The following is a 69,511-nucleotide window of genomic DNA, read 5'->3' as shown; positions in this document are numbered from 1 at the left end:
TAGCTCAAACCTGCCGATCGGCAAGGGTGGAATGTAAGGGTTTCGTCACGAGTCCGCCTGTGCGTCCGCATCAGAACCTGTGATGACTATCAGGCTGGGCTCTGGGAATTGGATAGGCTGATTTGCTGAGTTCTTCTTGTAGTGAGTCTTTCTCCGATTGCCCCTGTCTCTTGCCGTTCGGCAAAAGTAGCCGCACTTTTTCATTGTGGGTTCGTGTCTTTGTCTCATTCATAAAGGAGTTCGAAGTGCTCGTACAGTTTTAGGTCCGCTTTGGGGCTTCGACGAGGACCCGATTTGGTATAAAAATCCAGAGCTGGAGCCCGGATTCGGAAGCTGCAGGAGCTGGGTGTTGGGTCTGGGAGCTGGACTCTCTAAAACTTGGTGTTGTGGTTTCAGCAAGGTTGACTTGGGATCATGATTTGGAGCCGTGACCTTGTTAGCCTTCTCTTTTAGCTTGTTCAACCCTTGCTGTTTGGCAATGGTGTCTTGAGCAAATTGTAACTCATATGTTTTGAGCTCGTTCCAAGTCTGGAGCTGATACCGTTCGTTTTGTTGCATAACCTGGATAATTTGGGAGCTGGACCTGCAGGTTAGGAACTTGTGCTTCGGCAACTCTTGGTAAGTTATGTTTACAGCGTCCGATTTTATTTCATGGGTCTTGCCATTCGGCAAGACCAACTTGTTCGTTCGGTATGATGATGATGTTGTCATGGCAGACTCGGTAAGGGATTTAGGCAGGGCTATCTTTGCAGATCTGAGCTGTGGGTCTAGTGCTCGGTAGGAGAAATTTGAGCTTCTCCTTCAGCATAAAAACTGCAATTCGGCAGGGATATAGTGAATTTTTTTTGGAGGCCCCCGTTTCGCAACACGACCTTTGTCGTTCGGCAAGAGTGCTAGTTCTTTGATATGTTCAATTGATTGCAGTCAGTTCGTTAACTCCATTCGGAGGGGATCTTCCAAAGGGCTAGGCTGGGTTGAGCTGGGCAGACCCTATTTCGCATCTTTCGATTGATGGTAAGTGCCGTTCAGTATTTTGACAAGGGCTTGGGTCCGTGTGGTGTTTGAAGCTTGATTTTGGAGGAACTAGGCTGAGCCCATGGGTTCTGGAATGTAGACTCAGAAGCTGGGCTCTGAGGGCAGATTCTGAGGCCCTTAGTGCACGGGTTCGTGCCACGGTGATGTTGAGCTGTTGTATAGCGTTGTCGTTCGGAAAGTCTTTCTCTTTGAGAATTCGAGTCTCTTTGATGCGTCTTGGCTTAGCTTGAGCTTTGGTGAGTGAGTTTTGCACAAGAGAAGTCATGATCGCATCCATATTCTGAGCCCCTCCGTTTTTGTTGCATAGCCTTGCCATTCAGTAAGGGTGTCTAGAGAAAATTTTTTGAGGCCTCTATTTCTTTGTGCATGAGCCTTGGAATATATTGTGAAGGCAGGTTCGGTAAGGAGCCTCTGGGCTTTTGGCAAGGCTTGAGTTTGGGCCTGGTATTCATCAAGGCAAGGCTGAGCTGGGCTTTGTAAGCTGAGTTTTCGGCAAATTTTCGAGAAGACCAAAGATAGAAGATCAAGGGTGTTGAGTTGGTCATTCGGTAGCTTTGCAGATTCGGCGAGAAGTTGGAGCTAGGCTCCAAGACAGCTGTTAGGAGGAGAAATTTTAGACGACAGGTGCTGGGTCAGACAGGAGTGAAGCTAGGCCTCGTGTGAGCCTTCATACTTGTTGAATGCTCCTTGCCATTCATTACTTGAGCTAGTCAAGAGAGGAGGCTGGGTCGTTGGCACGCAGGTGTGTTCTCGAGTCCCCCTTCTTGAGAGCTTGTGTCGTTGCTAGTGGGCTTTTGTCAAGAAGAGGTACAATTTTGGGAAAAGGTTTGATACTTTTCGAAGGAGGCTTCAACATATTGTCGGCTTGGGCTCATTAACAATCGGTAAGGTGCCTTGGATATGTCTCCATGTGAAGCTCCATGTTTGATTCACGAGCTTTGTTGTTGCAGCGCCACTTGGATATGTCAATTTGAAGTCCATGATCATGATCTTTCGAAGAGGCATGACAGAGGAAGAGTCAGAGAAAGCTGATAACAAAGAAAAACTGATGGACCAAAGCAAGCCTGGTTCTTTGATATCACTAATATCTGCAGATTACTGGGCAATGAGGAACTTGGTCCAGCCCTTGAGTGCCGTTGAATTTTGAAGCTGCTGAAGCCTTTTTTTTTTTTTTGTTTTTTTGTTTGTTTTTTTTGTAGTTGAGGTGCTGTTCCTTTGTTTGAGCATGAATGTTGACAGTCAAGTTTATAACTGTATGAAGTAGTTGACACTTGCCTTCCCATTGGGTGTCTTGATAAGTTTAGTGGATGGGTTCTGTATGGCTTGGCCATTTAAATTGCTCCAGACTTTCAGCTAGTTGTTTTCAATCATGCAAACAATAATAACCACGTAAGACATACAAACAAATGTAACCATGCAAGCCATGTGAGCAATAATAACCACGCGGCTTCCCATTGGATTGAAATGGTGGTTGACCTCCTTGGCCCTACAAAGTGATGTTGTTGGTGAATTGGAATATTTGGTAATTGCCAAATTGGAGCATCTTCAAAGTGGCCCGGATAGCAATAATTCATGAACCATATTGTTAAATAGGATTGTGCAAGGAATTATTTAAATATTGCATGTTTGTATACAATATTTATATGTAAGAGGAGAAATCTTATCTGGTGGTGAGGATGTACGTGGGCAGCCTTCAAAGTGGAGTAATTTTTCCTTGGCCATGCATGGTGATATCCTTGGTGCATTTGGGATATTTGGCCACCCATAAATTGAGACTTTTTCACCGTGACTGAAAGGTGGTTCCTTGGGCTGAAATGGTGGCTTCCTTTTTTGGCTATGCAAGTCATGCAAGGTGAGGTGCTGAAGTCATTGCTCGCGCCTAATTGTGGCGGGGTGCCAAAGGCATAGTCCCCCAAGTCCCCGGATAAGAAGGACATTTAGAAGGGAGATAACTTGGCACGAGAGTGTCGAAGGTGAAGAGGTTGCTGAAGGCACAAAGTTGTATGTCGCAGAGTGAAGTGGCTGGGCATGAGGATGCCAAAGGCATAAGAAATGCGTGTCGCAAGACAATATAGCTAGGCATAGGGGTGCCGAAGGCAACACAAAGCTTGCATGTCGCAAAGCGATGTGGCTAGGCACAAGGGTGCTGGAGGCGACACAAAGCTTGCGTGTCGCAAGACAATGTGGCTAGGCATGAGGGTGCCGGAGGTGATACAAAGTTTGCGTGTCGTAAGGTAATATAGCTAGGCACAGGGGTGCCGAAGGCAACACAAAGCTTGCATGACGCAAAGCGATGTGGCTAGGCACAAGGGTGCGGAGGCGACACAAAGCTTGTGTGTCGCAAGACAATGTGGCTAGGCACGAGGGTGCCAGAGATGATACAAAGCTTGCGTGTCGCAAGGTAATGTGGCTAGGCACAGGGGTGCCGAAGGCAACACAAAGTTTGCATGTCGCAAAGCGATGTGGCTAGGCACAAGGGTGCCAAAGGCGACACAAAGCTTGCTTGTCGCAAAACAATGTGGCTAGGCACGAGGGTGCCGGAGGTGCGTGTCGCAAGGTAATGTGGCTAGGCACAGGGGTGCCGAAGGTAACACAAAGCTTGCATGTCGTAAAGCAATGTGGCTAGGCACAAGGGTGCCGGAGGCGACACAAAACTTGCGTGTCACAAGACAATGTGGCTAGGCACGAGGGTGCCGGAGGCGTAAGACTTGCATGAGATGAAAATTGCCGATGGGCATGAAACCTTCAAAGGTGCCGAAGGATATTGAAAAAAGGGAGAATGACAGAAGCTTCTTGTGTTGATTCCCACAGACGGCGCCAAACTGTTGATGCTCTTTTTCGGAGAGAGTCAACTTAGAAAGTAGGTGATAGTGAATGATGGGTGAAGGTGAGGACCTTCAGCATAGGTGTGTGAAAACTTGGGCAAACGATAAATGTAAAGAAGACAAGATATACGTGGTTCACCCTTAATGAATGGGCTACGTCCACGGAGAAGTATGTTCTCATTATAATAGTGTATGATTACATTTGTACATGAGGATGACAAGTGAGATGCCCAGGCCAGGGATCTAGAAGAGAGTCCCCTGCCCTAGAGTCTAGCTCCAAGACTCGGATCCTCTTCTAAGTGGAGAGAAGTCCCTCTTTCATATAGATACTATTCCCTATTTATAAGGAGGTGAAAGTGGGAATTTGTGTAGATTTTCGATGTGGGACTTTGTGCAAGTCGTTATGATGGTGACACGTATCATGGAGATTAGGTTCGGCAGTTTGTGAGCTTGGCAGCTTCAGCAGGTGTCCGCACCCGGAAAAGTGTCTTCCTTCGGTAGTAGAGAAGGCGTGTCTGCCTTGGTGTTAGTCGTTTTTAGGCTGGATATGCTCGGTTGATTATGGTGTAAACAGAGCCAATAGAGAGTGACATGTTACCCGTATAGGAAATAAGCATTTGATCTCCATTGCCATGGTGAATTGTATCATGACCATTGTTCGGGAGACATTGCTGGAGAAGGCTCAGATTCCCAATCATGTGAATGCTGGCACCTGTGTCAGAATACCAAGAAGGGTCATGCAGAGAATGAGTGGTATAAGTGGGACCAGGTGAATGAGGGGTTTGCAGCTGTCCTGCAATATGTAATCTAGCAAATGCAGTGTGCAAGGAGTTGGACACATGTGGACGGGCAAACTGAGAGAGCATAAGACATATCAAAGCAAAATGACTTGAGTCATGTCAGAGCTGATAAGAGGCGGTGGGTGTTGTACCCAAAACACCAAGAGCCGAGGAACGAGAACCATGGTCGTGGTTCCAATTACTGTGCCTGTTATTGTTTCGTGAACCATAATTTGAGAAGGAAGGCCAGGAGGTACCCTGGGAAGCAAGCAAGGCAACCTGTTAAGAGGAAATGGTAGGTCGATGGAGGGACTCTTGAGTCAGAAGACGAGATCGTAGAGCACTAAAATCAGGAAGAGTGTCTAGGCTCTCAAGAGTTGTCACCAACATCTCGTACTCATCACCAAGGCCTCGAAGAACGGTGTTAACCAAGTATGTATTAGAGACTGGTTCTCCTATGGAAGCTTGCTGGTCAGAAATCGATTTGGCCTCCTGAAGATAATCTAAGACAGATCTAGTCCCACGAGAAATCTCATTAAGTCGACGCCGAAGATAAGAGGAGTTGGCGGTTGACTTCTGAGTGAAGTATTTGGAGATAAGAGACCACATGGAGGCAGAGGTTTTGCAGCCAACTACAGAAGCAAGAATGGGTTCTGACAAAGTAGCAGATAGTGTATTGACAAGAGTCTTGTCTGTGCGAACCTAATGATTATAATCGAGAGAAGAGGTGGCTGGAGATAGATGAGTGCCATCAACATAATTGAATAAATCTTGTCCAATAAGGAAGGCTTCAACCTGATGATACCACAAGAGATAGTTACCATCATTAAGCTTCACTGTCACAAGGTGGGTGATGTTGGGGAGAGAATACGTGGCCATGGCAGCAATGGTTGAGGAGGCAGTAGCGGAAGAACTCATCTTAGAGACAGAGGAAGGTGGGGGTGCTGTGATTGTGGTGGTTGGAATCTGAGGTCACAAATCTGGAATGGTTGGGCAGCAACGGAACGAGGTTGTTTAGGTGTTGTGCGACAGGCCTGAGAAGAAGAAAGAAGAGTGGCGCTGTACCTAGAGAAGACAAGAGAGAACATATAGGAAAGAATTTGCGTTGATACCATGAGAGTTTGTGAAATCTGAATTATTATTCTTCTCACTGCTGGAGGAAAATATATATGCAGCCAAGCTAACGTTACAATAGGAAATATATATAAAGGAATTCCTAGTCTATAGGGATTGACAATTAATATAGTTGACTGAAAAGATAAACGGTATATACATCGATTAGCTATAAATCAGGGATATTGTCTAACAAAAATTATAATTTTCCACCTATTTTAAAAAAATGTTTAGAATAAAAGTAACACATCAACATACAAACTATAATAAATGGCTTGTAACTCCATGTCATCTCTAGACTCAAAGTATTGTGTTTAATTCACGCTCGGAACTAGGGTTCAAAACTCTTAAACCATGCAACCTAAAGATCCATAACTCGGGATAGAATTTGCTGTTCTTTTGTTATGCAACGGACATGAAAGGTGCAAGTGCTTCACTTAATGAGAGACGAAAATGGAAATGTGCCAAGGTTAAAAGCAGTCTTGCTAACACATAAGGTAACTCTCATAAGAATGGTTAACGTCAATGATTCTATTTGTATTATGCAAAGCCTCCATTGGCTAGTGTCTTGGAGTCACTCTAAATGGGGAAGTGGGAAGTTGGTCTACAGTTTGCTGATTTTATTGGAGCAATTTATTCAAATGTTGCTCACCAAATTGAGCATCATGTTGCCTTTGCTGAGGGTGTAGCGAATACAACTAGATGCAAAGAGGTGTCAAATGTTTAGGTTTTTTAGGTTTTAGACATAAAAAAATTTTTTTTCACTTTTGGAAAAAGCCAAAGTTTTTTCAAAAAAGACAAAAAAACAACTTAACTTTCAAATCAAAGACATGCAAATATATTGGATTCCTTAGGAAATCTAAAAATAAATAAGGGCATTTTTGTCCATTTTTGCTTCTTTTAAAATTTTTCTCTCTTCTTTTGCTTTTTCCAAAATGTCCCCAAATGTTTCTTGTTAAAGCCTAAACCTGACTTGGTATTAAGCTCTCCATTTATTAGAGAAAAACAAACTTACGCTGGGATGTCAATGTGATGACATACCAAGCCAATAACACGTTGTCATGTATTTTAACTTTTTCATACTACACGTAACTAGCTTAAAATATCATAGAATTACACTACTGTTGCATAAAAGTTCTTCTGCATATGCTGGCATTGATATAGCCAACATCTATAGATGGCTTAATTTTAAGATGGGGTGGCAAGTTTTGGGTGTGACTTCAGTGCTGTCAAATCATAAAGAAAACATAACCATCTGGGAAAGAGAGTGTCTTTGAAACCATATTAACACCATGTAACAACTCTGAAATGTTTACACCAATCCACAAAAACATGGCCATTTCTGATTTTTTTTTAGTAGTTTTTTTTTTTTTGAATTGCAACTTGGAATTGTACAGGTGGCAGAATATCATTGGACAGCGTCATCAACACTTTGAAGACAGATTTCTCTCCATTTGGGCGGAGCTTTTCAAGCAGCAACTCCCCTCGTTTTCATGGACAACTCAACTCTTGATATCTCCCCTCGGACCTTCCCACCTTCTTCTTCTCACTGCTCACTCTCATTATCTCTCCCTTTCTGCTTTCTCGCTCCTCAGCTCTTCGGGTCCCAAAAGCCTTCCCTTTTCTGTTCACATTCAACCCTTGTTCTTCATTAATTCATTCATTCATTTTGATCTTGTTCTGAGACAATTAAGTAAGGTATTTCCATGCCCCAGTATCAAATTTTTATCTTTGAATAGTTTTAGAATGGCAGCAACATCCCATCTCTTTGGGTTGTTGTGGTTTCCTGGCTGATGCACTCTACTGTCTGATTTTGTCGAAAGAGTTTTACCATTTCCAACCAATTTTACCTTTTTTGTTGTTAGTATTCTGCAATGGCAGTGACGCTAATATTGGTTTTTGTTTGTTTGGTGTAATTGGGTTTACTTAGATCGCTTTGTTTTCAAAATGGATGCCATAATGCCCATTTGCAAGACTGTAACACCAACTCCTGTAAGTACCTCTGTTACCCATATTTATTGTACTTTTGGAATTGGGTTTGGTTTTGAATGTTGAGTTGCGTTCTGATTCGTTGGAACTCGAGTGGGTAATCAATGGATCTTAATTCGAAGTTGATAGTGTGTGATGCTGAATCATGTAAGATGGATGCTTATATATAGTGAAATGGATCCACTTTGCAAATGCGTGTTAGTTAGTTTAAGTTCCTAGGTACTGAATTGGTTTACTTTTTATTTCTGTATGGACTGAAGGATGTGGCTTGGTAGATAATTACCTTTTATATCTTCAGTTTTGTAGGAAAGTTCAAAACTTTATGCTTTATCCAATGCAGCCAAACAGATGATAAGTGACAGATCCTAACCGACTACTAGGGAAAAGTAAAATATTGGAATTCCTAGATAAATTAGCATTTACGAAACCAATGAGGTCTGCTTGTTATATGGTCTTCAGAATGCTGCACCTTTTTGCTTCTATTATGATCTCCAGATCTGTTTTCTGGTTTATTTATTTATTTACATTTGTTCTTGGGTTTCTATTGTCAATGGAAGGGCTTATTTTTTGGGAGAACTAGAGAGATACGGAGTTCCCAATGTAGCTTTATGGTGGGAAATAAAGTCAACTTTTTAAGGCAGAGAGCTCAGGGTGCTCAAGTTAGTTTCAAATCCAGGAAGCATGGGGGAGCTCTCCATGCTACATGTCGAGCTGAAAAAATTCTGGTGGCAAATAGAGGAGAAATTGCTGTTCGCGTTATTCGAACTGCCCATGAGATGGGAATACCTTGTGTGGCTGTTTACTCAACAATAGACAAGGACGCACTTCATGTGAAATTGGCTGATGAATCAGTTTGTATTGGTGAAGCAGCAAGCAGTCAGTCGTAAGTGGTTGATCAGTTAAATTTTGTTTCGTTGTTTTTCCTCCTTTTCTCCCTCTGTTATGTTGTGATTAAATGAAAAATTGGAATGGTTTAACATGGAGGTTATGTGGGGAGAACAAGGAATCACTTGTGCACTACATTCTTTAGCTTAGTATCACAATAAGTTTTTGTTTATCCTTTGTCTCAGTTTCTGTTGCAGATGACAATGGTTGAATGGTGTACTTTGATCTGTCTTTCTACAGGTACTTGGTTGTTCCAAATGTTTTATCTGCTGCTATCAGTCGGAAATGTACAATGCTGCATCCCGGATATGGTTTCCTGGCTGAGAATGCATCATTTGTTGAAATGTGCAGAGAACACGGAATCAACTTTATTGGGCCTAAGGTAAAATACTTGAGAATGCATCATTTGTTGAAATGTACAATGCTGCATCGTTTGTTGTGTTTTAATTGCATTTATCTCACTCTAAATATGCCCTATGTCTTAGTGTGAATAGTGATTGATCCATTTAGGTCATGAACACATGGCTCTGTATTTAGTTACTCGTTAATTAATTCATGTACCGATGTGGGACAACTGTTTGCAATTTGGGTTACAGCCTGACAGCATCCGTGTTATGGGTGATAAATCGACAGCCAGAGACACAATGAAGAAAGCAGGTGTTCCAACTGTACCAGGAAGTGATGGATTACTACAGGTATCTACTTTATCCTCAGTTATTATACATTTCAACACCTCCAGACCTAGGTGGTCATTTGAATTGATTTTGTGTTTATTGTTGTCATTTTTTTCTTTTTTGTCAACAGAGCACAGAGGAAGGAATCAGGCTTGCCGATGAGATTGGCTTTCCTGTTATGATCAAGGTAAAGTGTCTTGTCTTAATATATCTCATGATAATCAAAACTCATTATACCTTACTGTGTCTTAGAATTTGCGGTGCACACCCTTTCATGTTAACTCTGAAAATTCAGAAGTTAAAACATATTTCTTAAGCAACAAATTGAATTTTGTTTTTCAATAAAACCTTTTGACTTAATATTATAGACATTTATTAAGTATCAATTGTAAATGTGGTTAATTTAGAGGAATACATGCCTATTTATGTAGGTTAGTCTCTCAAGAATTTAAACTGTTTGATTAGGAAAGACAGAAGCCTACCCAGTAACCTTGCTATAGTGCTAGACTTTGACAATTTACTATCTCAATGAAGGTGAAGATAGTTTTTACGGGTTTTAAAATTTGAGTTTGAATCATGCATGGAGTGGCTAAGAAAGACTTGGCTTAATTCCTAGTACCTTAGGGAATTTGGACTGTTACCTCTGATCTCCGGATAAGGTCGTTTTCATCATTTGGCAGAATATAAACGATCTTATATACTAGTATGGTATTTATCTATATCAATGAATCAAACATGAAAATTTTAAGAGTTCAATGAACTATAACACAGTTACGAGATGAATGGTTATTTTAGGATTCTGACGTTACATTGATATTATCCTTCTAACTCTGTACTAACGGAGCCAATATACTTGTTATCTGTTATTTGATTTGTTTCTTTGAAGTGATAAGCATGTTTTTCCATTTAAGGCAACAGCAGGAGGCGGAGGACGTGGCATGCGTCTTGCTAAAGAACCTGAAGAGTTTGTGAAGTTGTTGCAGGTATGCATTATCTTCCTATTTTGTCTTTGATGATGCCTTCTTTTTTTGTTTGTCTTGTGTGAAAGTATTTATAAAATCATCTTCGGAGGTATATTTTAAATTTGATATTAATTAAGTTTAACTCTACAACTTTGAACTGTTGGGTTCTTAGTTTACTTGGTCTTGTTTTCTGCAAATGAATCTTATATTTTTGTATTTCAATGTTGCTTCCATTATCTTAATTTTCTTCCTCAATTTAATTGTTTGCAGCAAGCAAAGAGTGAGGCTGCAGCTGCTTTTGGAAATGATGGAGTTTATTTGGAAAAGTACATCCAAAATCCTAGACATATTGAATTTCAGGTAATGTACTTGTAAAAGTTCCTGGTTTTCTAGTGTTATTCTTTATATATATATATATTTTTGTCAAGTAATGTTATTCTTTATAATTAGTATTTGATTTGACATTTGATGCCTGCCTGCAACCCCTTGATCCATCCCTTGTGTACAGGTTCTTGCTGATAAATATGGTAATGTTGTTCACTTTGGAGAGCGGGATTGCAGTATCCAGGTACTTCAAGCAGCCTTATTGCCTGCATGAATCTCTGTGAAGGTTTTATTTTTAATTATTGTAATACAGTTTGTCTTCTTAAAAATCTTACTTCTGATTTCTTTAAGGCAAGCAAAAAAGGTCATAACCATACCATATAACTGACTCTTTGCAACTCTAGGATGTACCATCCATTCAATTTTTTTCTTTTCTTAAGAAACTCCTTCCGTTATATGTGTTGAATGTGATCATCTCAGAGAAGGAACCAAAAGCTGCTGGAAGAAGCACCCTCCCCCGCATTAACCCCAGAATTGCGTAAAGCTATGGGTGATGCGGCAGTTGCCGCAGCAGCATCAATTGGTTACATTGGTGTTGGAACCATTGAATTCCTTTTGGATGAAAGAGGCTCCTTTTACTTCATGGAAATGAACACACGTATTCAGGTTAAACTAATCTTTCGAGGATGGCTTTGTTTGGCAAATTTTTTTTTGCTTAGTTATGCTAAATTACTGTTTTTTTTCTTTCTCCCGCAATGGAACCACAGGTTGAGCATCCTGTGACAGAGATGATTTCCTCTGTTGACTTGATTGAAGAACAAATTCGTGTAGCTATGGGAGAAAAACTTCGATACACACAGGTAATTAGTAATTAATTGTGGTAGGACATATATGACCCTTCCTGTTCAATGTCTGATGGAGGTTGCTCCACTACAGGATGAGATAGTGCTCAGAGGACACTCAATTGAATGTCGTATCAATGCAGAAGATGCTTTTAAAGGATTCCGACCTGGGCCAGGTATGTGTACATAGCTATGTTCTGGTTCCCTCAGTCTTTTCTGTTATCTTGTATTGGTTTTACCGGGTGCAGCTAAACCCTGAAGAATGTCCAAGTTAGTTCAGCAGTCAAGGCTTCCATGGATTTTATTACGTTCGTGCGTGCACTGGATTTAACAATGACATTTTGTACTCATTTTATCTTTAGCATACGTAATCTTTTGCCTTTTTTACAGGAAGAATAACTGCCTACTTACCATCTGGAGGTCCCTTTGTTAGAATGGATAGCCATGTTTATCCTGATTATGTGGTTCCTCCAAACTATGATTCCCTTCTTGGAAAGGTTTGTGGACCAATATACCGTTGCTAGCCATGGTTTCTCATATACATATGTACAGTATAAATTTTAGGTTTCAGGCTCCTTTATGCAATTTTTCTCTCTTAATGTAGCTTATTGTTTGGGCACCAACAAGAGAAAAAGCAATTGATCGAATGAAGAGGGCTCTTGACGACACTATTATAACAGGTAAGTAATAAAGTTCATTGTTGTAATCCTTCCGTTTTACTTACTATTTGTGTCAGCATAATTGTACTTTGTGTGAGCCAATTGATAGCATTGTCAATAGAAAAGAAGGGTAGGCCATTAGGCCCAGGCTTCGTCCCTTCCTTGTACCTAAAAAGAAAGTAAATAGAGGGGTTTAGTTGTATTTGTTGATTTCTTGTTTAAAGTTTCCAGTCAGTTCAATTCATATTCTCAATCTACAATTTTTTCTTTATTCATGACTGTGAATGTAGTTAGCTAGATATGTTTTTCTGTTCATTCATGGCTGTGTAGTTAGCTAGACATATTTTTCTCTTTATTCATGGCTATTAATTTAGTTATTGCCTTTATTCCACAGGGGTTCCCACAACCATTGAATATCATAAACTTATCCTTGATATAGAGGATTTCAAAAATGGGAAGGTTGATACCGCTTTTATTCCAAAGCATGAAGAGGAGCTCGCCGCGGTAAGAAGCTAGGCTAACCCTGAACATAATTTTGCTGGTGAGGTTTTGATTTTTCATTATGGGTTCATGTGGAGGTTATGGATGGTGAATGGGGGTCAGGTGTTACCCATCTTTTTTTGGTGAAGTAAGTCAACTAGAAACAAGCTTCAAACTCTAATTAGGTAAAGGTTTAATCAGTCAAATAACTTTGGATCTTCGTAAGTTATTTAACATTCAGCTCTACATCCAGTATGTAAGTCCTGGAGAGTTTGTTATCTTTGCATCTGGCATTTGATATATTACGTTACCTTACCCATTCTGAAGAAATTGTATCATTAGATGAAGTGGAGATTTTACTTGCACAATAATTTTTATATTTAAAAACTAAAAACAGATTTCATTACGTTTTAGTGGGTTATTGTTTATTCCCTTGTGATAGGTTTTTATTCATCCAAATTTGGTTATATTTACTAACACCCTTTTCTGTGCCTACAGCCCCAACATTTGGTGCCAAAGAACTAGCTGCTGCATCTGCTTGAAGTGCTACCATCTGCTCTAGTCGACCACGTTAGAAAAGCTGCAAATCCTTCACTTTTTTTATTTTTTATTTTTATTATTATTTTTAATAGCACTGGGAACATTGACATGCCTTGCATATGAGAATTCCATTTGAAATTTTGATATGTTCCGTTTCAATTGGGTGTTCAAACTTGTTTTGCGCACCATATATGTAGAAATGATGAGGGTCTTGCAAACTATCCATGTTAAGCAAGGATGCTTCCTTCATTGTTAGGTTTAATCTAAAAATACCATTTTGACGCTTCACCCGTTATAGTAAATAGAAAAGAAAAAAAAGACATTTTTTTGAACTAAAAACTCAAATGAAATGCATTTCACAAAATAAGTTCCTTATTCAAACATCCAACGTAAGAAACAATTTTAGAAGATGTTCAAATTGCATAGTCATTAGCTTAAAATTGAAATAAAATAAAATAACTAAATTTTTAAGGATTTTGTGTCTTGGTTACAATCTGTTCTTATGTCCATTCATTATGAATTTTTCATAATAACATGTCCCTCCGTTATCAATGTGACTCAAACACTGAATTTTTCGTATGTGTTATCGGATTCAGTCAAAAAAAGTCATTAGCCACGAAAAATCAATACAAGCTATCTTTAGGTGATAAATGCATGCACACACCCCTAATAATTCAGGAGGTATATGTGCAAAATTCATTTTGTTTTATATATTAAAAACTCTAGTTATTTATTATATATAAAAAAATAATCGCTAACAAAAAATAGTCTTTTTCTTGAAGGTGTTGGGAATTTTTTAGAAGCTCTCGCTCTATGATTGTGATTAAACATTCGTCCTCGCCTTGATCAGAACATAAAGCTCGTAACATTTCTGTGAATCGCAAAACCCCAAAAAAGAACACAAAATATGTTAAGAACTCGTTTGCTCTGGTTCGGTCTTGGGTTTTCGTTGACAGGAGCTGCGATTTCTCACCTGGTTTGGAAAGATCTTCTGGTGGACCGCTGCGCTCTTTCCTCTGATGTAACCTACCAACCCATCAACTCTCTCTCTCTCTCTCTCTCTCTCTCTCTCTCTCTCTCTCTCGTTTTCCTTTCAAGTTTTCATTTTTCTTTGGGGGTTTTTGTAGGTGAAGCAAAAGTTTGATGCTCTTGAAGGTAGAATCGTGAACCTCGAGCGTTCTTTATCAGAGCCGAATCCCGCTCAGGTTATGGTTTTATTTGATTTCATTTTGTATTATTTTTGTGATTTTGTTGAATTTCTGATAGTTTTATGCTAATGCTCTTGACCCATTCATCCCAATTTTGTTAGAACTAATTATTACCCAAGACCCCTCTCATAAATTTCAAAATAAAGGACAATTGTTAAGCATAGATGGTGAGTTTTAACAATGCCAATGATTTTCTAAATGGATATTGGTCATAAAGTGCATGTCTTGATGAAATTGCTGATTGAACTTTGCGAACATTTGTCCAAAGTAAACACAGCTCAAAGCATACGGCATGAATTGTGGGATTCAATTGCAGCATTCTCAATTTAGATTAGCATATTTGTATGTCAAGTTACTCTCTCTCTTGTGTCTGTTTCTGAGTGGGAAAAAAACCAATGTGGAGTATCCGATGTTATGATCTATGCATAGACAGAATCTCGATCATGATTACAAATATATGCCTAAATTGATATGGTGCATTGTTATGATGTTTCAGAGAGGGAAGGTCCATTGGCACCAAGTGGAGCCATAAGGTAGATTGTCTACGAGGAGCTTTTCTTGGAAAATTGATAGATGAAAGTAATTAGATGTTGTCTGAGTTCAGTAAGTTTGGTTAGAGTAAAGTACAAGAATAAGATTGATGTAGTGTGAAGGCAAACATCATCATGCTCATATGCTGGGAAATATTCATTGGGTGTCTGGTTTACACAAACATTCGTTAGATGGCTACTTGTGCAGTGATTTGGAGTCACATATGAGTTGATGTGTTCCAATTGTATAATGGTTTATGAGTTCGTAAAATGGGATGTGGGTTAAACTAGTATGCTGATTCTAAGAAACAGAACTATTGAAGAGCACCACTTTCTCTGGTCCATTCAGGATGAACAATCTGTCCTGTCCCGTTTAGCATTCACAATGTTGGATGAATTTTAGTGTTGGAGGAAATGAAGTTGTATTGTCATGAGTGGCCTAGTGCTTTCTAGTTTTCTACTGTATGCGAGCTCCTGTTGACAACCTTTTTGGGGTCAAACTGGCCAACAATTTAGTGTGGAGCAAGCGTATGGGATATACATGGGCTTAAGTTTAACTACTTACACTTGACATCGTAAATTGTTTAATGGCTTAGCCAATGTGAAACTTATTTGAACTGATCCATTTATAGGAAAAGAAAATATAGTCTTCTATAATAAAAAAAGAAAGCAGAAAAAAAATAGTGTCTTTTATATGTCGACCTTTTTCTTTGAGAGAGTTTCTGCACATAGATTTGGTTGTTCAGATCTGTTTTCCAATCGTTCTCCGTTACTCTTTGAACAACACAACTAACTTAGTGATTGTATTTTACTTCTATTTGGCAGGTTGAGGACTAGATTTTACTTGGAGCTCAATGAAGTTCTGGCTTTCCCTCCTTGTTATCGACTTTATTTGGGTTTTTTGATGCTAAGTTGAACATGATTCTTTGTTAAAGATCATAATGTACTAGCTCTCTGCATTAAAGTCTCATTACTAAATTACTCTCGGCTTATATACTTCATTGTGACTATATTGCTGCTATTTAGGGTCGCAATGTGACTCTTGATAGCAGTAATATAATATTATACGAATCTTTGTAGAATGAGAGGGTTGTTTTAGGTTTTGCTATAATCTAGATTTTTATTTCAAGGACTCCGAGTGATGGTTTTACTTTTCAACTTCTGGTGTATGACAAATATGTTGATCTAACCATGACACAAATCTTATACAGTTTTATGATTAATAAAAAAAAGTTATTAGTTGGAAATATACATAACAATACCGAGTGATGTAGACATTACAGAAGAATTAAAATATAAGCCCATCTCTAAGTGCATAATATGCCCCAATTTTATTTTATTTTTGTCGAATAACACGCCCCCATTTTATAACACTTTTTTTAAGTCGCCAAAAATTGTAGGAAAGTATAGCCCAGTTAGTTGAGCTCTTTCATCTCAACCCATGTGAGCGGAAATTTGAAACTTCCATGCACTTAATGAATATGTGTGTAAACCAGACACCCAATTAATACTTGTGTAAACCCCCCAATCACTTGTGCAAAAAAAAAAAATTAAAATTAAAAAAATTACAAAATTACAAAATTTAAAAAAATAGCATAACATCAGGTGCTCCTTGTAACAATTATGACTGGCATTTCATACAATACAAACTATAAATCTCTCTTTCAGGTTCATATTAGTTCACAACTTCTCAATAAAATTTCTCCAATCTTAAAAAAAATAATTCTGGCAATTTGAATAGATGACTGTAGAGACTGCCTGCTTGAACCCTCTCAATTTTTATCTACTGTGTCTTATCCCGGTTATACCCAGTTTTATTCTCATAACATTTCCCATCCTTTTCTATTATTTACTTATATAGGTTTGTAAAAATGTTCATGCCACAGCGACCCCCGCCAAGAAGACCAGCGGACTAGAGCAGGGTGACACAGAGTAATCCATTGATTTTATTGCTTCAGATCTGCACTTCTCTTTGTGATCGTCGCTTCTAATGTGTTTGTCGCGGCACTCAGTGCTGCAAAATGCTTTTTCACCTCTGCAAACAAGGGGAATTGAATGCTTTGTTAGTGAAGAATCTAAGTTGCATCCGGACAGAAGATGCCAAGTGTATTGCAAAGACCATCCCCATTTTCAAAGTTATCAGTTGACATCCCAACCATTCCAAACAATTAAGCACCACATGCAATAGCAAACAAGAACCACAATTCCAAAAGCAAATTCTTTCGCTATCACAAAATATCTCAATTATTAAGAGACCTGAAAATCAGATATTGGAACAAAACAAAACCAGGTGGAATTCTCTCAATCAAGAATTGCACCTAAATATCTCACCAACCTGGAGTTTAAAACTGGCCTACCTAGAATCTTGTCTACAATAATGTTATATCTCTTAACACAATGCATATATTCATTCAGAAAGCTGTCAAGATGAAATTTCGAGATTCTAAGACATTGAAGTATACTTTCAAGCATAACTCAAACGTTAGAATATTTAATCTAATGCAATTCTCCTAACCACATATGCAAGTGCAGGAAAGAGAAGAATTTCAAGTACGCATATAACTGACAAATATTACTGCTTCATTTTGTTGCCAGAAAGAGAAAGCAGTAGTATTAAATGTCAAGGTGATTCTCCAAATTATGGATGCTCCATAACTGAAAAGACTACTCCAATTTTTCGCTAAGAAGATAAAGAAAAGAGAACTTTGCTCAAAAGAGAACAATTTTGCTCACTGCCTTCAGTTATGGTGCAGCATTACCGCCCTACTCAACATTTTCCACGTCTAACAGGTGTGGTTATATTTATTACAAAAATTCACCTTAGATAATACGTATAACATGTGGATGCATTGAGCAGAGTCGTAATGCTACATCATGGTAAAAAGTGATCAGCAAAATTGTCTTCCAAAAGAAATGACCACTTTCTTATAGGAGTACCAGTACACATCTACCCACTCAACGGTATCTTTAATACCAAACAAATGGCTCCAATCAAAGATGTAACTTGCAAGTGGTTATTAAGGAAACAGCTGTCATTCTATCCTAAGTTTCTAAGGAGGCTGGCTTCAATGAATACTAAGACAAAGAAAACCTGGCATTACTTCTTAAGCATGCAACAGTCTAATGACAATTAATAGTCAAATGATTGGTGTACAGCCTGGCATAAAAAATTATACTGACATGTTCATAAAATTAAGACCAATTTCCATATAACATTAACACAGAATAGAATCTGTTCCAATCAACAAAATGAGAACCGAAGTTGAGGATTTGAGAGTGATAATCAATCCATGTGCTATATATTGCTGTTAGAGTACTCAAGTCCAATCAACATTGACCGTAAATTACTTTGCCTGGCCTGCTTGTATTTTACACTTCAATACATTACTGGAATAACTACTAGCAGTTTGGAAAATGACAAGGCCAGAACTAATAATCAGCTGAATCAAGCTGTGCATGTTCCTTGCAGATAACAACATGTACAGTCTACGTAACAATCACATAAGATTTCCTGTCCACATTTCTGAAATAATATCCAAATCCTAATGGAAACAACCATTCATACAGCTTCTGTACTTAGAGCAGTCACTGAAGAAGGCAAAATCATTCTTAACAAGGTGTTTAACAAAGGAACTAAATCCTTTAAGAAACATTCAATGACAACTCATAACTTAAACCTTGATAAATAAATAAAAATCAAGCAAAATTTGTTAGTAGAACAAGTAGAAGAACACCAACCGGCTATACCACATAAGGTAATCTCTACTCAGAAGAGAAAATTACAAATAAGGTAAAAGTATCAAGCTGCGGATACAGATCTATCAGTCACATCCTCCCGCCAAGACCAACGAATTACCATAGATCAAAATCCTATGAAATGAACTGACCAATTTGTTAAGCATTAGCGGTATCACCCTAAACTTAAAATCTATTGCTAAACTAGCAAAGAAGCGAAGCATCGTACATCTCCAAGATTGGTCAATTCATACATACCTCTAAAATAACAATCAACCCAAATTCAAATCCACTCAAAACATAATCTCCCACACAAGACACCATAATAAATAAGCAAAAATTAAGCTATATTCAAAGTTCTGTAAAAGTTTGACTAAGCCATATTCAAAATTTTCTAAAATTCTGACTATGCCATATTCATATTCCAAAATCTTCTAAATCATGCTTCACCAAATCATTCATCGAAGGGGGAGAAAGACTACCAAATACACACTAAACACTGATCCTATATAAATTTCAAACTGAATTAATTCATAACAACACATCAAATGAACATAAATATATGTACATATATAAACATAATTTTTTTTTTACCTGTACATGAAAATGTCCAGTCCATGAAGCTGCTTGTTGCAAAGATAACAAGAACTGAGAAAATCAGAAGCCCAAAACTCTCTACCCACTTCACCAACACTCACTGGTGAAGCAGAGAACACCCCAGAGGCCACAACACCAGAACTGGGATCATTAACAACTCCACTAAGCTTATCATCAAAATAAACACGTTTCCTTGTCAAATTGTTACCAAAATGAGAAATCACACAAGTATAACTCTCAGACAATTCATCCACCACAACCCCTGGCCTCTCCATATTAAACCCACCTCTGAAATTAGCAGCAGGTTTAGCTGCAGAGACTATGGGGATTGGGCTTGACCTTGGTGACTTTTCAGACGAAGCCACTTCATTGGGGTTGCTCAAATCAGTCATGGCAGCCACTATGCCAAGTCCAACCACACCCTCTTGAAAATTTCTAGGAGATTTGATTGAATTGGGATACTTATCAGAGGAAACTGACTCAGAGAACGTAGTGAAGAGTGAGAGACTGATGGTGGGTCTCTTTTTTCCGGAAAAATTCTCCATCTTCCAGGAAAATCTGCAATTGGGTACCCTCAGATTCTCTTACTTTGTCAAATGATTGTCAAAATGTTTAGCTAGTTTAAAGGAGGATTGTCAAAGCTGTGGAAGACTGAGATAGAGAAAGAGTCGGGACTCTTTTTAGGTAACCAGGAAAGATTGGAGATCTAGAGAGAGAGGTAGAGCTTTGTGCTAAATTCAGAGGGAGTGAAGTAGAAGCAATGAAGCAAGTAGAGGGATTCTTTTTTGGAAAAATTCAGTGCAGCTTTGAGAGAAGTACCTCCTCTTTCTCTCTCTAATCTATAAAACTTCAGTTTTTTTCCTAGAGAGAGAAACCTGTTAGAGAGGAAGAGGCAGAGAGAGAGAGAGAGAGAGAGAGAGAGAGATGCAGAGGAAGACCACCTTTCAGGTCTCTCTCTGGTCTTCTCTAACGCCTGTGATTTCAGGGGAAAGGGCAATATAAGCACTTCCTCTTCCTACCATAACAATTATATTTTTATTATATTCTTCTTGCAAGTAATACAATTTTTTTATTTTGCAAACATTACAGAAATAATTGATTCTGGAGTTCGACAGTTTGTAATAATTGTTGGTTGTCACTTTCCTTATTCTTTCCTTTTCTTAAATTGGCCCCTCCATGTTTACGTTAATGAATTTTACCCCTTGAGTTGTTAGATTCTTTCTTTTTCAACTTTAAATTTTGTGTGCCAGAAAAAAAAAAAAAAAAAAAAGGACTATTGTATTTGTGGTCTAGCAAAAAGAGCTCTAATATTAATATTGAGTGAGTTCAAAAATGATTTTATTTGTCTACTTGAGATTCTTTGTTCTATTATTGTTGCTTTGTACCAATCCCTCAAGTGAATTCAAAGAAGGGTATAATTGAATGAGAAATGTAGTTCCCATTCAAAAGAATATTTTACTTATAAGAGTACGATTCTCCATTTTTTTTTTTTCCATTCAAATATTTCTAGGTTACATTTTGAAGGAATTTTTCCCATAGTTCCAATCGTGCCATGTAACTAACTAATTTCAAAAGTAACTGCATTTTGCTTTAATAAAGACTAGATCCTTTGGCACACGCTTGAATATATTTCTACGACATATTTTAAAAGAATTTTACCCATAGCTTCAACCGTGCCATGTAACTAAGTCGAAAGTCATTTTCAAAAGTAATTGTATTTTGCTTTAATAAAGACTACCGTGTGATCGTGTGCCAATTGGATTTTTCTTACACCGAGTTTTATTATTATTTTTTTTAATATTCAAATGGAAAGTTTTGAAAGTAGTTATCTCAAGTCCCAAATAACATTTATGCGGAGGCAAATTGACACTGATCATAAAGTTCAGAGGACAAATTGGCATATTAATAACTTATTCAAAGTATAAAAAGGGCAATATATGTGCTAAGAGTATTCTCTTATTCAGTGGCCGCACGTTATTATTATGCAGAAGTTATTATAAATAAGGAGAAAAGTAGAGAGAGGTAGTAGAAATTATATATGGTGCCCGCACAATAATAATGTATAGATATCCGTATTTGAGAAAATCTATATATATAAAGCAAAATACCCTTATATTGGCAAATTTTCACTTAAATTCCTCATTTAAGTAAAATTTTCGCTACACAACTACTTCATTTTAAAAGAAGAAATACGTAAAACAATACTCTTTCATGTCCAACAAATTTTTTCTAATTTCATAAAAAGAACAAAAGTTCTTTTAGAAAAGAATTATTGAAAGAAAAAAATACATATTGACACGTGTGTGGGAAGCTAGTTAATATTATTATTTATTTTCTCTAACAAGGTCGTTCTTGATGGAAAAATACAACAACCCTTAAAAATTATTGATGAATTTCGGCTCATTTAAACCTTCATCATCCTTTTTGTTAGCCTTTGCGCTTTTTTATTTTCCAGTAATGCTAGGGACACTAACTTTGTGCACCAAATTCAAGTCTCAAATAATATGGTACATGAAAAACCTATCGCAAATTAAATTTACCATTTTCTAATAATTGGAAGCACCAAGTTTGAGTATACAAGAATTTTCTAACAATGCAAGCAAATATCAATGTCCAACCAATCCTAGATTTCACAAAATTGCATTGGGTGATATGAGCTAACCATGCCCAAAACTGGAAATCGGTTACAAAAAATCAATCAGCTCTGATTCCCATGCCCTAATTAGAACCAGAAGGACCATTGTTGGCATCATGTTGAAGAAAAAGAAGCATCCATATATAGCCATTGTTTTGCTAAGAAAAAGAAAGGGACACTTGACATTAGTGCCTATACCTAATAACGTCCCTCTATGGGGGGATATGCTCTGGCATCTTGAAAAGGGAGAGCAGCAAAGGGTGCAGCCAAAAATATTTGGTTGCTTTTGAATCCTTACCGTTTAAGTTTTATGGCTTTTCCACAGCCCCATAATTAATTTTCCAGAGAAATCACAAAAATAAAAACCTGCTGATTAAATAGAATAGAACTAGTGTTTCTGTAAGTGTTTTGAAGCTTTTATTTTATTTTTCTTGTGTAAAAGAATTCTTCGTGTGTGTAAGCCTTTTATTTTATTCTTTTTAATGAACATATTCGTTACTTTATTTGTTTATTTATTTTAATGAAAGGTATGATTTGAACTCTTGTCATGACATTGGAGTAAACTGTTTTATCATTCAAGTATTAATTCTTTATTATATATTGATTAACCAGCACTTAATCTAACGATACTTATGTCACTAATATTAAAATATGCCAAAATTCACATCTCATTATCTTTCGGCACTTAAAAAAAAAATTGTATTCATTATTAAGGATAGGTGGTGAGCGAAAATGATGTCTCTGTAAATTATTAAGAAAAAAACGACTTATTGGGACAATTTGTGTGTAAAAAAAATGGTGAGTGGAGGTAGTCGTCCTCATTTGCCCGGCGTGGCATGAATGATCAATCAATTAGGAACATATCAAGTAGGTAACAACAAAATGTGGTGAAAACTATAGTAAAAGGATATATAACCTACAAAAGATTATTCTCAATTAGATAGGTATATTTGCAAAGGAATACCAAAGAATTTGAGACAGAGTTACAAAATTGTGAAAAGTAAAGGACGGATTCTCAAATACCCTAAAAGAAAAAAGCATTGACAAGCAACCTACCAAGGCCACCATGCAAAAAGCCAACAAAGGAAAGGAGACAAGATGAGTTTGTGGTCAATGATTTCACATTTCTTGTCACATAAAATATAAACATATAGAAAGCAATAATAAGTGGGGACAAATCTAAAATATCAGTGATTATAACTTCTGCGAACCTGGTTCTCTTCTCTTCTCTTCCCTTCTCTTCTCTTCTCTTACATTAACTGCTCCATTTTCCTATGACAATTCAAAGTCTCAGATACACACCATTTTGGGAGGTTTACTATAAGCTGGTACCCCTAGGGCTCTTGGAACCACACCTTCCATAGAGATGACAAAACCAAAATGAACCTAGAAAAATTTCAAGATGCTTGCATATCACAAAGAAAATATGTATATGATGTGAATGCCTTCAATTTTTTTTTTTGGAGTAATAGTGCTAATTGAGAGCATTTTTTGTTTGTTTTTGTCAACTAAAGAACTTTATTGAAGAAAGAAGTCAGTACAAGGAGAAAAACTTATCTACACCGAAAATGCTATGGTGATAATATGCTAAGTCAATTAAGTATTATCATCCATAATGTGTGATTGACTTAAAATACCGCTGCAATAACTTCTCGTTCCATAGAAATCCTCTCTAGTGGCACAATCTACCAATCACATGCAAATTCATGCACTGAAAATGCCCCAAATATAAAATATGAGGAGGATCACATACAAGTACAAGTTGCTCCTACCACTATTCTAATAATTGCCACACACATATTCTTCAATGATCATTTTCCCTATTTGTTTTTCCTTCAATAAATATATTCTGAAAAACTATGGCCCATAGAGATGACAGATCAAGATGAGCACTTGAACAAACTAACATTTTAGGTCTCATTCCATAAGTTTTATAATCCAACTGAGTTGAAAAAGTACCCAACAGCATTGTTGTGTGAACTTTTGAGGACATGCCAACAAAAGCATAAAACCTAGCTTTTGATAATCATTCTCCTTTTCATCCGCCAGTGGTTGAATTGTATGCTCAATATTTCAATTGGCTGCCATCGATTCATATATATATATATATATATATATATATATATATATATAGAGAGAGAGAGAGAGAGAGAGAGAGAGCATTCTACTCACTAATTAACCATGTATGAATTAAAAACCACAAGATATATGGCCCTGTCATTTTTCTACTATTTTAATTTATATTCTTCAAATCTAAATGATTTGATTTGGACCACTGCGCATATACAGAGTAAGAATTATTATTTATAGAAAACATCTTACTTTTCTTGCAGATATTCTAATTTAATTGTTTCATGTTTCTTACGGCAAGTAGCTTCATATCCATGCATTGCCGTATAGATAAAGGTTGCCTAATCTAATGGTGTACAATTGAATCAACTGATTGTCCCTTTTTCAAAAGAGTTCTGCTATTTCCATCTCATTGTCCTATTTTTCTACTTACCATGTAAATTTAAAAAACACAATTCTATCTGTCAACTCATCATTATTCCTATTCTTCATTCCAATATATTATTCTTCTTCCAATTATTTTCAATCACAATTCCAGAAAAATCCCCGAAAAACAACATGTGAAATTGGACAGGCCGGCTTGTAACTAGACATACCATCTCTACCTAAAGATACGGCTGTGCACTGTCGTCAAATCTCATTACCAGACACTAAACAGAGTTCTTACTAAAAACACAGAATAATTACGTATATATCATGTGGTTTCCATGGCTGAGAGTAGAGACAAGTTGGCAGTAAGAATTATTCCTAACTCAAATTGTTTATTTCCTTTAAAATTATTTATTTTTAGTTTCACAAAAATATTAAAAAAGATTCGTAGTTCATTTGTAATACATGCGTTAATGTTGCAGTTGGATTCGGAAAGAAACAAACTAGCCCAGTATGCGATTCAGTTTATGGTGCAGAGGAGGGTGATTCGTGTACTTTTGTTGTTGATAAGTTCAATTTGAGTTTTGATTTCTTCCTTTCTATCAACCCTAATATCAATTGTGACAACTTCTTTGTGGGTCAATGGCTTTGTATTGAAGGGACTGCAAACTGAGTTTCGAGTTTGGTCTGCAGGTTGGTGTTTGACAAGGATGAGGGGAGAATAGGTGGGTTACGGGAAATAAGAAGTCATTTTACGGGAAATAAGACAGAATGTCGGAAGTCATTTTACAAAGAGGTAATTTTGTTTTTAAAATTTTGAAGATAAGGTGGATGGGGAAATAGGATAAGGGAGTAGAAATAGCAGCACTCTTTCAAAATTAGTGTCTTTAGGCATCTTTGCAATTGCTTGCTGGCCTCAAATCTAATATGGAATTTATGTTGTCATAATACAGAATGCGTCACTAAATCGAGGTGTGAAAGCCAACTCCAGTTCCCACATTATCGGAGTCTTTGTGGTTGATGGACTTTTTTGTGTGTTTTTCTTGGGTAAGATAGGGATGGCACAAATCTCCTTCAGGCTGGATTTCTGTCTGGTCCCCAACCCTAATAGGAGAGATTTCGAGGCAAAATCAAGGGAGGGAACTGAGGATTTAGGCCGGTTTGGGATGTGGCCCTCCTACGAGGGATGGTATTGCCAGCATCGTTGTTGAGTTGAAAAATCAAGGCCTTTAGTTATGCCGGCATTGTTTGTTAAATTTGGCTTGTCTACTAGTCATAATATGTTTTCGTTTGAGAAATGCCTTGATTTCATCTTTTTCAACATTGCCCACACTAATGATGATATGCTGAACAATCGGACCAATACTTCCAAAGACCAAAGGAACAAAGCTTTGGATACCAATGAGGCTGTCAAGGGTTGCAAGACAAAAGATTACATCCCCCTTGTAACTTGTAAGTTGGATTGTTGAATAATATGCTATGTTGAATGGTTGAATGAATGATGTAGTTGCCCAATGCATGGGGTTATGTTCCTAGAAATATTGACAAAGTGGGTATAATTTCACCTCACCATCGTCACTTGAAAGTGGATTCTACTGTCAGTTGTTGAGCTTAGAGAAAATAATGCAAAAAGAAGTTAAGAAAAAGAAAATTGCAAAGCATAATTAATAGAAATTGGTTCATTGTTTCAAACTGCAAAGCCAATTGAAATTTGTAACTAGATACTTCCATTAAAGTTTTTCAACTGAAGAACTGTCAATGAACTACTAGAGAACATATCAGCACTACAGATAACACAAGAGAACATCAGGCACTTCAGGCGTAGGCGGCTACTGCCCTACAAATCTGGAACAAAATAAACAAGAACACGAAAATATGTCAACTTGTCAGATAAGAAGAAAAGCACGTTACACATCAGGCATATCAGGCACATCAGGCACTTTGTGGAAGAGGACGTTGCGGCACTCAAGTCCGTTACAAAAGAAATAGAATAAAAACCACTGGTAGGAGTGCGAATATAACTTCCTCTTCATGCTTTACATAAATGAAGACTGATCAGAAAATTAACTACTGTGTACATGAAAACCATTGGAAAAGGAATTCAATGCACAAACTGCTGTAGATTTCTATTGCTTAAAGTCAAAACATGTTAATATTGTATGAGTCACAAAACTACAACCACGTATACAATCAATGTTTGGTTCGAACTTCTTGTTCTCCAAATTGAGTTTGGACGAAAGATTATTCAAATTTAGTCATAAGTTGTGTTTTATGGCAACGCAGCGAGAGAGAGTTGAGAGAGTTGAGAGAGTGAGTGAGAGAGTTGAGAGAGAGAGAGAGAGTTGAGAGAGCGCGAGAGAGTAGAGAGGCAGCGAAGCTCGCGTGAAAAAAGAAAGTGAAAATGGAAACTACAGTCTGAACTCCATTTTTATTAGATTTCAAAATCAGGCCTGATTTTGAAATGAGTTTTCACAACCTCTCAAAGGATGCAAAAATATCTCCTTTTTTATTTTTTTAATGGCTGCATGAGGTTTTAAGTCATTGTTTATTTCTGAAGGTAATGAACTAGACCTTTTACCGTTGCAAGTTTATTTACTATGTGTTCGGATCTGGAGACTTGGGATAGGCTATTGATTGTAGTTTAAACTTATTTGCGGAGAAAATTGCCATTTTTAAGTTTGATTTAGGTCGGTTTATAAAAACTAAAAAATCAAACGAAACCAAACCATATATAGTCCGATTCAAACTTTTTTTGTGGTAAAAACCAAATCAAATTGAGAATTACGATTTGAATCAACCGATTTTATCAATTCGGCTGGATTGATGACACCCTAACTTTTATACCCAAATATGATAATTTAGATATTATATTGATGTTACAATAACATATACTTGGTTGACTATATAGATTGAGCAATACAAAATACTCCTCTTTTTTTTGTCAATAAGCAATACAAATACTTTTTTTTTTGGGTCGAAAGCAATACAAATACTTATGGACCACAAAACTACAAAGTTTACTCCCTTCCCTTTATAGAAAAAGAAAAAGAAAAAGAAAAGGCCTCGATGCAAAACGCGTCGCTTCCAACTTCTTTCAGTTTCCAACGTTCAGCCGTGTGTGAAAATGGAGGGTACTCTTCTTCTGAGCACAACATGTGTTTCAAGTTCTCTCAAGCCACAGCATCTTTCTTTTTCCTCCCATCAACCCCAGTCACAGAGTCGAGCCCTGGCACGCAAGGTCAGTCTCCGTTTCTATTATGAACAGACGATTTTGGCTTATTTTCAGTTAATTAATTAAAAGTATCTGTAGTCATTTCAAAAGAAAAAAAGTAGTGTATTTGCGAAATTGGGACTTTTATTTGAAGCAAATTCTGGTTCAACAAATGCCCATAATTTATTTCCAGCACCTTTGCATCTTATGTAGCACCAGTTGGATATTCAAGAATTTTGTTGTTTTAGTGTGACTTGTGTGTTTTCTTATTCGGAAAAAGATACTATTTTTCTGTTATACTAAGAAACAACTCTCTCATGCTTTTTACCGTTTAGTGTATTCAACATCTTATTACTACTAGTATTGCTATGTTTGCAGTTTATGCGTGTACTCAATTATTTATTTCTTGGTCTATATACATGGGCTTGTAATGCTTGTTATTGTTTTAGATTTCTTGATGGATATGTGTTTGAATGCCTTTCATTTGGGGTGTGCTTAGAACAGATAATCCGGAAATGGAAGCAGGAAGAGTGTTTTGATGGCAAGGATATTTACGTAGATTGTGTGCCGCTAATACGAAGTTTAAGTAGACAAAAGATGCCTCATGTAGCCCAGGAGCTTTTACTTGAAATGAAATCCGATGGTCTTTTGCCTAGCAACTCCACTCTATCTGCTTTGATGCTATGCCATGCGAACAATGATCTTTTTCCTCAAGCTGAGGCAATTTGGGATGAAATGTTACATAGTTCTTTTGTGCCTAGTATTCAGGTTGTTTCTGAGTTATTTGATGCTTATGGCAATGTGGGATGTTTTGAAAAAGTGAATGAAATTTTGGCTCAGATAAGGTCGAGGAATTTAAGTTTGTTTCCAGAGGTTTACACACTGGCTATCTCTTGCTTTGGGAAAGGGGGGCAGCTTGAATTGATGGAAGGTACATTGAAAGAAATGATTTCAAGGGGTTTCCCGTTGGACTCTGCCACTGGTAATGCCTTTATTAGATACTATAGCATTTTTGGTTCTCTGACTGAGATGGAGACCGCTTATGGCCGCCTTAAGAGGTCTAGGTTTCTTATAGAGGAAGAGGGAATCCGGGCAATGTCATTTGCGTATCTGAAGAAAAGGAAGTTTTACAGATTAGCTGAGCTTCTGAAGAATGTTGGTCTAGGTAGAAGAAACTTGGGAAATCTTTCATGGAACCTTTTGTTGTTATCCTATGCTGCCGATTTTAAGATGAAAAGCTTACAAAGAGAATTTCTGAGAATGGTGGAAGCTGGTTTCCACCCTGATCTTACCACATTTAATATTCGTGCTCTGGCCTTTTCTAGGATGTCTCTACTCTGGGATCTCCATCTGAGCCTTGAACACATGAAACATGAGAAAGTTGTTCCTGATCTTGTGACTTGTGGTTGTGTTGTTGATGCATACTTAGAGAGAAGACTAGGAAAAAATATGTATTTTGCTCTCAATAAAATGAATTTGGATGATTCTCCACTCATATTAACAGATCCATTTGTGTTTGAAGTTTTGGGAAAAGGAGACTTTCATGCAAGCTCAGAGGCATTTTTGGAGTTCCAGAGTCAGAGGGAATGGACTTATAGGAGGTTAATTTCAGTATATTTGAAAAAGCAATATAGGAAGAACCAGATCTTTTGGAATTACTGACCAGTGACCTGCACTTCGTGTAAAGACATGTTTGACCGATTGTTAGAGAAGGATTGTCACTGACAATAGCATGTCTATCAGTTACAGTTCTAATTCTATTGGTTCGACAAGTGCATGTATGTATACAAGATGATAATTGCAGCTCAGATATATGCATCGCCCTATATTGTGCATGGGTATGTCTCTGCACTTTCTTCTTATGTTCATTCTGGATAACAGAAATTTTCCTGATCTCCAGGGTCTTATTTAGGCTCCCCTTTTTCAAGCTGAAATGAAGTTGGATATTGGTGATGGATAACGTGCCAATATGATGCTAGAGATGCTAATCTGAACTTACCAAATTTGCAACGAAATGCTACGTACACTCAGACTCAAAGTACACTCAGAGGAGTAAGAAATAAACGTAAGAGTAGTCCTACTATTTCTTTTGAATCTCACATGCTGAAACTAATCTGTCAGTCAAAACTAATTCCCCTCGTGTCTGTTTCCCTTGCTATTTACTGCAGCTTCTTTCTGCCTATTGGCTTTGATGCGTGTTCTATGCTCATAAACTGCTATGAAACCTTAAATCGCACAAATTGCTAGGGTTAGTTCTTTCTTGGTGGATGATTTGTTAGGCGTTGCTAGGCCTCGCTTGATCTGCATTAGTTATTTGTTGTTTCTTTTTGGGGTTTTATCCCCCTTATCTCATTAAAAAAAAAAGAAAGAAAGAAAGAAAGAAAGATATATGTGTGTTTGTGTTGTCTTTCTTATCGTTTTCCCTTTGATTTCCTTGGAGTTTCATTGACTTTAAAAAGTACCTTCTTAAATTAGCAGATACAACTGTTGAGCTTTATTACTTTTGCGGGAAGCATAAATTGTTGGAAAGTCGATGATATAAATAAACAATTTCCTGCTCAAGATATATTCTGGCAAAAACATCCTGTCGTGGCTACATATAAAAATAGACCTTAAATCAATATGTGTGGTCATAATACTGTACTGTGGGAGTCTTTGACTAATTATTTGGCGACGCTGATATTTAGGCGAGAGGCGAGGGTGTTCTTGGTTCTACTAGTGATATTATGTGTGATAGAGCAACAACATTTAGTGTACTCATATAGTTGACTTCAAAATATGCTATTGTTTTTAACAGGTTTCTGGCATTGTGCACCGACGCTCAGATTTTATGTCCACTGAATGGACAATTGGACTGGAGCTGGAACTCTTAGACCATACTCTTGAGTTTGGATAAATGTTTGTGATAACCAGCAAACTCTTTCATGGTATCAGAGCATGATATTTGAAGTATGACTCCTGTAAAAAAAAACAAAATGCCACTCGTGTATTGCAAAAGAGCATTTAGCGTTGATGTCTCGAATGTCAGATGGCCTTGCCTAAGAGGAGATTTGTTTTTAAAAAAATAAAGAATTTATGGATACATATTCAATAGACACACAACATAGTCCTAATTTCCTAAACAATCTATGGGCAGGTTTGGATCAAATTGGATTAAACCTGGAAGAAGTTGAAAAGCTGTATTTGTAGGGAAAGTATTAATTTCTTCCATAATAAGATGATGCCCTTGAACTCCTCCTTGAGCTTGAGCTATAGTATCCAGACTCTGGTAGCTCAACGTCACTCATAACATCCTGAAAGAAAAACCCCAAAAAGTTCATAAATAAATACAAATGTTCACAAAATATCCAAAATAAAAGAGCTAACAATCTTGTGAAGCCTTCACAGGCTGTATGTAATATGAACCTCATTCAGTTTGCCAAAATTTGAAGTTTCTCTAAGCTGTATGTAATATGAACCTCGAGTGCAATGCAAGGTTTATGTTATGAAACTCACTTGTATTGTGGAAATGGGGCCATGACTTGGTGAAAATTCTTCACCACCACCGAGGATGCCACACTTCTTGTTATCTTCGGCTAGTTTTCTCAATCTGTTCAGCTCAGGTAGCACAACATTTCCAAGATCCGGTCTGTTTTTACGCCTCATTTCGGCACATTGTAAAGCTATCTGGGCAAACTTTAAGGCTTCCTCAACTGGCCAGTCAGGAACAGCAGGGTCAAGCATCTCTTGGAAAGTCCCATTCTCGATTGCCCGCTGAACATGATGAGTCAAACCCATTGGTGGCTTGGCTGTTATTAGTTGTAGAAACATGACCCCAAGTGAGTAGATATCAGATTTGATTCCAAGCATCCCAGTTTGCTGATACTCTGGGTCTATATAACAGAATGTTCCGGCTGTTGATGTCATATGATATTGAGTGACTGAATCGGCTACTGATGGAGGGACTAGCCTGGCCAAACCAACATCACTGATCTTGCTCACATAGTTATGGTCTAGCAAAATGTTTCCGGGTTTCAGGTCACGGTGTACAAGGGGTTCTGGCTTGGTATGATGAAGGAACAAAAGTCCGGTGCCAATTTCTGCAGCTATATGGAACCTCAGTTGCCAAGGAATAACTGGGGTGTTACCTCGCCGGAAGAGACGGTCTTCTAAGCTCCCATTAGCCATGTACTCATAGACCAGGCAACCATACTCTGGGCAGGCTCCAAGAAGGAGAACCATGTTTGGATGGCGCATGCAACTCAATACTTGAACCTGCATAGTTAAGAGTTGCCAGATATATTTCTCAGAAAGACACAAACAATATAAATGGCTTAGAAAGAAGAAGCTTATTAGCCTTTGAGAGTAAGAAATATCAAAAATCCTAGCATTTCTAATTGAACTGTTACAACTTGAAATGGTTGGGGGATTGGTATTAACTACTTTTAGATGTACAATAAATCACTTGAAGAACTAATTGATTCAACTCTTTGTTTGATGCCCGAGCAACTTCTTAAACCAGAGAAGTTATCTTTTTATCTATTTAAGTGTTTCTATTCTCTCTATTTTTTTTTCAAAAAATCGTTGGATCTGTCTGCTTTTGTTTTCAAACAACATGTTCCCAGTTTTGGCAACAATGTGAGAGTTCAATCTTAAAGTTTGATAATGAGCAAAGTCACCAACCTCTTGCTGGAACTGTGACCGTCCTTGAGCTGCGTCCGGACATAGAACTTTTATTGCCACTGGTGTGTGGTCTAGTTCACCTCTGTATACTGGCCCATAGCCTCCTTCTCCAATCTTGTTTATGTTTGAAAAATTATTTGTTGCTACTTCGATCTCCTCAATTGTGTATTTCCTGTACATGAAATCATATGTTTTTGCTTCTAATGCCTTCTTCCTCTCAGTTTCTCTAAGGGCTTTCATTTCTGCATTCCTCCTTTTCTGTGCTTCCAGTACTGCAATCCTTTGAGCTGATTCTGCAGCCTCCATGGCTGCCATACATTTTATTTTCTGCTCATCTGCAAGTGCCAATGCAGCTTCCTCAGCTATTCGTGCCTCATGTAATCTCCGTTCTTCTTCCAATTTCCATTGTTGAAGTTCCATTGCCTGTGATGATATGTTATTAGAATTTATGGATGAATAGTTGTTCTAAACCCAAGATTTATATTCCACCAAATGAATTCATCTCTTTTTGTGTATGGTTGGACATGTAGCTTTGTTATTTCAGCTGTTGCTAGATACACTTGCATCTGCCTGCACCTTTAGGAATTGTAAGAGGCATAAGATGCACTATGTGACACTATATAGAAGTGTCCCTATATATGTGTGTGTGTGTGTGTGTGTGAGTGAGAGAGAGAGAGAGAGAGATGCAGGGCTAACTATACCAATTAGGCCTACTAGATGATGATTCTCAAACCTTTTTTTGGGATTTTCAAGGCTGCATTGTGAAAATGTGAGGTGAAGAGAGGTCATTTGTACACTGTTTGGTAGAATGATAAAAAAAGTTTCCGTTCTTACATGGATAGTACTAAAGATTCATTACATATATCAATGTGTGCTCACCATTTGTCGTTGATTTTATCAAAAATTGAAATTTTAGGGTTGATTCCAAAACTTTGTTTTAGTCTATGCTCGAAAAAAGCTATTGCATCAATACCTTCTGTTTTGCCGTGAGTGCCTCCTTGCAGGCTGTACTGTACATGTCCATCGTTTGCTTGAGCTCTAGCCTGAGCCTCCTCATTTCAGCTTCCATTTCATCCTATTATTAGCAATTAAGTATTAGTATTCTGAACTATTCCTGTGTGTATGTTTTTGTAATATGCGCATCTTTATGAATCGTGGCATTAAAACTACTCAAACCAATGGCAAATATTGGTCATTTAATGTATCAATTGTTGAAGGCACAGTATGGGAGCTGTCTCAGATAAACATTTCTGGTATATTAGCTTCTGACGAAAGTGATAAAGCTCCAAAGCTTGAAGGTTGGTGGTGCTTCAAGTTTACTATGCTTGAAAAATTGTCTTACCATATTCCGTGATGACCATGAATTTTCACTTTCAATTGAGGAGGATGAGAATTCATGTTGTAAAGAGTTCATGTCAATGAACTTGTGTCCTGAGTAAGATGATGTAGAGCTAATGGTGTCCATATCTGAGCTGATTGAACTTCGAGGTCCTGATTCCAGACCATCATAGAAAGAAGGAAACAATTTATCCACACTTGGCCTTCCACTACTCACGAATGATATATCGGTCTCTGACGAGAGCTCATATGATTTGTTATTTGAAGCTGTTGCTCTTGTGAATGGCGACCTGCATATATTTTATTAGGTTAGTCCTTTCATTAATTGTGCATTCATATACTCTTTTTCAGTATTATAGTTGTTGCACATAAATATCTAGCCATTTAGAAGCCTTTTAAGTTTAACACATTAACTGAAACTTCATCTAGCGAATGCCTGGGCGAGCTATGCCCGGCAGTACAGATAGTGCATGCTTGAATGAGAGCATAGGCAAACATTTCCAAATGAAAAGTATCGCTAACAAACTAAACCTTCAAATACTGTTTATATGGATGCATATATACATAGATAAATACAAAGATACATACAAACAAGCATGCATACATACCTACATAGATACATACATATAAACATACGTGTTTGTGTGTGTGTGTGTATATATTAGACAAAATAAGGAGTGCAGCTAACTAGTCACTATGTACACCTCTTCCATGATTAATTGCTTTTAGCATCATTATCTACACATTTTGTCTCCCAAACAATCAGTGTACCGGAGATTACCTGATTTCAATGCCATCCAGCATACTACGGGGTGGATACTGAGTCCTCGCTGATGCTGTATTGATCAAAGAAACTTGAGTGAGTAATGACAAAAACCAGATATATTTGGTGAAAAACAAGTTATATATATATATGTATATATAACATGAGGCTGGAACACAACCCAACAAACCTCTAGGTTGCTGGTTGCGATTGAATGTATCATTTGATTCAAAAACTTTGCTGGGTTGGTCCTGTATTTGATTACGTGAGGAAGCTTTACGGGGCAATGTTCTGGTAGCACAATGCATAGATGAGACCTTTCCTTTGCCAATGACATACACAGTGCAGAAATCCGGTGCCTCTTTTGACACGGTGCTTGGAACGTCCGTGGTTCTGAATCTGTTACAAGAAGCACGAACTAAGGTATGACACTAAATCACTGATTACTTCATTGGTAAGGTTAGATTGGAATGTTGAGAACCAATTACCTGAGAAGGCCTTGTCTTGTCTGGTGCGCCAAGTACCAAAATGTCAATTGAATTATTGATAACATAGTTAACCAGTGCTTTTGCTGTATTTGTATCCTCAATTATGACTTCATTGCATTTTAGCTGTTGCAAAGATGAAAACTATAAGGAGAAGAAATTACATTGCGCAAACAAAAGTAATGATATTATATAGAAGTATGACTCACATCCTTTTTTGCGCAAAAGCAGCGGAACGGTAGAAACAACTCGTTGGCTTGAGCTTCAAGTTGGCTTTTGTGCGCTTTTGCAGCCTCCTCTGTAACTTCAGATATAGGAACCATGCCCCTGGCTGCAAAATAAGATGAGAAAGCAGAATGAAGGTATTATTATAATCTTAATTAAGATCATGATATATATACATGAATAAGAGATAGATAGATAGAGAGATTGATTGACTGATATATACTTTGGCTGGAAACTGCAGTTCTATGTTTAACATGGAGCAGTGTGAGAGCTTGGCCCCTGGTGAGAATATTTTCAACTGTCCATTTGATAGCATATTGACTTGATTTGTCCTTGTCTATTGCCACTGCCACCGTATCTACGCTGTTTTGTGCTTGTCCTCTTCCCATTTCTCTTTCTGTGAATGAATTAATTAAAACCCTCAAAACTCTCCACGAAACTGATACCAGCTAGCGTGATAAGGATGTCTGAGACTCTTATAATGAAAAAAATCCAGCAATGGAGAACCTCAGTATTCTTGGCACCCTCTTATGCTCTCCTCGGAAGGTCTTGATCTTGTATGACTCACCGGCAATGCCTTGGCACAGAAGCTGTGTTATTCTCTCAAAAACCAATTACGTTCACCACCCTTAATGTGTCTCTCTCTCTCTCTCTCTCAGATTATAGAATAGGCGTCAAAGTACATTATAGGATATAAGGCTTCCAATATATATGCAATGGAGGGAGCAGTTGTAACTTCAATCCACTGCCTGTTCCAAAATTAGAAAAACTTGCCCCATAAAGGTCCTAGCAGAAAATCTAGAAGAGTTGAAAACAAAGCCCAAGAATTCTAGAAGTCTTCTTTTGAGGCAGTTGCATGGTTCTGGCATTTTTGACAGCAAAGACTGGTGAGTCATTTTTTTTTGACTTTCTAATACAGGAGTTATTGGATGGATAATCAGCTGCACAACTGCATGCGTAGACTAGGAGAGATAGGAAATGTCAACAAAATTCATCTTTATATTTTAGTTAGCAAGGCATATGGAAATTGTTAATTTGTTAAGACAACCACTAACTCCTAAAGCCGAAAATGTTAGAGAATGGTAACAATGTATATTTGACTCACCCTTGCGCATAGCCTCTTCCGACACGTGGAGAAACAGATAAAATGCAATTAGAGAAAAACATATAAGTACAGCTCCAGGATGCATCTTGTAAATCATAAAGAATTGGGGAATGAAGATTGCAGGTTTTGACCATAACAGCTTTTTGCAATTGAGCTTCGATACCATGTTAGACAATCAAGATTTTCGTAAAATAGCGTTGTCTAACATTAATCACTTCTAACTTAATAATAATATATTAAAATTAACAAATTAATAAACACACTTTTCCTAATATGACGTGATGAGCCTCTCATTCTTATAGTGACATATAAACTGACCAGTCCTAGCCAGGTTGTTACAGTCATATAAAATTTATTATGATGCTGCCAATTTTTCTTTTCTTTCCTTTTTGTTTGGATATGATTCTGTCATTCTGTAAGTTTAATTTGGTAATTTTAAATCGTGGAGTAATTTTTTGTTGAGCAAAATATGTATATGTGATTGACAACAGAGTCCATATAATCGCATATGTCCTCATTATATTTTGGCCTTCAAAAGAAATTTTAAGATTTTGCTGCTAGATTTGATTGCAGCCAAATTCTTATAAACCTTTTGTCATGTTCAAGATATGAGCTAGAAAATTCAAGGTTCAATATAGATCAAATTCAGGACAACGATCTTTCGACCACTCAGGACAGTGATCTGGGATTTCTTTTTCTTCAATAGTAAAGAAAGATACAGAATGCCTACATAATTAATGCTGGAAGGGTTAACTAGTTTCCTTGCATATAAACAAAGAAAAACACTCTTGTAAATCTTGTTGAAACAAGTTCGCCACTAAAATTGTGAATAGTACAAAGAAAATAAAAATAAAACAACTAAAATATGAACTAAGCTTTGGTATTTGAAAACTATATGAGACTGGCCTAAAGCATCCAAAACCCTTTTCTTCTCTTCATCATTAGCCTCTCTTAGAGCTTTGAAGATCTGATCTGCATTTATGGTCCTTTGCAATTCTTTCTCAGCAAACCGCTCAGCTGCTCCGCCATCAGCTGCCAAAATTGTTGCCTTAGAGTTGGCTCCTTCCTTCTGCATAGCTGCCAGAGTTGCTTCTAGGGCACGTCGTGTCTCTTCTAGTCTTTGCCCTTCTTTCATTTTCCACTCTTCCAGCTCAATAGCCTGTATTGAATGAATAAGATGAAAGCACTTCAATTTAGAATAATAAATGGAAAACCAAATACAACTAATACATGAATCAAATGATAAAACAGATGAGCTTCTTTAAACCATATGCTTGTATAATTTGTTTTGCTAAAATCTTAGAAGGTAAGAGTTGAATTTTTATATATCCTTAAAACCATGAGAGTAAAACTATGTGATTGTGAACACATAAGTGAATATTTTTAGTAATTGAAATGTTTATCTCATTAAGTAGCTAGGAAGATTAGAGAGGGTTCTAGGGTAGATAGGACCTTCTGTTTTGCTGCCACTGCTTCTTTGCAGGCTGCATGGTACATGTCCATCGTTTGCTTCAGCTCCACTCTAAGCCTTTTCATCTCATCTTCCATTTCATCCTGCAAGTACAAGTTTTCACATGCATGTCCAAATTAAGTCCACATTCAAATGATTCTAGTTGTCTGACTTTTACTCATATCCTTTTTCAGATGACTTACGAATATTTTCTGTGACAGGAATGGCATTCCTTGGGCAGTTGATGACAGTTCATGTGGAATGTTCAAATCAAAACTGCCGAAATCTGATTCTAGTTTTGCAATACTCTCCAAGTAATTTGAGGATGCTGAAAGAACTCGGCTCATATCAGCAGACCCAAAATTTTGGTAAAAAGATATGCTATCAGTACTTGGTCTTCCAAGCGAGATGTCATTGTCAGACAATGAGACCTCATCATATGCTCTGTTGCTTGGAGCTCTGCCTCTAGAGAATGACATGCATCAACCAAATCAATTAATCAATAAATGAGTCAAATAAGTAAAAGATAGATTCATAGCAGCAGTTTGAGTGCAGTCCAGAATGCGGACGACCACACTCAGATGCTTATATATGTTGTCAAGTTGTGGATCTGAATCAGATTGACTCTTGCTTACATGTGATTAGATTCTTCTGCCCTCTCATCAGCTGCTCGAATGTTTGGTAGAGGACGAGAGGCTTCGCGCCCTTCGCATACCCTACCTTGTTTGATGGTGTATACAGAGCAGAAATGTGGTGCCAACTTTAGGACTCTGCCTGGAATAGACTCAGATGCCTTGAACAGACGCCTGATTGAACAACATGTTTCGACCATCAGATGAGTTTCAACACATAGAAACCCAGAAACACACACACACACACACACACACACACACACACACACACACACACACACACACACATATATGTATATATATCAGTTCTCTTATCGGAATGTCCAGATTTTCTTACCGTACGGACGCCATTGTTGCAGCTATATTTCTTACATCTAAAGCTTGTTTTCTATACCCACTGCTGCTCGTTGAAGCATATGAGTACAAAAGACAGGGAGGAAAGCAGAGAGGAAAACTGAAAGAAACAATGGCGTCCATACGATAAGAAATTCTGGACGTCCTGATAAGAGAAAATGTGTATGTATGTGTTTATATGAATACCTAGAAAACCCAATCCTGGATGTAGCGGTAGCACCAAGAACAATAAACTCAATGCCATTGCGGGAGATGTAGTCAAGTAATGCCTCGGCCACATCTTGATCCTCCAGCACAACAGTCTCACATTGTACCTAATAATATTAATTAGTTGCACAAATCAATCAACGACATGATCTACTTATTATGATTCCAAATCATTCAATATAGCTAGCTTCTTGTAATAAAAAAATCCAAGTTAAGAAATGAACTCACTCGTTTGCGAGTACAATAGCACCGAAATGGAAGCATGAAGTCCATGTTTGGAGCTTCATGAGCTTGCCCTTCATTAATTGCGTTGTTCCCATGCCACCCAGAAACCAAAATGTTTCAATCATGCTTGAAAGAATACTACTATTTGTACCATCTCAACATACGAAACTCACTGCACTTATGTGAGACATGTGAGTCATGCGTCTATTAGAGGACAAATTATTTGGTCTGGTGAGACCACCGCACTCGTCCGGCTGAAAACATAAACAAAGAATTTGGTCTTGTGTATGTCTATGGGCGAATGAGTGAGGTGATCTTGTTGGACCAAAGAATTTCTCCTCCTATTAGAGATATGATACAACACCTAGACAAATAGTTATTCATCACGCATCATATATATATATATATATATATATATATACATGAGAGAGAGAGAGAGAGAGAGAGAGAGAGATACCAGTTGCATGGGGGGTATTATTGGAATTAGAAGGGTTAATAACATGGAGAAGCTTGATAGGAGTATGACGGGTAGATCCATAGAGAAGATGATTAACAGCCCATTTCAAAGCATTTTGGCTGGCAATGCCCTCGTCTACGGCCACTGCTATTGTCCTTACGCCTTGATGATTTCCATTATCAACAATATTCGACATTCTCTCCCTCCTTGATCCCTCCTCCTCCTCAACTCTCGAATTCAGAGATAACTTCTGCTTCATCAAACATGCAGACACGACAACATAAATAAATTTTTACACAAAATAAAAAATCAGAACCTTTCAATTAGAAAAATAGGAAATTTAATGAAAAGCTCTCTGTCTCTCTGTCTCTCCCCCTTCTGTACTCTTAAACCGCTCACATTCTTAAGGGCCATGGAAGTAATTAAATAAACCTACTAGAAGCTAATTAAACCAAACATTAACTTGGTTCCGAGCTAAACCCCATATATGATATATGCATGCAGCATGATTAGCGGGAAGTTAATTAATTAGAATTAACTTTGACCCTAACTAGAGAAGATGCATGCCAAAACGACCCGTTGGTCAACATTTCTAATATTAACCAAGTCTATCAACACGGTTAATCAAAGTATTCGGTACGTACCGTTACGTTAGAGAAGCCTCCCATGCAATCCAAGAAGTTGAAGAACAATGAAAAGAAGAAGAAGAAAAACGACATTAGTATTGTTCAATGACTGATCAATAGAATTCATTTTTATGGCCCTGTTGTATAAGAATCAGAGTTCTCCTAATTATTAGGATCAAACGACATTAGTAGTTATTTTACTTAATTTATGTTAGTATTGAGAGAGAAATTGACAACTGTTAAGGAGAAACACTTCAAGAATCAAACTACAGAAAAAAACTCTCTTCAAAAAAGTGCTTTAAGTGCTAAACTACTCTAATGCGGGGGAGGGGAGATTGAACTCGGGTGCAAAAGGGCAAGTATGTTACCTTAGGACAACTAGCCTAACCCATGTAATGATTATTTTCATCAAACTATATATTTCATTATTACTTTTTCATTATGTAGGGGTTATACTCAATATTATAATTGGAAGAATTAGAATTGTACATTTATTTATTTATATTGCTGTTTTTAGGGAAAACTTCGCAATTTGCAACATGTGAAAGGCAAATTCTATTTGCTTAGGAATATTTTATGTGTCCATACTTTTTTCATAAAATGTTTATGGGCTTGTAAGGATCTGATTAATATTAGATGACTAATGGTTATTAGAATCAATTTATATATGTTATGAAATATAAATATAGTACTTGTTTAAACCTAGAGCTTGCATATAAAGCCAAATCTTATAGACAAGCAGTTCATTGTTGTCTCTCATCCTGGGGGATTTGGGACGGAGATACAAATCAAGAGATTGATCATGGCAAAGGAGAAAGAAAACTTATTTTGATGATATTATCAACCAACAATCTTCGTCATGTCGCCTTCGCTAGCACAAGAAGATAAAAAATCTTCATCGCCATGATTGTTATCTCTCTCTTTCACCTCTTCAATCCTCTCCACAACCTCTTTCAAATCCCATCTCTTCTCCACCTCCCCTTCACAACAACCCAACCCAATGTTCAAGAGCTTGAGCATCTGCCCCTCACTATTCTTGCCTGCCCCCATATCTCTATCAAACACCTGACTGAACCACTCGTCCTGAGGCACCGAGTTGACCCAGCTCGCCAAGTCCTCCTCACTTCCCTTCCCATGCTGCAAAAGTTGGTGGGCAACTTCCCAGTTAAGATCTCCAAGATCAGCACACCGAAGCTCCACACGTCAGTCTTCTTCGTGATGCGCTTGCTTTGCATGTACTCTGGGGACTTGTAGGCCACCATGAGGGTGTGAGCATGCTCTTGGTTCACCACCGGGATGAGGCCGTAGTCAGTGAGGAGGGGCTCGTAGGACTCGTTGAGAAGGACATTTGAGGATTTGAGATGGCCGTGTGATGCAACTAGGCTGGGAAGCTCATGGTAGAGATATCGTAAGCCCTGGGCTACTCCTTTGACAATCTTCAAACGGGTTTGCCAGTCTAAGCTTGGTTGGCCTACGGTTTGGTGTCCTGATGAGAAAGTGCAAATAACACCAACCATTGATTAGGCATTACTTCAATCAAAGTGTTTTCGAATTCCATTTAATTTGCAAATGTATTTTTTTACCATGCATAAACTCATATACCAAAATATGTGTATCTTATAAAAAAAAAAAACTAGATATAACACTTCCATGAATTGTAAGTGATATTCATTTGTATCGGAAATTATTAGTTTCACTTTCATTAGAGATGTGATCTACAATATAGTCAGAATATATGATCTTTATGTCAAAACCAATTGATGCATACTTAACATACCCAAAAGTTGTGTGATTGCTTATGGGAGAGGGGAAAGGGAAAAAGGGAAAGGCATGACACAACTAAGATACAAATGTAAGACTGTCCATAACCATATATGAACATTAAACATGCAAATTACTATAGGAGCAATACTATATGGACCACATTATAAACCACATCCCCAATCGAGACAAAATCCACCCATACGAATGCATCGTGTATTAAAATGCAGTATACAAATAGTTTTATTATTAAAATAATAGGATGCATCAACTTATTTGTAGAATAGCTAGTATAGAGAATATGATCGTGCAATGCATCTATATGTTTAAAAAGGAACTTACCATGAAGATGAACAGCCAAGCTACCCTTTTGAACATGGTCAGAAATCAAGAGCTTCTCTTCCTTCTTATAATAATAAGCCACAAGTGGAAGCAAATTAGGATGTGCCAATCTCCCTATCCTTCTCATATGCTCTTGGAACTCCTCTTTTCCTACATTGTTCATCTGCTTATACCTCTTCACAACCATCACTGGTCCACTCAGCAAAGCAGCCTTGTAAGAAGACCCAAAACAACCACTGCCCAACACCTCGGCCGAGGCTCTCAGCAAGTCTTGCATATCAAATCTCTCCCTGTCATCTCTCACAAAGGAAAGCTTCAAGCTCTGATCAGCCTTGTTATGCTTTCCATTTACTTCTCTCCCATTCAAGTTTTCGGGTGAGCCTGGAGCACTTGCTTGTTGCTCTGGTTCGTTTCGAACTGATCTGTTCTGGACAGTTGCTGTTGATGGCGGTGGATCCTCTATTGATGATTCAGATGCTTTGTTGCGGCGTCTGAGGATGAAGAACGCTGCAATAGCAATGGCTGCGAGTGCTACTATTACAATGATCACAACCACCACGATACTCCACGTTGCAGGCTTCTTTGAGGGGCAAGCTTTTAATGTCCCTCCACATAGATCTTCATTACCTGCATGTTCAGGCGGCAAACTGTTAATTTTCTACTTCTTTAAAGAACAAAATTTTGTTGTCTATGTGCACTCTATGAGTTTGGTTTGCTTAAAAAGAGGCTTATAAACTAATTCATCAATTAATGTTTGAGGTAGCTAGGAGGAAGTTTCTTTTATGCAGATTCTTAAACTCCTCATGTCATCAATCTTGAATATGCAGTGTGACTCCAATGCTTTACGACTTAAACCATCGTAATCCTAACCCGTTTCCCACCCTACCTCACCAACCTGTAAGTTCTTCTTGGCATTTCATAAGCTAAAAGAAGGATGCTGAGAAGGAAGGATACGCCTGACTTTTCTTTACGTAACTTAATCCACGACTCTCGCTTTTCTACTTTTGGTTGAATAAGAAGGATATGGATAAAAATAAAAAAAAAAAAAAAACCACCCTTTGTTTGGTTCTTGAACGAAAGGAGAGGGAAATGCATTATAAACGCAGTTAGCAGAATACATGAGCCTTTTATTTCTTCTATTGATTCTTTCAGGGAATCTTGAGAGAGAGAGAGAGAGAGAGAGAGAGAGAGAGAGACTTATGACTCACCAGCAAAGGAGCTTGCATCCAATTTTCGAAGGCCTTCCGGGATCTCACCCTCCAATTTGTTGTTAGACACATTAAAGGTTGTGAACCCGGCGGGCTGCCTAAAATCTGGTATTTTGCCGTTAAATTTGTTATTTTCAAGACTCAGCTCCACCAGCTTGTCCAAACCTGTCAACGACCTAGGAATCTCCCCCGTAAACTGATTATTCGCCAAGTGAACCTTCTTCAACGAAGACATTCCCCCGAACCAATCGGGTGGAATGGCCCCGGAGAATTTGTTATCGGACAAGTAGACAGTTTTTAAGGCACTAAGTTTCCTCAAATCAGGCATGGGACCATCAAAGTTGTTCTTCATAAAGCTTATGGTTCGTAAGTCAGGCAGGTCCTTGAGTATGTCCATATTGATGTCACCATTGAGCCCCATTTTCTCAAGCTGCAGACCCCAAACTCTCCCCTTTCCATCGCAACGAATTCCAACCCAATTCGACACTGCTCCGTTGCATGGAATGGACGAACTTTTCCAATTGGTCAATCCATCCGTGTTCTTCAAGGAATCCTTGAACTTGAGAAGGGTTTCGCTATCAGAAGGCCCAGCAGAAGAGGCAACACGAACATTCAACAACACGAGAACGAAGAACATGATCATGGTACGAGACAACGATGATGCGCGAAGCATCATCATTACCATGATGTTCTTCTTGTTACGTTGTTGTTGTTGTTGGTGGTGGTGGTGTTCCATAATGGTGGTGTAGGTACGTAGCATAATAGGGTTGTACGTACACGCACAAGTAGGGGCAGCGTGTGCGCCCTTTTAGAGGGGGCTGCGCTGCAAAAATTGAGTCAGGGTGCGGGTGAAGAAGGATTTGAAGGTTGATAGTGGTTAATTTTGATGGCATTGAGAGAGAGAGGGGAAAGAGTGAGTGATGAGAGAGAAAGAGGAGATGAGAAAGAGGCTAAGAATAGAAGTTTGGAAAGGCTGTTTACAAGGGTCAAATGGGGAGGGATCATTGGGGAAATGGGGTTGTCTAAAAGTTGACAAAGTCTTTTCCTTAATTCCTGTAATTTTGTGCAACATGGGTTGTGTGTATTTGCATGAGAATTATCCGGTCCACCTTTGAAAAATTTGAGCATGAGATTGATTATCTATCAGCCCTCTTTCAACTCTTTCATTTTATTTTTGTTTTTCTTCATACAATTGGTGATTTACTGGAAAGATAAAAGTGTCCTCTTATTGAATGCCGACAAAGCAAAACGAGCTAATCTATCTGCCACTTACATTGGCTTCTCTAAAAACATGACAAAAACTTCGCACCAGAAATCTATCGGAGCAAGTAAAAAACTCTAGAATCAACCCCTTTTAATTTCTGTTCACTACACCTTCGTTCTATAGTGTGTGATGTATCTGATGATTCTATAGGTAACCAAAAAATGTTAATTAAAAAAGTAATTGAATAATATTAATTGTGTATTTCAAAGGATGCAAAGCACCAAAGTTACAGAAATTGCGCATGTGATATGTGACTAAGAAAGGAAAATACAATTACAGTAATCAGGGAGAAAAGTTTCCACCAAAAGAATAATAAAGGAGAAAATTAGGGTATGATGGAAGTGAATCAACGCATGACAGATTTGGCACCCAAAAAAAAAAAACCAAAAAGGAGAATTCAAGGCATGACAGAGATTTGATGGAATTGATGATGTTGATGGAGTTAGTCAAGGCATGACAAAGATTTGATGGAATTGATGATGTTGATAGCGTTAATCAAGGCATGACCGAAATTGATAGGAATTGAGGCTGCTGATGGAGGGATTTGAAATAATATGATAGGAAGGTAATTAAAACACAATAAAACTAGAGACACGTCATCAAGTCCATTCACCAAATGATATCAGTAGATATATCAGTCTTAATGGGAAAAGTAAAGAAGGAAGTCCCCTCGGAGAGGAGTGAGGGTATAACCCACCAGAAAGTATGATCCTTGTGGGAATCGTAGCCATGCCCAGCCCTGGTAGTTTTTCATGTCTTCGGCCTAACACCAAGTCTCAAGTTGTGAGAGTAAATTCCCTTTCCCCTTCTACTTCTGAAAAATTAAATCAGGCTTTTTTTTTCTTCGGGTGTCGAGTCGAAAGACTCGCTTGTTCTAATTAGATGAGGCCGAATGGGCTCAGATTCGAATAAATGACATGAGTTCACGACTGAGCTCAAATTTGGATAAATGACAGTTGAGGCCGAGTGGGCTCAAATTTGAATAAATGATAGACTAACACATCATTTGCTAAACAAAACTTACATTAGCCCCTTTCACTCTTGGTTGAAAACGACATAAGATTTTACGCATCCGACCTGAACTCATAGAATTTGCAAACTACGGCCAAACTGGATTTTGACATATGAATATAATGCAAGAACCCAATATGGGTGTTAGAACAATAAGCCACTTCATTACTTCTCTTACTAAACACAACCGACTTAATTTCAGTTCAGACAGTATCACAAGAATTAAACTGGAATAGCCCTCACAACAAAATTTGACATTTCTGTAAAAATTTCAGCGGCAAGGAGTTACATGTGAAAAATAAGTGTTTTGGATAGGTTGAGATCCATCGGATGACTTACATTTCCACCTAATACCAAAACATGGGTTTATCATTGTTTAATGTGTATGCTTTGTCATTTTCACTTTAAAGATCGGAAGCTACCTCTGCATGAATGTCACTGTACATTCACTCTTTCAAGATGAGGCAATCTTGTGGATCAAATTCTTCATAACCCACATCAACAAGACATAAACCGTCAGGGGGTGCCGGGGGAGCAGTGGCACGTCTGCATGTAGCATCCATCAGCTTTAGCAATGCATCCTCATCTGCACCTGCAGCCGCTTCCCTTATTGAGGTTGCCACAAGAACCCGAACCATCTGCAGAAAATTGTAACCCCAATTTTTTTCTTTTGTTAATTTTGGCTACGAAGTTAGTGGAAATGCAATACATCTAAAAGACCATAAGATCACCAGCAGGATTAGTAAAATCTGGCAACGATGTCAAGAGGACATTCAACGATGCTAATATTGCAAGAACCAAATGGAAACCCACCAACCAGACAAGACATTAAATAAAAAAGAAACTTTTTTTTTTAATCGTGCTTCAATTATACCAAGTAAATTCATTACCCTGCGTAAGAATCGATTAGCAACAAGTTCAATACACATAACCCTTCTTCCTTTCTCATGCTCCTACACATAACCACAGTGCCATTAGTAATTCATATAGACTCGTGGGTTAGTACACGTTTTGCTGGATCACTACATTCACAACAAAAGATGTAATATTTGAGCCTGAAGCTCATATCATTAGAGTTATGAAATTTCTGCAAATAAAATATCAAATCCATTGCAGGCAAGGCACGGCCAAGAGCATTTTGTGCTCACCTAAACAATAGTTTGGAACAATTTCACGTCATTTTAATGTATAATTCAGCCAATTCAAAAGAACAGGGAAAGTAACCACGTACGTTGTGCTTAATCCTATATGTTCTAAACATTATATTCAGATAAATCCTGCAATCTAACTATAAATTATAAGCACACGTTTATGGACACAAGTACTCATGCCTTTAAGGTATAAGATATTTATGATTTAGGGCAAGAAGTGGTTAGAACGCTTTCAAAGCCTGTCCTCAGATAGTGGAAAGTTTGAGGACTAGAAACTGCAAGATGATACTGAAAATTTTCCAAGAATTTTCTTCCTGAGGTGAGGCCCTAATATGATTTTTTTTTGGTTTTTCTGATTCAGTTTATTCATGTACGCTTTGTCCATCCAAATTCCCATCTATATTACTGAGAGAGGGAGGCAATTAAGGTCCAAAATTATGGCATGCATTATTCCCATCAGTGAACATGATTACTCGTGTCAGTCTTATGTGTATATATATGGGTGCAGAAACTAAATAATTGAGTCCCATCCTACACAATAGATGTGAACTTAAAAAACCTAAATCACAGAAGGAAAATATAAATAGAAGAGACAAGATTTGCAAGACTAGTAATAGCAGCAAACTCATACTGAACATGGTAGTTTGGATTCTTTTGCTCGAGCATGGTAGAGAAAACACTCTGTTGGCGGACCCCTGAAAAGACAAACAGATGCTGTTAGAACATGGAAGAACAACTTCCCTCTGCTAAGGCAAGTCAATATTAAAGGGATATTATTTTGATAGGAAATATTAAGTGGATATTCAGCTAGCAAAGTTATTTCCTTGTGTATGAAATCATGATTGATTCGAAAGACCCTAGACAGTGAAATAGCATTTGAACCTCTGCCATCCATTTCTATACAAGACTAGTCATTCCCAGGCACCTATATATCGGGTTGGGAACTTGGATTGGGATGATTACAGGAGATATGTCTGGCTGGATACACATGAGAACTCATTATAATCCTTTCAATTTTTCCTCCATATAGAATCAAGCCAATGCAAATTATAATGAACTTCAATCTCATCAAAATTGCTTCACTATTTCTGTTATCCTGAGCAGTATAAATATACACACACAATGAAACAAATGAACTGAGGATTGTGCAATGGGCATGTGGCATGAAAGATAAGTAAACAAACAGAAACAATAAGAACTCTGAAAAACATCAGCTTACACCAGTGCATGACAAGATGAGAGGATGACAATTAATATGGTCTTGACCAAACTAGTCAAAGGCAGTGCATGCACCAGTGGTTACCAAATAATACAAATTAGGGCCACTGAAAGAGCAAGGTCAAGATTATGCAAATTGGAGTTGCGAAGGAACAGTCAAAACTATAATCTGAAAAATGATACGCCTCCAAGTACTGATGGCCAATCGAATCTTAATTCTTACTCATTTCTGGATGGTTTGGTATCACGTGCAAACATCTTATACGATAATAGCTTTCCTTCTAGTTTGTGTAAAAGTTGGTTCACCCTGCTTACAGTGAATTCCCGGGGTTTCAGAGTTTCAAGGTCTTCGTTATCGTTGATAACTAAGTTTCCAACATTTGCTTCATTGCATTGATCACATCCATTTTTATGCTCATGATAATTTTCTTTACTCTTAAAATTTTGAACATTCTCTCCACTCTGATTATTTTGCTCCATGTCCTCCTCATCAGTTAAATGGAAATATATATAAATAACGCCTCCATTTGGCAGTAAAATTGGGATGGAAGGCACGTGATACCTACAGTAAGACAGACTAGCTATCAGAGTACTAAAATTAAAAGTAAAGAAATAAATATAGACATTATGCAGAAGATAAAGATCTGAAACAGCAATGATAACAAGGTCAACTTGCTAAAAGAATTGAAGCAACCAAAATATGATTAGTGGATTTCACTTTGAACCCAGTGATTTGTAGGAAAATCTGAACAAAACATCACCTCAGTAACGGATATGACCCTGAGTTTTCCTGGTGCTGCACTATTGATGGCATCTGTAATATCTTGAGATTTGACATCCTTTCTCCAAGTATCTAAAAAATACAAATGGAGCAATGTTAGAAAATTTGCAGACCCCAAAATGCGCCAGTTGGCAGAATCAAATAATGGAGAAACACTGGAGAAGACTACCGTACATCAGGCATAAATTAAAAATACAGTTGTCTTAGAAAAATTAATACCAAACACCCGGTAGCAAGTACATAAACAATGACAGCTTCAAGGAAAATGGAGGAAATATTATGCGCATATGTTAGCACAAAAGAATGTGAAACACATATAAGTTATCTAATTGATATAGACTCATTTTTAAATGATGCAAACAAAAGGATCACTCATGCTTAATAAAATTGTTCTAGTAAAACCATAAACAATTAGCCTTATACAACCCCAGATGACATCAATATCAAGAATTAAAACCAACTCTATTTCGGCAAGGGAGTTGGTGGTTCACTTTCTTTTACTATTCTTTTCCTTTATGACAAGTATGAACCAACTGCTATAGAACTTCCTGAGCAGATCTTTTTCAAACTAAAACAAAATAAGTTACAATGAATGAGGTTGTAACATACAAAAAGAACAAACTTGATGAACGGCAGTCACTCCTTTGTCAGTACGTCCGGCAACAAGAGCAGCGCCTTCTAATGGCAAACCTTTGTCTTTCAGCATCTGCGCTTTCCTCTCATCAACAAATTTTCCCAGAGATTTTTCCACCACACTGCCAAGTGCCAACACAAGAGCAAACATCGTAAACACTTGAACAAAGAACAAAACCACAGTTAAAGCCACATGGGCAATTTTGCAATGTACAAAAAAGCATCAAAGATTGTCAAAGCTAGCACCTTTGAACAGTGTTGAGGCCTGGCTGCCTTTGCCAGCCATCAAAGGAACCACCATGATACGAAACAACAATCTTGAATGTTAGTCGTGCCCACCTCCCACCCTTATCTTGAGATGGCGGTAGACTCTCTAGCCTATTGTAAATGTTACTCTTACTCAAACAAGCTTTGCCCAACAACGCTGATAAGGGCTTGCGGTCCTTCACCACATCCGAATAAAAATCCATAACTTGTTGCCATGGCCTGGCAGACATGAACTGGAAGCATTCTCTGCCAAAACCCATATTTAAAAAATAATTACATTTAACAAAAAATAAAATAAAATAAGGCAAAAAAGAGGGATGGAGGTAAGTACTTGGTAGTCCAACGCGCAAATGAGCAGGGGTCCGTGTGGTTGTACTGAATTAAAACCTTGTTTTCCATGTCAAGTTCTAATTCTACTTCTTGATTGAAAATTTGCAGTTTGTCTGCGTCTGTGAGGTATTCACTTTAATTCTAACAACCCTCTCTTGCAGCCAGCCTGCACTGGCTGCACTGATGATGCTGACAATTTTAGTCTTGCAGAAGCAGTCAAAACCAGGAAGCAATTATGCTCAGAATGGGCAAAAGAACCGGAGAACCACAAAATCGAGCCGATCCGAATTTTTTTAAAAAAAAAAACCGAAAAAAACCTAGTTGACTAAAAAATCAACAAAAAATTTAAAAATTGAACCGAACCAGTTCAAACCGGTTCAAATCCGGTTTTATCTCCTCCAAAACCGTAGTAAATCAAGCCGGACCAAAATTAAATATAAATATAATTATTTATTGAGATATATATACTTGAGCCATATCCAAGCCCCATTTCAACTAACTTCAATCTCAACTTTCACCAACTCCAAGCCCATCTCCTTTAGGCTGTGTTTGGCAAGCCTCACTGGACTGGACTAGACTGGACTAGCTTAAATAGCACTTAAAACCTATGTTTGATAAGATAAGGAACTAACTTAAATGAGACTATATTGTCCAACAGTAAACAAAACCCCTCATTCGCTCCTCTAATTTAGTGAGGTGAAAAAGTGGTTCGCAATATAGTGCCCTCACTAGATTGAACACACGAGTCCAAACTAAACCCATTTCTTCTTTTTCTTAACCTGGAATTGGATTTTCTTGGTTTGTGTTTTCAGTCAACCATTTTCACTGCAAGTCAGATCCTTGGCTTGAATCAAAATCCCCCTACCACAATCAACCTGTCAGACCACCACCATGAGTTTACCTAATTTTGCTACCAAACAAACCCAAATCCATGCGGAAAAGATCGAAGAGAAAACGCATTGGTGAAGCCTTTGCTTAAGAACAGAGATTTAATCCAATCCATGACAGTCTGCCGTACCAAACGACCCCTTACATCTTTTCATTGTGTTGTTTACTTTATACCATAAAAACACACAAAACAAATATTGTTCTTTTATTATCCCAAAACTAACGACAAGGCACACTTTCCATCTTTTCAATGTAACTTTTTTTTTTCCTGCCAGATTCATCTTTTTATCTCCTCCACTTTTCTTTCTTCTTTCTTTCCGTTTCTTTTTCTCCCTCACTCTCAGTCTCTTCTTCTTCTTCTTCCTTTTATTATTATTTTTTCTATCCATCTCATCTTCTCCCTTTTATCTTTTATGTGTTAAATTTTATTTTTTTAAAAAAACTGTTTTAATCGCTTCGTGAACCACGAAATAGAGGTGTCAAATGGGTGTCGGGCCGGTCCATCCCATTTAAACTCGTGCTTTTAACGTTTTGTGTCGGGCCGGGCTAGCCCATTTAATTTATCAGGCCATGCCGTGCCAGCCCATTTAATAAAATCATTAATCCCGGCCCGACCCAAAGCCCATGTCCATATTGAAATGGCTCGTGTCGTGCTCATGCTCTTGCTCATGACATACTCGGGCCCAAGAACCAATCCATTTAATTTGAATTTTTTTCACTTCATTTTTTTTTCCACTAGATAATTCAAATTATAAACATTAAAAATATAATTAGAGGTAAGAAATGATGAACTATTTGAAATCATTAATCAATCAAACATCCAAACAATATGAAATGGCGGAGGGCAACAAGTGTCAAACTCTACAAAGTCCACTTCAACTTTTCATATTTAAATAACTTATTATTTTATATGTGAAATAATGTCTTGCTTTGATTATAAGAGAAGCATATATGTCATATGTACTGATTAGATATCAAGTCCAATGTTGTTTGATTAATTTGTAGTTGACATGTTTAATTAATTAAGGACCCAAGTAATTTTCCTAAAATGAAAGACATCAAATATATATTTATGATTAAAAAATATATATAAATAATGACATTAGATGTCAAATTATTGCATTTTGACTTTTGAGAAAGAAAAATGTGTTAAGTGGGCCGTGCTTGGGCTCGTGCCGTGCTTGAAGCGTGCTAGGGCCAAGCCGGCCCATGTCGGGCCATGGGCCGACCCGGTCCATTGGACCTCATTTTTTGATCCCGGCCTTGCCCAAGTTTTCGTGTCGTGCCGAATATGGCCCATTAATATTCGTGCTTGTGCCATGTCGTGCCTCATTTAAATGGGCTGGGCTCGTGCCGTGCTAGATCGGCCCGTCCCGTTTGACACCTCTACCCTAAAAACAAGATAACCATTAGGGACTAATAACTGCTCAAACGATTGTGGTTCCACCACATGTGAAGCAGAACGATAGCAACCCACAAACTCACATAGTGGCTGCATGGGAGACATAGACCTCCAAAAGATTCTCTCTAAAAGGGTTGAATAATATCCCCTCTCTCCCATTTGAAGTAAACATAAGCATATTTGATAAAAACAAAGCCACTAACTAGCAAGATGACGAAGGAAAAAAACCAAAACCACATGCTTTAATGAAAATCAAGAGAGAAACCAACAGAAGAACTCTGCCTAAGAAGGAAAGACCAATAAAGCAACTCAGCCTGTTAGGGAGAGACCAACGATAGGTTTCTCCCAATCAGATTTGACAATCTCTGCACACTCAATCTCCACAAGCCACTTAGCTTTAAAAATGAAAAGTTGACATCATTTACTATATTTTTTGTTTCACTCAAGAACCAGGGGGCAATGATATGAGCCAATCATTGTACCAATAGAAACACAAGTGTTTGGTCATTTTTCTACCCAAATAGAGTTCAACAATGCAACATTTCTTTTACAAGAGAGGAATCCCAAGGCTATGAGCCCAAGTGAAAAAGTGGGCTTTGTAGCCATGATTAACAGGTTGTTGTATGTCATGAATTTAAGTAGGTAACATTTTCTCCTTAGGTTCCAAACATCGCAACCTTCCTTTTTGAATTATCAAATCACCTCGTTTAGATCACCAAAGACAACCTGGGGAAAACCATCCATAATATCAATCTAAGCGAGAGATGCCCAAAATTCAATTTTTTTCTGTGTTGTAGGGTGTTCCATAAAGCCAAGTACATCTTGCATGAAAATCATGTCTTGAGGATCTGATAGTAGTATCAATCCAGTATTTACAAGAATCATTAATCGTCACATCTATTCCAAGCTTCCACCAAATACTTAAGCCTCTAGCATTGCCAATGGAATTAATGTTAAATCCCTTTTGAAAACCATATTGCCTCTTAAAGATATCAATTTGTGGCTACACATTTTAGTTTTCCTTTGATAAACCACATAGGGGCTTTTTGTGCAAATAAGCTCTTTCAAGTAAAGAATTATCAGGGGATTCCCCAAACCTGGACAATTCCAGGAGAGGTGTCTTTATTTAATAACTCAAATACAATTGTCTTGCCACTTTTCATCGGGATTTTGGCGGCGTGGCGAAAGTTTCAGATCAGTGAATAAATCAAAATGAAAGAATAGACGTTTCTCACTGTTGTTGGATCAAGGCTTAAACTGCCGAGCACGGACGTGAAAATTTGATCAAAAATCAGGATTATTCAGGTTCGTAGTCCAATGGTAGGTAAATTCTCCTTTTTCACTCCCAAATTATTTAGATTCTGGACTATGAAATACTCCGATCGGTTTTGACAAGTTTGGTGGCCTGAAATTTACTTGGCTTCGCTAAAAGGACCAATATGATGATTGGTTTAGGTAGGGCAGCCAGCCTCTTCAATCTCTTTATTTCAACAAATATTTCTAGTTGTTGCCACGATGTCGACCATTAGATCCGCTGGTCAGCAATATTCACCCTAGCCCAATGAGTACAATTTTTGAGTTTCCTCACAGGTTGATGTACAACCGAAAGTTGAATGCTTTACCAAACTCGTGTCTTTGAGCACCTCTTTGTTCTATAGAGCGGGTTATCCCTAGCAATTACCTACCTTAATAGGGGAGGGCTGTGAAAAAGAAGTCCACTTTTCCAATAAAGAAAAAGAGTGATTCATCTACTTTGTTAATAAGGTAACAGAACAAACTTCAAGTACTTCCTTCTTCAGTTAATCAACCCTCTAATTGTTTCTGCTAACAAACATATTTTCCTATAGAGTAGATAATTTTGAATGGAGAATGAATGAAACAGAATTTTCTGGCAAAATTGTATGATCAATCCATCCAAGAAGAAATGCCAACTAAAAGAAGGTAAATAGGTCGACTGAAGGGAATGTAGGATTGGTATGGGTCACGCGCACTCTTTCCTAGGTTGATAAAAGAGTTGCTAACAAAAAGGCAAAGGTAGGATTCACAATAAACCTAATATTGTTTGACATTCACTTCGGCAGTCTTCTTTTAATATTTGACATACCCACAAAATTATTAATTAAAAAAGATAAATAGGTAATCAAATGGAGTGGTTCCACTGATCAAGTAATCTCGTGAGCCAGCCAATAGAGTAAGGAATAAGAAAAAGACTTGGCACGATAGAAAATTGCATTTATGGGGGGATATAAACATTCAAAAATGGTTGATATCTTGAGAATTATTCGCCATCACACCGGCACAAGGTCAATAGCAAAGGCAGAATATTAGATCCCTCTCAGGTCACACACCGTCAGGTGACTCTTTTCTTTTTCGCAGTCACTTCAGTTAGGCTGAGGGATGAAAAATGAGAAATACATAAGAAAAAAGGAGTATGAACACATAGGAAGGTTCAAGCACCTCACTAAGGTTAAAGGCATCCGTCGCCTACCTACCGTTTAGGTGGCACCAGCGAGATCCATGTAAGGTAAGGAATGATGGCTTTTTTCGTACTTTTATCAGCTAGGGAATGAGAGCTACAACTACCTTGTCTTAAGTGGTAACCCATTTGGACGAGCAATCACTACTTTGTTCTCGCCTTTGAGTATCATTCAATTTGTGTGGCTGCTTGAGGCCAACCACTATATCGTTTGTCATTGCTTTCTTTCACATATTTTTCTTCCTTCAGTCAATTCTCAACTTCCTCTAGTTCTTTAGAGGGACATATAACCGCTTCACAGAGTTTATTGTCAGTGCATAAGGTATTTTCACTATCATGCTTTGATGTTCTTGATGGGCGACTCCTGGAACAACCACATCTGGATTTTCAACACAAGTTTCTTCCTCCTTCCTTCCTCCTTTGCATGAAAGGAGAAGGGAACATCTGGACGTAGGACTGAGAGAAACCCTAGCCTTTTCATTTAGGCATCCACCTTGGCTTTATTCAAATAGTTTCTCTTTACCATTGCGTTGTCTTTTATCTTGCTCCGAGAACAAATTTGATGTCTCAAAAAGCAACAAACTTTTAACATCATCAATGTTAATCCTGAGCTTCATTTGTGTTGGACCCTTCCAACTTAGTAATGATAGGCCCAATATTGAGGTTGGGCTCATGAAACTGCATCTTCAATTATTATCTAGGATTCGTATGTGTTGGACCCATCTAGCTCAGTAATGATATGCTCAATATTGAGGTTGCGCTCAAGGACTGTAGAGGTTTATTCAAAGGCTCAAGTTATGATACTTTTTGGGTCGCACTAGTTGTGCTCCAAAGACAACCCTTGGACAACTAGGCTTCGGGTGCCATTTCTGTATAGCAAACTGTGGCTTTATGGGTCCCAGAAGTTGACATAGTTAGGTCGTGTAGGTCTGCTATGATGGCAATGAATCATCCCAGGTTGCAGATTTGTCATCTGATGTGTCGATTAAGACCATGGCTCATGTTGTGATACGGTTGTAAGATTTGTCTCATTTATTGTTGTGTTGATCATGGACTCTCCATCGTTGCACATGTGAATGCCCCTTTCGGGTTCGTCATACAACCCTTCACTACTTCTTTCCTAGCGATGGCTCCAATCACTCCGATCGAACACATCGTTTGGTTTGACAAGCGCCGGACCCTTCCACTAGGCAAGGCATGACAAACTCTTGAGTTAGAGGTTTTGTGGCATTAAGGTCGATGCGCATTCTCAAGAAGCCATAAAAGCTAGCAACATTGATATCTTCAACCTCAAGCACCAACCTAAGTCGAGCACCTATCTGCCTGGCATTTTTTTGTTGTGAAGAGATTATGGGGATACCATGTGCTTGTACCTAGTATGCTGCTCGATTTGCCTGGATATCATTAAAAGAATGATAGATAGGCTAGTGTTTCACAATTATGGTGTAACCTTTGATGAACAGTGGACCTCCTTCAATCAATCTTCTTTCAACTTCTTATCCCATCGTGATGGAGCATACATTTTCTTTTGCTTTGAGGAGCTTCATAACACCCATCCTGCTTTAAACCATTCTTAGAACTTCCTTGACAACAGACTGTGGTGGTTCACTGTCCACAATGAGAAGTCCAAGGTGAGCAATATTGTTTTTGATATGTTTTTCCAGATCCTTACTATCTTTGGAGTGAATGACCATTTCATCTTCATATGGATAACCATATTTCATATTGAAGAGTAAAGTTGAGACAATATAGTAGAAATGGAGAAAGAGAGATGATAAGGAAACAAATTTTTCTCACACCAGAAGAGGACACCGCAAGGGGAAGCCTCACATCCGAGCATTTTCATTTCACCCATAAGGGTCTAGCAGTTTCCAATTTGTAAAGGGCTTCACTCAAGCTAATTCATTGTATATAAAACTTATGTAAAGGGCTTCCCTCTGGCAATTCACCACATCTTGATACAACAAATATCAAACTTGTCACTGCTTCTCCAACACTACTAGGCAAATCTTGCACAGTCCTGCAGCAACCAATTCAGAATTTGAAATCAGCCTATTTCCCGATCTTTCAAATCTTGTGGCAACCCTCTCTCTCACAATGGGTGGGACCTACATTTAGGCAGCAACCCTACACAAGGAAATTTGTGATCCCAAATCAAAAAGTCACGATAACTGTAGTTCACTTTTGTATGCATTTATTTGATAGATAACCTTGAGATGCTTGTTTTGACAAAATATGATAGATGAGAGTATGGACATACACTAGTCATAAAAAGCAAGGGTGTGCATAAATTCGTAAGTACTATTCAAGTTGGTCAAATCAAATCAATCTGAAACGATTTTATTTAGGTTTTACACTAAAAATTGAAATTTTAGATCAAACCAAACAAAATCGCAACTAGTTTGATTTGGTTTAATTTAAACTATTGAAAAATCGTCCAATTCGAACCAAATTGCATGTTTTTTTTACACTCGATGTTTCGTTTGATTTAGACTATTGAGAAATCGTCTAAATCAAACCAAACTACACGTTTTTTTTTATACTCAATATTTTCTTATTAGTTTTATCACTATTTGTTAGTATGCTCCATCCCACATTGATATGAACCATTTAATGCAAAAATACTAAATTTCTAAAACCATTCAAATTTAATACCATCTCTCAAAATTTCTCAATTTTCAATGGTAAGTTTTCTCAAATATTTTTCACTTACCGTGCAAAGTTCTCTTTGATATATAAAGGATATATAATATTTGTTTAATTGAAGAAAAATCACCGAACCTAAACATTCATTAAATTAATTAATTCAGTTGTGTTATTAGTTTGAGGCCTAAAACGAATCAAACTATGGGTATTACATTAATTCGATTGTAGTTTAGAGTCTAAGCATAACCAACATACATCCTTATCGAAATAGAAGTGAAAAGTATGAAAGAAGAAGTGCAAGTGAAAATAAGATAATCAATCTCCACTATTAGTTTAAGAAGCTAATCAAGTTGCTGACTTTCTAGCTAAGAGAGGCAAGACTCACTCTCATTCACGTAATTGGTTTAAATTCCTTCCCTATTAGATGGTATGTTAAATTTAAGGGAGTTTTATTAAAACACCCAAAATGGAGGTTGAAATTATAAAAAAACCCAACACCCAAAACACTTTATAAACACACCCAAAACTCATCATTACACACACTCAAAACTCATTTATAAACACACCCAAAAAGTTGACTTTGAGGTTAATTTTGGGTGTGTTTCTATGTTTAAATAGTACTTGGGTTTTTTTATAAATACATGTATAGGATTGGATTTATTTATAAATTTGTATAAATTTAATTTGTATGGTGGTAAAATCCGTCGTGGATATTCGTTGTAATTTTTTTTTTTTTTATGTTTAACAAAATAAATAAATAAATAAACTTTTAGACCGACTGCCACTTTAGTAAATACGTGCGATGTGGCGCCCGAATTGAAAAGCCCAACTCGTCCTCGACCTCGAGTCCCTGACAACTCAGAATCCTAAAATAACACTCTTTGTAAAACGAAACTCTCACAAGCTCTTCACCGAAAATCAAATATCTTTATTTTTTATGCAATATACAGGTACTTATTCTCATTATTATCACTGTTGTTATGATGATTATTAATCTTATTTTTGGTGTTTGTTTGCTTCTTTTGATAATTTTTGTGTCTGTTTTTTCTTTTTCTAGGGTTCGATTTCATTCAAAGCATTGGACTTCTATTATTTTTTCCATTTCTAATTTTCAATATTTTCATCTTCTTCGTTCCCACCACTTCAATTCTGTAGTTTTGAGCCATTGAAGGCCTCAAACAGGGAAGTTAAACAATGGGTTCGTCTTCAAACGCAGCTACCCCACAAATGCAGGTAATACATATACATATATGGGTAGCTATTTTTGTTTTAATCTATAGGATATTGGAAGCGATAGAATAGTTGTGACTTCGTCCATATGTGATATGTATTTAATAAAACAACCATGGAACATTGAGTGTTAATATTTTCCAGAGGAAGGGCTTTCAGGGCCTGAACGTTTGATTATGGCTGTGAAAATTTGTATTTCCGATTAAATTTATGTCGGAACATGATAGTTTGGAGTACACCAAGTTGGGTGAAAGACTTGTAAGTGGGGATAGTCACAGTAACATTGGTTTTTTTAGCTTATGTGGAAGGACCTCCTTATGTTTTCTGGATGGTCTTTAAAAGGAATGACATCTCCAATTATGCGTTGGCTTTCGTATGAGTTGCATTTTATCTGACTATGAAATAAAAAAGAAGATGGATGATAAATTTTGTTAGGAAATATCCATTGAGCAGGTGAAGTTTCTGTTGAGTTTATAGTTTGAGGGACCTTTTGGATGAACATTTAGAATTTGGAGTTTCTATCAAATTTATTAAATATTGGCTTCTCTTCTTTACACACTTTGCTTAGGATTTTCATTTTCCACCTTCTGTGTAGCATTATGGTACAAGCTTCTCCTTTCTACATGTATTCCTCACTTTCTTTGTTTCATTTTGTTATACAAATTCCCAGTACTGTACACAAATTCAGAAGCTCCAACTAGCATGGTTCTGCTACTAAAAATAAATTAATTATATGTTTACTCTCCAATTTCTATCTCAATTTCTTTTCTTCTCTTGCTTTGCTGGTATGTTGTTGGTTGGCATCAGAATGTTAGTTTCAAACATTGACTTTTAGACAAGTAAGCGCAGAATTCTATGCTTTTATGTATGCCTGTCTGTGTTTGAGTGCACACATGTTTCTGTGTTCATCTCTTGTTTTCTGTGTCATGGTTGGACTTTCTTCATCAAACTAACATCTATTGGCAGGAAATTATGCTGGAGTTTCGTGCTGGTAAAATGGTTTTTGAGGGGAAAAAGGTTGCTCCTGATACCCGTAAAGGACTTGTTCGCATTGCGAAGGTATTTCATTATTCTAATTCTAACCTTCAGAAGTTGACATCCATTCTATCTAATATTTATTTGAAGTATTTCTGGCACAACATTTTAGAGTAAATCTATCTTCTTTCTGTATCAGGGTGATGAGGGGTTGGTGCATTTTCAGTGGCTTGATCGGAGCCAAAATGTTGTTGAAGATGTATCCTGGTTTATTTTCATTTTTTCAAAAATCTTTTTCCAGTTTCTAATCTTGATTTGTGGTGTTGGAACTTTGTATTTCACAAATGCATGACGCCTGTTCCTTTTCTTGAAATGTTTTAAGCCCTTTATGATTATTGCTTTCATAATTGTATTTTGTTGTTGTTGATGTTTTTATTATTGTTATTATTTTTTTAAGTCTTTGTTCTTTCATACTTGTTCAATTCTCCCTCTTATATTTGTACGTCCTTATTTTGTTGTAATTCTTGTTCACTTCACAGTTTCACTATTTCCATGTTTTTGTGTGTTTACTCTTTCGGTTTATATTTATCTTCTGTTTTTTTTTTATATACTTTTGCTAAAATTTCCTTAACAAAAATACCACAGGATCAGATCATCTTTCCCGATGAGGCAGTTTTTGAAAAGGTATTTAGGATTATTTGGGATTTTTGTAATGCAGATCTGCCCCCTCCCAAAAATCTAATGTTCAAATCATAAATTTTGGTTCACTCAGGTTAATCAAGCATCAGGAAGGGTTTACTTATTGAAGTTCAACACTGATGATAGGAAGTTCTTCTTCTGGATGCAGGTTTGGTTTATTGTGAATCTATTTTCTTTTCTGACCATTCAATGTGTAAGTCTTATAAGATTCTAACTTTGATTGCTAATATGATATTAAGGAGCCTAAAGCTGAAAATGACTCACACTTGTGTAGCTCAGTCAATTACCACCTCAATCGACCATTAGGTATGTCAAATTCATTTTGTTGCTTTAGGCTACCACTAACATTATCTCTGTTATATATTTTTAAAAAGAAGTTTCCGTTAACTGCACCTCTGCAATGTATTAAGCTTTATTTGAATTATGTACATGACACGTACTTCCAGTCCTTGACATTTAATGGCATGATATTTTTCGATGGATATTCATATCATATCGTATCACATCATATGGCATTATAGAACATTACCTAAAATGTGAAATCTCTCACTACAGAAAATCTTTATGAAGGCTTCAACTTTGACTTTCAAAACCTGAAAGTTCAGTCTTTGTTTTGTTGCATTTCTGCCTCAAGTTTGATACTGTGTTTATCTTGCTGCTTTGACAGAGTTCCTTGATGAAGAAGGGCCTGATGCTTCTGTTCCTCTACAAGTTTCTGAAGATATGGTTGAAGATGATATTTCATCAAGGTAAATTTTTCATAGCATAGCAGTGAAACTTGCAACCTTTGTCCTGTTAGTTGCCAAAAGAGGGAGAAGGGGGAGGGGGGGAACAAAACTCCAGAACAAGTAATAAAACCTGAGTGGCGGACTTATAGTGGAATGTCAAATAAGTTTAGGGTTCTTTCAAATAGGTTGACATCAAATATTATATTACAAGATGAAAAAGGCTGCCACCAAATATTGTATCAGAATTAATAGCAAATTCTCAATGATTCCAAAGGCTGAAATGGCTAAACATAAAGCAGTTGTATTTTTAAGAAATGCTGGTGAGCTTATTGACCTTTTTATCAAAGATGGTCGACTCCTAGTGACTTGTCAAGGAAAACTAAATTTTCCCCTCCTGGTGTAGTACTCACTGTAATGTTAAAAAATTATGTTGTTATGATTGGACTCCCCTCAAGCTGAGGTGGGGAGGGTATCGGGGACATGGGCAACCTTTAATAAGATTTTTACAGTGTGCTCTGCATCTGGGCTTGCCGTAATGATGTAAGTTATTTTTAATAATGCATGAAATTGTGGCTTGTCTCCATTTCATTTTGACAACATGAGCATTCTCTAAGCGAACTGTTCATCAATCATGTGATGGTTAGATGACTATTGTGGATATGCACATAGTACAGGGCCAGTAACTATGTACCAAGTTTTCTAAGCACCAGAAATCCCTTGTCTGGGTCCTTGGTCACAGAGGTATAGTTGGGGAGTGGGAATGGGGATTAGGATTTTGATTATCCTTCCTTTAACTTGTAGGACTATATTTCATGACCTGCAAGGTGATTTTCCAGCTTGTGCTTGTGTTGTAATTGTTTTCACTCATATGTTCTACACAATCCTATAAAGTCTTTGATTCATGATTTGAACTGTTCCTGAATTTAAAAATGAACTGTTTGTTTCTGGGAGTGATTATGATGATATACTTAATTTCTTGCATGTGCAATACCTTTGTTATTTTCATTTGAAAATGTGTTTTTTCTTTTTCTCTCTGTATTCTTGGAATTTGCGTAACATTACTCTGTTTTGATCAATGTTATGTCTTCCAGAGCTGGAATATTGGTGGAACCAAACTTCGGTGCAGAAGTAAGTAGCGATGTGACTTCTTCATCTGGCCCAGTGAAATTGGAAGATCTTCAAAGAATCTTAAGCAATATTGACCCAGCAGGTATCAAGTTTTCTCCTTATATTATACATTTGTATATAAGTCTTTTCTCTCATTTCGTTGAATTACTCTTCCTTCTGTCACTTCTTGTGTCATCTGCAGATACTGCTTTGGATCCAGATGAAGGTGAGATCATGATCTTTTATCGTTGGTGTTGTTTTAAATGGACACAAATGCCTTACATCCAAACTTTTGTGATTTAATGTATAGGTTGCCTCGATCTAGGAAATTTATTACGCTTTTCATTATCTGAACTATCTAATATATTGCATAGTTTCAATGCAAAATGCTCTTCATATTTTTTATTCAAAAGAAGTAGCAATATTGTGGAAGATTGAATGTGTTGCTTATTTCCTGTAGTGAAATCCTTAATGTTTAAAAATTACTTCAACGTGGCATGATCAAGTGTTTTTGATCCCCATTACAAAATAGATTAGAACGCATACTCATAACTACTAGGTAGAAATAAGAAAGATAAATGAATTTCTATAACCGGGTTCATATTTTTAACCCTGTTTGCTTTTAGCATCGGAGGTCATCTATTTCCTTAATTCAGCCAGTAAATAACAATTTTTATGAACACTTTGCTCCGAACCATTATGGTGCTTCAGTATATGCCTTTCATTCAGTGTTTAGGCCCTTTATTGAGTGTTTTTATTCAAAAAGGATGACGTGGTGGGCGGTATTCTTGGAATGTTCATTTTGCAAATTTCCATACTAGCCTGTTTCTTTTCTCGTTCTTCCTTGTGGTGGCCTTTCTCCTAGTTGTTTGGCAGAATAATCAAGTTACTTGTGGGAAAAGTTCACTTTGCTCTGATGTAAGTAAATATGGTAATTGAGGCACAATTGGGTTAATTTAAATGGCAGAATCTGACAGAATTGATCCCAGAGGTTCAGGTGGTATTCAATGATTTTAACAAAACTGAGAGTTTTAAAAGCAAGGTGACAATGTGAATTTGGACCATTCACAGAGGATCTAAAGTGATTTTAATTCCTAATTTTCGTATTAACGTCTCTATTGGGACCTGTCAATCATTATTTAAAATTCTAACAATTGGCATACTGGCTGATTGTAGTAGAGTATCTTCTACAATTCTTTAAAATATGGTATGGCTCTAAAATTTTGACTTGTCTTTTGTTGGGCTAGGCTTGAGTTTGGGGGACATATTGAAACCTGATTTGATTATGCCATTGATTGAGACATTGCAACTAGAGCAGCGTTTAGAGTCTTACTTACCTGAGGTATGCATCATTCTGGTACTTGAGTTCTCTGTTTTGTTATGCACTACTTTTGTGCCATTGTTTGATTTGGTTGAGGTTGCAGGGTCAATGGTCTCCAGAGGATATATTGGAGTTGCTGCAGAGTCCACCATTCCGCCAACAAATGGATTCATTTGCTTATGTAAGAATTTAAAATGTCATCTTTTGGAATTGTAATGCTGTTTGGTTGGTTTTTTTAATGAAGGTAGTTCGTTTCTTTCTTTTATAATCATTATCATGCTAAACTTTCTTTTATCTTTCCCTAAATGTTTATAGGTACTTCGAACAGGACAGATAGATTTGTCTCAGTTTGGTGTTGACCCAAGTAAATGTAAGCAATTTATTTATTTATTTTACTTTCTTTTTTGAAAATTTGATACTGTCAATGGGTGAAATTCTGAAACTTGACAATAAGACATAATAGCATGTGAGAAACATCAACTACTTGTGAGATGCATCTTAGCCATTGCATTACCATTAGTGGAGAGAAATAGAGGAGGGGAAGAATGGGCGGAGGGATAAGGAGAAGTAAGACTGGTAATCTCAGAGGACGAAAGTGGAAAACTGGAGGGGTGAGTGAGGCATCCACCTAGATCCACCATTTCAAATACATCCTAATGGTTTATTTACTGAGCAGGAAGGAAGATGGAAATGCGGTGACTTGTATTTTTACTCCTTGACCTTGTCAGATTAGATTTTGGTAATGTTAAATACATCAGTAGTTTCCCTTTTCCATTGCCTTCTGTGTGCCATACTAAAATCAGGAGGGAAAGCAAACTCTCCATCCATACTATCCAATCCATTTTTCTTATTTTCCTTCCTTTGTGGTAAATACTGTGTCAGAAAAGATAACTCTTCTCTCCATCAAGGTTCCCCAATTCGACTATCAGCTTACCTCTAAATGGGAAAATGACTACCCATTCTACTAGCATTTTTCAGACAATTCTAGTTCCATTTTAAAGTTCCTTTGGCCTGACGTGTGGATGAATCACATTGGCCATATGCAACTTTCATTAAATTGAAAAACTTTAGAGGGCCTGATGCTGATGTTATTGTCCAGTATTTTGCATCCACTTGAGGATTTGAGAGCACCTCAACATGATATCAAATGACATAACTCTATATCATGATAATCCATAGTATTGTTACTTATGGTTTTACCTACTCTTCCCCTCTTTCCTGCAGACAAATTCACTGTATTGTCTTTTCTTGAGGCACTTGAGGATTCGGTTTCGAAGGCTTCAGAGTCTGATGAGTCGAGGCAAGACAACAAGGATTTAAGATCTGAATCTTGTAATCGTAATGATCCCATGGATGAGTCCAAGTAGTGGAGACACTTGTTTTTATGCGTTTCTATTCATTTATCCTCCTTTCGTTTATAGGACTTTTATCCAGTCTTCTTGTAACACTGTATACATCGTTGGTTCAAGAAAAGGAAAAGATGCAACAAGAAATGGGAAAGTGTTGAAGATTTATTTAGGGTTCCTACTATTTCGTACACAGATCAATAAATATCTTAAAGGTTTCGTTATTTTTTCCTTGTACATGTTGAATCGGTCATAATACTTTAACGTCAAAGTTAACAACGTAACATGTCAAACTATTGGAGTTGGCATTGGAGGTTAATGTGCCAACGTAGAATTGTTTGATTGATTGTTTTTTCAGTAAGATACGACTGCCATGGCTGCAACCTCCATGGTGATCAAGTTTATTTGTTGTATTTTCTTCAATTGAACGTGTATATGTAATTTTGCAAAAGGTTGGGTGTCCAGAGAAATCGAATGTGTCTAGAAAAAAGCTTGGGTGGAAATAAAATCAGTCAAACGAAAAGAAACTTAGGCTTTTCACATATAGAGAAAAATATTTCAAGTTCAATATTTTAGAGAAATCTCCTGTGAAAAGCTAATACACACTAAGGACCAATTTGACATTGTTGTGTTGTGAAAATAATTGATGTTAGATTTGTTGTGAAAGAAATTAGTTGTGAAAGAAAGTAGTTTGGCGTCAGGTAAACTTTTTGTTAAAAGTGATGTTGGTACAATAATCAGTTTTCCGAGTGTTTGGTAAATTTTGGTGTGAAAGTGTTGTTAGCCATGTATAATGACTAAAAAGGGCATTATGTTGAAATGACTTTTCTATTCAAGTGTTGGGCAAAAAAAAAAAATATTTACTTTCACTTTCTCTTACATATTTTTTGTGTGAAGTACGTTTCCATCACACCTAGAGGTGGGCACAGTCCGAATTGGATCGGTTTCACCTTAAAATCACGGCTGAACCAATTAGAATATGATGGTATGGTTCGATTTGGTTAGGCCGTTTTGGGCCTCTAACCCCAATTCACTTTCTTTTTGCATTTTTTCAATATTGTTAGCGCAACTATAATTAACAAATTCATAACTTTCTTCATACATAATTCATTTTTTAGAGTACGAAACCATCCTAAATATCAAAATGTCATAAAATTTTATATTTCATTTACTAATATAGCTCAATTCAAATATAGTTATTAACTAATTAGAGTATTGCACATGTAAAATAAAATGTAAATAAATAAATATACATATAAACGATCCGGTTTGGTTTAGGCCGGTTTAGAAAAGCTCAAAACCAAACCAAACCAAACCATATACGGTCCGGTTCGATTTTTAAACAATTTGACTTTTTCTTGGTCAAAACCAAACCAAACCGGTAATTATGGTTTAGTTCGGCCGGCTTCATTGGTTCCGCCGGATTGATGCCCACCCCTAATTACACCTTAAAAATTATTTAATCATAAAACAAATAAAGTATCATATCAAAAATATAGTGTCAATAATATGGTCTTAACAAAAATTAAGCTAGTCATAAACAATGAATCATATACAATTTCTAAGTAGATGAACTCATTAAACTGACGGCTATATGATTTCTCAATGCCTCCATTTTTTGTGCTACTGGACCATCTTCTTGGTATATGCATCAACCTCTCTCTCAATCTCTTCACCTTGGATGTCATTTAGGCCATCTTCACTTGAAAAAAAATCATATATAGCAGAAATCAAGCTGTCATCCTCCTATGTTCACTCAGTGAAATCACACAAAACATTTTCATTTGACATGTACACTACTGTATAAAACAAGAAACAGCTATATAAAACAAAGACATGGTGAATAGTTATTAATTCTTCTAGCTGTGATGTGAGTCATTGAAAGAACACTGAGATATATAACAAAACAAAGAGAAGAAGAAGAGAATCAGACAACTAGACAAATTAACAAATTAAAGGTCAGGTTTTTATTTTATATTTTTTAAAATTACGAGTTTACCTTTAATTTGGATCAAAATTTGGATAGAATTTAAATAATAAAAATTGGCGGCAGGTCCTCAATTGACGATATTTAAACAATTGGAAATTTACCGAAAAAATTGTTAAGAGCTAAAATGACAATATGCAAATAGTTCAGGGGCAAAACTGCAGAAAACCCTTTAAAAAAAGTGGATGTGTACCCGCCAAAAAGACTCTGAATGAAGTCGCCCTTTCGTGTCCTTCCTCCTCCAAAAATAAGAAGGCATAGAAAATTCACAGGGCACAGAGAGGAGAGAGCGAGAGAGACGCAATGCCTGAACGAGACGAGAGAGACTCTCTCTCTAACGCCAGGATATTTTCTTCTCATTCTGTGAGGAAACGAGAAATTCGACGAGTACGACCTGGAGAAGCAGCGCGACCCAACCCTTACCGCGACAATGCCTTTGCTCGTCTCTACGGTGGCGTCAAGGACAAAATCTAAGCTGCTCTTCAGGTTTGTTTGAATCTCTTCTGTTCTTCATTCCATTGTTTCTGTTTGGTTGCCGAGAAAATGTAGCAAGGGAGAGACAGGGGAAACTGAAAGATTTGAGTGCCTGGTGTTTGATTGTGTGCTGAAATGTGCAGAAAGCTGAGATGGGTGAGTAATCGGGCTGTGGAGATTCAGCAGACCAAAGCTTGATTGGTGGAGGAAGTTCCTAACCTGCCGAAATTGGCTCAAGAAAAGGTTTATCAAATCATCTGTTTTTTAAATTTAAATTTTAAAATTTATGTATTTTTAATTAAGCTTGAATTTAGGAAATACGATTGGATATGATTTGGTGGCTGTGGGTCACCAATCAGGCTTTTTCTCCAATTGTTTCTTGGTTTTGGAAAAGTGGTGTGGATTGGGCCTCTGTCGCTCTCTGTCTATCCATGATGCACAACAAGAGTGTTGTTCTTGTAGTACTAGACTAGAAAAAGGATAACTGTAGAAGAATCTGGAAGGAACTAGACTAGGAAGTCCAATTGGCATTTCCTCTTTCTTATACAAGTTTAATTCTGAAATAATTAAGAATAGTTGGAGAAGTTTTACACACCTGACAGAATGTTGACAATTGGAAGATATCTTACTGATTTAGATAAACTTTTGGCATATATATGTATATTTGACCCATGCTAGAATATCATATTTAAGCGGCCGTCTAATTTAATTGAATGGAGATCGAAAATCCATGGATGCATACATCAATAGTTGTACCTAACATCTGATTTTTCATAAGATTTGAAAACAAGCAGTTGTGCGTGTTCTGCGTTGTGCTTAACAAAAATTGTTGGGAGCAATTCCTATCAGTCACTTATCAAAGCTATAGTTGTTTAACCATTGTTGCAAATGCAATTGGAGCCTGCAAGCATGTTTGCAATTGTAAATGTATTTATGTATGTAAAGTATGTTGGAGAACCTTGCAGCCATGCTTGCACATGTGTAGTTGGTGCCCGGGGATCAAATTCTAGTAGGAGAGTGCTGCTAACAGCAAATCAGGTCAGTGCGGTGTCTATTTATCATTTCTGTTATCGTAGCTTGAGCAGGAGTAGAAATTCATAAACGGTCAAATTTATAGAGAACGTGCAGTTCAACTTTGATGCCTTAAGACTGAACTTGTTAGCATTATAAAATTTAATGGTGCATAGTTCTTTGGGTAATATATTCATTTTCCATTTCTTGTGATAATTATAGCTAGAGTTTAGTTAGGCAATGAATCTGACCTTCTTCATATTCTTCTACTTGTGCTACAGAACATATCTGCTCAGCTTCAAATTCCAAAGCCCAATGACAATGAACTTTAGGTAATTATAAAAACTCATCATTACCACCTGGGTGGGATTCAAATACTGGTTTTAGTAGCGTTCTTACTGCGCTTTTTTCCTGCATATGAGACAACAACACCTGACATGGAAAGAAAGTGAGACTGCTTCACCTGAAACTGTTGAAGTAGTCAAAGAAGAGGCAAGTTCTTCTGGTAGTGTCTTAATATCATAGGATGATCAGTCAAGCAGCTATCATAATGTCAATGAACTGAATGGGGCAGAAGCTGATCTGTTTAAACCTATGACCTGTGAAGGCAACCAAATTTCTGATGAGGATCAAATGATCTGGGAAAACACGGGTAGTTTCACCAAGGAATGTCAAGTTTCTGAAGAGATCCGGAACTACAGTTCTGTGAAGGTTGCAGATGTCAGTCCAAAGGTCCAAAATTCTAGTGCATCTGAATTGAAAAGGTCTGATGCTTTGTCTGACTCTAGATTTAAAAACCGAGCAAAATATGATGGTAGTAGATTTAACACAAAGAGTAGGAAATCACATGTGGAAGATGTACAAATGCTGGCTTTAGGTGAAAGGATTATAGATGAAATGAGTGATGTTGACCTGAGCACTTCAGCTCCAGAAAATTGTCAACTGGTGATAACTGATTGGGGAAACGAAAAACCTGAAGAGCTAGACCTTCCAAATTCCTGCTATGTTGGAGAACAGGTTTTCCAGGAAAATAAATTGCACTTAAATGATTGTGTGTTTTGGATGGATTCAGTATTTTCCTGGAAGAATCCCAGCAGAAAAATGTTCTTTAATGTGTTGATTCGAAAGAACCAGAAGGAACTGGTGCTGCAGAAGTGAATCCGAAGCCTTTCTCTAATACCACATGGTATGCTAGATTTCAGTTATAATGTTGCAGAAATATCGGAGTCCCAGAATGTGGATAATACTGCATCAGTATCTGAAA

General features: G+C 37.3%; 9 protein-coding genes and 1 long non-coding RNA gene across 15 annotated transcripts in view; 5 read left to right on the top strand and 5 right to left on the bottom strand.

Moving 5' to 3' along the window:
- The window catches only part of LOC148920015 (uncharacterized), a 3,173-nt gene extending 798 nt beyond the window's left edge, over positions 1-2,375 (top strand). The window contains exons 1-2 of the long non-coding RNA XR_016123536.1: positions 1-618; positions 717-2,375. The exon at positions 1-618 is cut by the window's left edge and continues 798 nt beyond it. This is a non-coding gene — a long non-coding RNA (uncharacterized LOC148920015). The remainder of the gene's footprint in view (positions 619-716) is intronic.
- Positions 2,376-6,938: 4,563 nt separating this feature from the next.
- On the top strand, positions 6,939-13,266 carry CAC2 (acetyl Co-enzyme a carboxylase biotin carboxylase subunit). Its single transcript, XM_089046368.1, is given in 18 exon segments — positions 6,939-7,046; positions 7,150-7,450; positions 7,683-7,744; positions 8,299-8,624; positions 8,867-9,008; positions 9,223-9,321; positions 9,431-9,487; positions 10,212-10,283; positions 10,533-10,622; positions 10,771-10,830; positions 11,067-11,252; positions 11,354-11,446; positions 11,523-11,604; positions 11,819-11,925; positions 12,033-12,108; positions 12,482-12,591; positions 13,066-13,081; positions 13,084-13,266. Coding segments are annotated over 16 exon segments (1,587 nt in total). The 5' UTR covers positions 6,939-7,046; positions 7,150-7,450; positions 7,683-7,699; the 3' UTR covers positions 13,110-13,266.
- Positions 13,267-13,889: 623 nt separating this feature from the next.
- LOC103323716 (fanconi anemia group D2 protein) lies at positions 13,890-15,839 on the top strand. Of its 2 annotated transcripts, XM_089046369.1 has the most exons (4): positions 13,890-14,128; positions 14,235-14,312; positions 14,812-14,848; positions 15,671-15,839. In XM_089046369.1, exons 1-3 carry the CDS (start codon positions 14,015-14,017, stop codon positions 14,845-14,847), a joined length of 228 nt encoding a protein of 75 aa, XP_088902495.1. In that variant the 5' UTR covers positions 13,890-14,014; the 3' UTR covers position 14,848; positions 15,671-15,839. The 2 variants fall into 2 exon arrangements, with proteins under 2 accessions (XP_088902495.1, XP_008223947.1); XM_008225725.3 differs by lacking the exon at positions 14,812-14,848.
- A 615-nt stretch (positions 15,840-16,454) lies between these two features.
- LOC103323715 (FCS-Like Zinc finger 14-like) lies at positions 16,455-20,206 on the bottom strand. The gene is made up of 2 exons (XM_008225724.2): positions 19,175-20,206; positions 16,455-16,880 (listed from the first exon to the last, which is right to left on the bottom strand). The coding sequence occupies exons 1-2, from the start codon at positions 19,720-19,722 to the stop codon at positions 16,721-16,723; spliced, it is 708 nt and encodes a 235-aa protein (XP_008223946.1). The 5' UTR covers positions 19,723-20,206; the 3' UTR covers positions 16,455-16,720.
- A 7,071-nt stretch (positions 20,207-27,277) lies between these two features.
- LOC103323714 (Pentatricopeptide repeat (PPR) superfamily protein) lies at positions 27,278-30,559 on the top strand. 5 transcript variants are annotated; one of them, XM_089045448.1, is made up of 4 exons: positions 27,278-27,489; positions 27,962-29,240; positions 29,363-29,527; positions 30,260-30,559. In XM_089045448.1, the coding sequence occupies exons 1-2, from the start codon at positions 27,318-27,320 to the stop codon at positions 29,122-29,124; spliced, it is 1,335 nt and encodes a 444-aa protein (XP_088901574.1). In that variant the 5' UTR covers positions 27,278-27,317; the 3' UTR covers positions 29,125-29,240; positions 29,363-29,527; positions 30,260-30,559. The 5 variants fall into 5 exon arrangements, with proteins under 5 accessions (XP_088901574.1, XP_088901573.1, XP_088901572.1 ...); XM_089045447.1 differs by having other exon boundaries at positions 27,962-29,300; positions 29,375-29,527; XM_089045446.1 differs by adding an exon at positions 29,631-29,710 and having other exon boundaries at positions 27,962-29,527.
- Positions 30,560-30,659: 100 nt separating this feature from the next.
- Positions 30,660-35,324, bottom strand: LOC103323734 (U-box domain-containing protein 35). Its single transcript, XM_089044519.1, has 10 exons — positions 35,159-35,324; positions 34,920-35,041; positions 34,724-34,836; positions 34,416-34,624; positions 34,244-34,298; positions 33,467-33,752; positions 33,098-33,199; positions 32,125-32,547; positions 30,958-31,716; positions 30,660-30,755 (listed from the first exon to the last, which is right to left on the bottom strand). The coding sequence occupies exons 1-10, from the start codon at positions 35,322-35,324 to the stop codon at positions 30,660-30,662; spliced, it is 2,331 nt and encodes a 776-aa protein (XP_088900645.1).
- A 1,380-nt stretch (positions 35,325-36,704) lies between these two features.
- Positions 36,705-39,639, bottom strand: LOC107880444 (U-box domain-containing protein 51-like). Its single transcript, XM_016791971.2, has 7 exons — positions 39,366-39,639; positions 38,912-38,979; positions 38,663-38,790; positions 38,126-38,296; positions 37,694-37,955; positions 37,493-37,594; positions 36,705-37,199 (listed from the first exon to the last, which is right to left on the bottom strand). The coding sequence occupies exons 1-7, from the start codon at positions 39,622-39,624 to the stop codon at positions 36,858-36,860; spliced, it is 1,332 nt and encodes a 443-aa protein (XP_016647457.2). The 5' UTR covers positions 39,625-39,639; the 3' UTR covers positions 36,705-36,857.
- A 1,004-nt stretch (positions 39,640-40,643) lies between these two features.
- LOC103323713 (pollen receptor-like kinase 2) lies at positions 40,644-44,205 on the bottom strand. Its single transcript, XM_008225720.3, is given in 4 exon segments — positions 40,644-41,133; positions 41,136-41,477; positions 42,095-42,721; positions 43,303-44,205. Coding segments are annotated over 4 exon segments (2,031 nt in total). The 5' UTR covers positions 44,063-44,205; the 3' UTR covers positions 40,644-40,831.
- Positions 44,206-45,721: 1,516 nt separating this feature from the next.
- On the bottom strand, positions 45,722-50,452 carry LOC103323712 (Pseudouridine synthase family protein). Its single transcript, XM_008225719.2, is given in 9 exon segments — positions 45,722-46,215; positions 46,468-46,530; positions 47,360-47,423; positions 48,170-48,439; positions 48,441-48,508; positions 48,708-48,799; positions 49,337-49,482; positions 49,607-49,873; positions 49,959-50,452. Coding segments are annotated over 9 exon segments (1,230 nt in total). The 5' UTR covers positions 50,027-50,452; the 3' UTR covers positions 45,722-46,023.
- Positions 50,453-58,179: 7,727 nt separating this feature from the next.
- Positions 58,180-64,997, top strand: RPN13 (regulatory particle non-ATPase 13). Its single transcript, XM_089046665.1, has 14 exons — positions 58,180-58,319; positions 58,525-58,602; positions 59,566-59,658; positions 59,774-59,833; positions 60,220-60,258; positions 60,347-60,421; positions 60,513-60,579; positions 60,941-61,022; positions 62,093-62,211; positions 62,311-62,334; positions 63,356-63,450; positions 63,533-63,610; positions 63,745-63,799; positions 64,654-64,997. Exons 2-14 carry the CDS (start codon positions 58,564-58,566, stop codon positions 64,794-64,796), a joined length of 969 nt encoding a protein of 322 aa, XP_088902791.1. The 5' UTR covers positions 58,180-58,319; positions 58,525-58,563; the 3' UTR covers positions 64,797-64,997.
- Positions 64,998-69,511: the final 4,514 nt, after the last annotated feature.

This window comes from Prunus mume, linkage group LG2 (genome assembly GCF_029339155.1).
Source record: "Prunus mume cultivar Tortuosa linkage group LG2, ASM2933915v1, whole genome shotgun sequence".
NCBI classification, from domain to species: Eukaryota; Viridiplantae; Streptophyta; class Magnoliopsida; order Rosales; family Rosaceae; genus Prunus; species Prunus mume.
This window is presented reverse-complemented; position numbering and strand designations above follow the sequence as displayed.

Bases quoted from the DNA above. Each gene is read 5' to 3' on its own strand.
- LOC103323716 (XM_089046369.1), top strand. From the start codon at position 14,015: ATGTTAAGAACTCGTTTGCTCTGGTTCGGTCTTGGGTTTTCGTTGACA. The intron at 14,129-14,234 runs GTAACCTACCAA...GGGTTTTTGTAG, and splicing joins GCTGCGCTCTTTCCTCTGAT to GTGAAGCAAAAGTTTGATGC. The intron at 14,313-14,811 runs GTTATGGTTTTA...ATGATGTTTCAG, and splicing joins CAGAGCCGAATCCCGCTCAG to AGAGGGAAGGTCCATTGGCA.
- LOC103323715 (XM_008225724.2), bottom strand. From the start codon at position 19,722: ATGGAGAATTTTTCCGGAAAAAAGAGACCCACCATCAGTCTCTCACTC. The intron at 16,881-19,174 runs GTAAAAAAAAAA...CCTTGTTTGCAG, and splicing joins CTGGACATTTTCATGTACAG to AGGTGAAAAAGCATTTTGCA.
- LOC103323714 (XM_089045448.1), top strand. From the start codon at position 27,318: ATGCAAAACGCGTCGCTTCCAACTTCTTTCAGTTTCCAACGTTCAGCC. The intron at 27,490-27,961 runs GTCAGTCTCCGT...GGGTGTGCTTAG, and splicing joins GTCGAGCCCTGGCACGCAAG to AACAGATAATCCGGAAATGG.
- LOC103323734 (XM_089044519.1), bottom strand. From the start codon at position 35,324: ATGGGAAGAGGACAAGCACAAAACAGCGTAGATACGGTGGCAGTGGCA. The intron at 34,299-34,415 runs GTTTGTTGGGTT...TGATCAATACAG, and splicing joins TCGCAACCAGCAACCTAGAG to CATCAGCGAGGACTCAGTAT. The intron at 33,753-34,243 runs GTAATCTCCGGT...AAATATATGCAG, and splicing joins CTGGATGGCATTGAAATCAG to GTCGCCATTCACAAGAGCAA.
- LOC107880444 (XM_016791971.2), bottom strand. From the start codon at position 39,624: ATGAAGCAGAAGTTATCTCTGAATTCGAGAGTTGAGGAGGAGGAGGGA. The intron at 38,980-39,365 runs GTATCTCTCTCT...CAATTAATGAAG, and splicing joins TAATACCCCCCATGCAACTG to GGCAAGCTCATGAAGCTCCA. The intron at 38,791-38,911 runs GTGAGTTCATTT...TAATATTATTAG, and splicing joins GCTATTGTACTCGCAAACGA to GTACAATGTGAGACTGTTGT.
- RPN13 (XM_089046665.1), top strand. From the start codon at position 58,564: ATGGGTTCGTCTTCAAACGCAGCTACCCCACAAATGCAG. The intron at 61,023-62,092 runs GTAAATTTTTCA...TATGTCTTCCAG, and splicing joins GAAGATGATATTTCATCAAG to AGCTGGAATATTGGTGGAAC. The intron at 62,335-63,355 runs GTGAGATCATGA...TTGTTGGGCTAG, and splicing joins TGCTTTGGATCCAGATGAAG to GCTTGAGTTTGGGGGACATA.